Source organism: Lactuca saligna, chromosome 5 (assembly GCF_052625555.1).
Source record: "Lactuca saligna cultivar CGN05327 chromosome 5, ASM5262555v1, whole genome shotgun sequence".
Lineage (NCBI taxonomy): Eukaryota > Viridiplantae > Streptophyta > Magnoliopsida > Asterales > Asteraceae > Lactuca > Lactuca saligna.
In genome coordinates, this window is record NC_136421.1 from 30830044 (window position 1) to 30901355 (window position 71312).

At 39.4% G+C, this 71312-nt stretch overlaps 5 protein-coding genes across 9 annotated transcripts; 2 read left to right on the forward strand and 3 right to left on the reverse strand.

The window, feature by feature from the left end:
- The first annotated feature begins 9842 nt into the window (after positions 1-9842).
- On the forward strand, positions 9843-13935 carry LOC144996891 (hydroxyproline O-galactosyltransferase GALT6-like). 2 transcript variants are annotated; one of them, XM_078956669.1, is made up of 8 exons: positions 9844-10130; positions 10237-11042; positions 12134-12363; positions 12606-12896; positions 12970-13098; positions 13172-13345; positions 13421-13528; positions 13618-13935. In XM_078956669.1, the coding sequence occupies exons 2-8, from the start codon at positions 10292-10294 to the stop codon at positions 13825-13827; spliced, it is 1893 nt and encodes a 630-aa protein (XP_078812795.1). In that variant the 5' UTR covers positions 9844-10130; positions 10237-10291; the 3' UTR covers positions 13828-13935. The 2 variants fall into 2 exon arrangements, with proteins under 2 accessions (XP_078812794.1, XP_078812795.1); XM_078956668.1 differs by having other exon boundaries at positions 9843-11042.
- Positions 13899-19085, reverse strand: LOC144996890 (DDT domain-containing protein DDR4-like). The gene is made up of 11 exons (XM_078956667.1): positions 18205-19085; positions 17977-18087; positions 16406-16492; positions 16278-16315; positions 16106-16187; positions 15751-16008; positions 15584-15676; positions 15380-15500; positions 15257-15299; positions 14952-15149; positions 13899-14883 (listed from the first exon to the last, which is right to left on the reverse strand). The coding sequence occupies exons 1-11, from the start codon at positions 18583-18585 to the stop codon at positions 14094-14096; spliced, it is 2202 nt and encodes a 733-aa protein (XP_078812793.1). The 5' UTR covers positions 18586-19085; the 3' UTR covers positions 13899-14093.
- A 1270-nt stretch (positions 19086-20355) lies between these two features.
- Positions 20356-27042, forward strand: LOC145045168 (uncharacterized). The gene is made up of 15 exons (XM_078993508.1): positions 20356-21258; positions 21358-21825; positions 21929-22068; positions 22183-22581; positions 22667-24838; positions 24926-24996; positions 25058-25161; positions 25265-25499; positions 25593-25677; positions 25744-25877; positions 25969-26050; positions 26120-26207; positions 26270-26424; positions 26511-26899; positions 26999-27042. Exons 1-15 carry the CDS (start codon positions 20356-20358, stop codon positions 27040-27042), a joined length of 5469 nt encoding a protein of 1822 aa, XP_078849634.1.
- A 2653-nt stretch (positions 27043-29695) lies between these two features.
- LOC144998040 (HIPL1 protein-like) lies at positions 29696-32489 on the reverse strand. Of its 3 annotated transcripts, XM_078957877.1 has the most exons (7): positions 32292-32489; positions 31511-31672; positions 31149-31390; positions 30850-31066; positions 30586-30767; positions 30268-30509; positions 29696-30172 (listed from the first exon to the last, which is right to left on the reverse strand). In XM_078957877.1, exons 2-7 carry the CDS (start codon positions 31560-31562, stop codon positions 29785-29787), a joined length of 1323 nt encoding a protein of 440 aa, XP_078814003.1. In that variant the 5' UTR covers positions 31563-31672; positions 32292-32489; the 3' UTR covers positions 29696-29784. The 3 variants fall into 3 exon arrangements, with proteins under 3 accessions (XP_078814003.1, XP_078814002.1, XP_078814004.1); XM_078957876.1 differs by having other exon boundaries at positions 31149-31672; XM_078957878.1 differs by lacking the exon at positions 32292-32489 and adding an exon at positions 31763-31885 and having other exon boundaries at positions 31149-31630.
- A 7111-nt stretch (positions 32490-39600) lies between these two features.
- LOC145045553 (uncharacterized) lies at positions 39601-45244 on the reverse strand. 2 transcript variants are annotated; one of them, XM_078993874.1, is made up of 12 exons: positions 45064-45244; positions 42501-44991; positions 42276-42404; positions 42026-42181; positions 41624-41957; positions 41414-41553; positions 41098-41313; positions 40687-40983; positions 40438-40585; positions 40225-40358; positions 40057-40143; positions 39601-39936 (listed from the first exon to the last, which is right to left on the reverse strand). In XM_078993874.1, the coding sequence occupies exons 2-12, from the start codon at positions 44952-44954 to the stop codon at positions 39850-39852; spliced, it is 4182 nt and encodes a 1393-aa protein (XP_078850000.1). In that variant the 5' UTR covers positions 44955-44991; positions 45064-45244; the 3' UTR covers positions 39601-39849. The 2 variants fall into 2 exon arrangements, with proteins under 2 accessions (XP_078850000.1, XP_078850001.1); XM_078993875.1 differs by having other exon boundaries at positions 42501-44971; positions 45064-45183.
- Positions 45245-71312: the final 26068 nt, after the last annotated feature.

Consider the following 71312-nt stretch of genomic DNA (forward strand, 5'->3'; position numbering starts at 1 on the left):
GCTAGATTAGGACTAAGGATCTAGGGATGATGCCTTATGTGCCTATTATATGTGCCTTTGAGTTGCATGATAGTACTGGTTAGACAGTAGTAGGATAGCATGTTTAGGTTATGCCTGAGTTTATGAGTTGTGTTGCATGCTAGTTCAGATTCTTGGTATGATATTATGGTTTCTTGAGTATGTTATGGTTAGATTTTTCCCTTTGTCTGAATGTTGCTTGCTTTGTGCATTGTGGGATTCTGAGTGATAGGAGTTAGCCATTAGGTGGATACGACACGTCACATGTGATCAGGGTTGAATAATCTCAGAGTGTTGGATTTGGTCCTATTGCGCAGCTCTTGTTTGAGTCCAACCGTTGTAGGGACGAGTCTTTTACTTGAAGGATTATCTGAGCCTCGTCACATGTGATGGTATCCAGGTGGTGGCTAATTGGCATCACAAGGAGACCTTCAGCCGCTGAGGACTGGTTCGAGTTGAGTCAGAGGTTTCCCTAGGGTAAGCCTAGGATGAGGTAGTGTTGGGAGCAGTAGTAGTAGAAAAGGGACCTGGTGGAGTAGAAGCAGTTTTTGAGGAAAGTACGGATAGATGTGGAAGGTAGTATGGGTTCGTACTACTGAAAGCAGAGGATCCGTACTCAATTCGGGAAAGGTCGAGACAAGACCGGGAACCTGGTAGTGAGTATGTTTGGTCTCGCAGCAGTGAGGAGTATTCTGATAGTGGTTATGTTATATGTTTCAGTATGGTGACGTTGCGAGAGAGACCAACGGGCAGATCAGGCGCCGGAGAGGGATCGAGCTCGGGTTCAGGGGACGAGCAGCTCGAGGAGCGGATGAGAGAGTTGATATCAGCTGAGGTTACGCGCAGTATTCTAGCTCAGAATCCTGTGATCTTTGCCACGGTCAATGAGGGTATATTGTAGATTTTGGATGAGAGGCTAGGAGCCTTCCGTTCTGAGATGATGGCATTGATGGGAGCACATACCTTGACATTTCGGGAGTTCAGGGCTTGTGGGGCACCAGATTATCATGGGGCTAGGGACCCCATTGCTAGCAGCAGATGGTTGGCTGATGTTGCCAACGTGTTCCATACGAGCCGGTGTCCTGAGGAGGATAAGGTCAGACTCGCTTCCTGTCTTCTGAAGGACAGAGCGAGGGATTGGTGGGAAGAGATTGGTCATGCTTTGGGTGATGATTCCGTGTTGGACGTGATGACTTGGAGAGATTTCTCAGCTAGGTTCAGGACAGAGTTTTCACCAATTATTGAGGTGCAACAGTTGGCCCGGGAGTTTCAGGATTTTACGCAGACCACTGAGACTGTGGCGGAGATCACCGCCAAGTTCAGGGAGAGGGCCTTTCTTGTTCTGCAATATGTCGCGGATGAGGAGATGAAGAAGGCCCGATATCACGAGATGTTGAGGGTTGACATTAGGGAGTTCGTGAGCAGGTCCGGTTGTAAGACGTTGGAAGATATGATTTCTCGGGCCAGGGAGAGGGAAATTGATTTGGAGCAGATCCTGAAGAGGAAGCCGGATGAGGTTCAAGTAGCCGCGAGTTCGGGCAAAAGGCCCAAGGGATCAGATTCGAGATCGAGGGATTATCAGGACCGCAGTCGATGCGTGAAGTGTGGCAGGATGCACGAGGGCGCGTGCAGGAGTGGTAGCAGTTGTGAGTCTGGCTGCTTCAAGTGCGGTCAGACTGGTCATTTTAGCAGGGATTGTACTGTTAGCACCACTCAGGGATCAGACTTGATATGTTTTCACTGTAATCAGCGGGGCCACAAGAAGGCCCAGTGCCCCAGTTTGTTTTCAGCAGGACGGATGATGGCACCTGCCCCTGCAACCTTGAGGATCACAGATGGTCGTCAGGGCCGTGCAGAGGCGCCTGCAGTAGGAGGCAGGGCTTTTCAAATGGCTACCTTGGAGATGCGAGCAGTGCCGGACGTTACAGGTATGCGACTTCCGTTTTCAGTTCTTTTATTTATGCATGATTATATTGTTATGGTTCCGCATCATTATCAGTATGAGTATTTTATTTTTGAGCGGTTTGATTGTGATCGAGTTATATGCCATCTGCATACCTTGGATATTTGGATAGTAGATAAGGGATGGGTTCCGTTGGAAAATGTTACTTAAGGTGCAGTTGATGGATTTTGAACCTAAGAACATCCTATGTGCTCATACAAACCCTAATGCTTGGATCTAGGTTTCTCTATTGTACATGCAAGTTATCCAAGACTATAAACCCTAGATCTAACATATGATAATCAATATAGCATATAATTAGGGTTTAGATCATACCTTGATTGTTATGTAGCAATAACAATCTCAATTCCTCCTTGTATTGACTTTAGAAAGCTTAGAGTCACAAATGTCACTCCTCTAATGGCTCACAAACACTATAAGCAAGAGGATGAAGAGGAGAGAGGATGGAGGTTGCCCAAAACATGTTCTAACCCTAGAAGAGAAGTTCCCCACGTTTTTAAGCCTTAAGGGTTCTATATATAGTGAGGCTATTAGGGTTATCTAACAAGGAAACCCTAATTTGGATGCTTAAGCCCTAAGCAACCCATAGACTCCTTTAATTAAGGCCTTGGACGATTTCCTTATGGGCTTCCCCATAGAATTCGTCCACTCCTTAATTTAAGATAATCCATAGCCCAAATTGCAATTATCTTATAATTACAATTCCAGTCCCTTAAGTTTAATTAATCTATTTTAGTCACAAAACTAGTTACCAATTAATTCTTGACTAATATTAATTAAACAATATGATTTCTCCTTTAATATATTATTCTCATAATATATCAATAAATCATATTTAATCCTTTCTCTCCATAATTCATCCTATCAAATTGCTTTGATGAAGGTAACCCAAAAGGACCATGCACCATCGGGTCAAGTACATACCAAAATAGTTATGGACTTAGACACTAATCCAACAGCAGTAACTATAGTATGCCTTGGAGGGACTTGGTATGTCTCGCTAGTTCAGAGCCGTATAAGTTTTAGAAATGGACAGGTTAGACCCCTAGCTATGGTAAGCTTGGGATTCCTCAGCAGATTGATTATGAAATGGTAGCAAGGATTGGGATTTCTATTCATTGAGCAGCGAGGAGTAAGCAGGATCGAAGTGGGGGAGAATCCTCCGAGTGTACAAGGGTAAGAGCATGCAAATCCAAAAACGAGTACGCTACTTCTGAGAAGGAAAATAAGTAGTCCAGCGATTGATGATCGAGGAGTTCAGGGTTAGGAGTTTGAGAAACTCCCCCCCCCCCCCCCCTCAGCCAGTGCGTGTATTGGTGATGGTTAGTATGTGGTTGGGAATTCAGGTTGAAGGATCGCCTGTAGGACTCGTGTGAGTCGGAACGAAGATCTTGAGGTCAGATAGCATGGGATGCTTTCGTGTTAGTAGTCAGTGGCATAGGCAGCAGGTAGAGCATGGTAGAGCGGTGGGAGAGCCTCATCCTTCTTCAGCAGCGATCAGTGGTAGAAGGTGATGTAAGACTACGGGGCAGCCGTAGCATTCACTAGCAGTTAGTGGTGGAAGGTGTTGTAAGACTATGGGGCAGCCGTAGCATTCACTAGCAGTCAGTGGTGGAAAGTGTTGTCAGACTACGGGGCAGCCGTAGCATTCACTAGCAGACGGCGATAGAAGGTGATGTAAGACTACGGGTAAGCCGTAGCATTCCATAGTAGCTTCATTAGCGGAGTCGGGGCGAGGCCCTTATCTCCTAGCATTCAGATAGGGATCAGGAATAGGTAATGGATGATCATGGTAAGGAGGTTGCCTGTATAGCCCTTGACAGGTGAGACCTTGGTAGAGGCCGCACTAGGATATAGCTGGGTGAGACCCGCGGGCGAGGCCCGTATGAGAATAGCAGTATAGGTGAGACCTGAGAGCAGTGTTGCTTAGTAGTATGGTTGGGTGAGACCCGTGGGCGAGGCCCGTGCGAGAGTGGTTAGACAAGTGGGACTAGAAGGATAGGGGTGGGTGAGACCCGTGGGCGAGGCCCGTGAGTTTTAGCAGCACAGGTGGGACCTAGTAGGGATCTTAGTGTCTAGATAGGGGATCGGGGATCCCAGTATTCAGCATGGTGGAATAGATTGAGCAGTATAGGTGGTTGAAGTTTCTTCGAATGTCGCTGGGAGCGACTAGTGGTTGTGTTGGGTCAGCGATCGGTGGGAGCCGGTAATCCAGATATTGATAGGTTGGTAGGGACCAGGGTGGTCTCAGTTCATCCGGAAGCCAGATAAGGAATAGCAGAATTTCCAGTCAGGAGCAGTGCGAGTATGCAGCGTATGGTGGAATTCAGTTAGTTGATCGTGGGTGCTCGACACCAAATGATAGTAGAAAGAATGCCCAGTGGATATTGGCGATGATGACCCGTATTGGGAGTAGCGGGAGTAATAGATTGGGTGAAGACAGGGTCTTCACAGTGGCAAAGGAGATAGATGGTTATGGAGCGTTGCCTTGGGAAGGCAAGGAAATCGCGCAAGGAAATAAGGGGTGAACCCCTATGTTGCAGTACTTGGAGAGTATCAGAAGGATTGTCGATTGAGTAAGTTGTGTTCCCAGAATGTTCAAGGTCAGGATGGACTAGAGATTTTTATCCGTAAGGATTGATGTTAGTCTGAATGACTGAGCGGAAGGCCAACGAAGTTAGGCAACTGGTGTTAGACTAATTGGTGGGGTATTGGAGGCAGATCGCAGGCGGTGGATCATAGCAAACTTCGAGGACGGAGTTTAGTATAAGTGGGGGAGATTTGTAACACCCGAAGTCTGGAAGGCCAAGAAAGGAAAGAAAACACTAATTTTAAAGGGCGACTCGGCGAGTCCAAGGAGGAACTCGGCGAGTCCGAGCGGGATCCGGGTCGAGGAGTAAGTGACTGACTCGGCGAGTCGGCCAAGGGGACTCGGCGAGTCTGGTATGTGCGAGGAAAACCCTAACATCGGGACTTGGAGCCTATTTAAACGCCTCATTCTCTCCCCTAGGATTCCTTTACTGCCTCTCTAACCCAGAACACCAAACCCTAGCCGCCATATCCTCTATTTGAGCCATTTGTTGCCTTGAGGGGTGTATTAAAGCTTGGAGAAGGAAGAAGGAACTTGGAGGTGCAAGAAAGGACTATAGATATGGTATTTTGAGTATATTTCTGAGCATTTGGAGGTAATAATCTAGTTCTTGGACTCTTTTGCACTTAGATCTATGTGTGGTTGTTGAGGCTTTTTAGCCATAATGCTATTCATTTGAGTTAGAAGCTAGATCTGAAGTTGCTACTTCAGATCTAAGCATTTTATGGTCTTGAGAAGCATAAAGTATCAGCCCTTGAGTTGTTTATGGAGCCTCTTTGCCTTAAACCCTAGTTTATGGTGTATTTTGCCTAGATCTCCTTCTCTGCACGTAAAGTTTGCAAATTTACGTGAGGAATAGGCTTGGGAAGGGTAGATCTATAGTTTGGAGTCCATGCATGACTCAAAAGTCCTCTGCATGTAAGGAGATATGAATGGACTCGGCGAGTCCTTTGAGTGGACTCGGCGAGTAGCATGAAGGTGAGGAGCAACTCGACGAGTGGGATGAACAAATCGTCGAGTCAGATGAAGATTGCCTTGTACTCAGCGAGTCAGGTTGCGAAACCCCAAACCCTTCGAGTTGAGACTCGAATCAGTGAGTCGGGTGGAGACTCGGTGAGTTGGACAGGTCAGGACTCAGAAATCAGTAGACTCGGCGATTCATGGACTGACTCGGTGAGTCGATACGCGAAAGGAAGGACTCTGAATATATGAACTCGGCGAGTCAGTAGGTTGACTCGGCGAGTAGGGTTGACCTGGGAGGTTGACCTTGACCAGGACTTTGACTTTGACCAGGGTTGACTTGGTTGTCTTTCGGGGGTCAGTTAGACTCAGTGTTGCATTGATATTGGTAGTTCGGGGAGCAAGGGGAGCAGGAGTTCAGTGAGTTGCCGGGCAGCAACTAGTGAGATCATCAACAAGTTCAACCAGTGCAGGTGAGTTTCCCTTTGTGTGAATGGGTCTAAGGCCACAATACTGGCCCATGTAGATATGAGTAGAAGACCCGTGGGTTATCCCTAGGCACAATATGCTAGTTTGATATTTAGGACGAGGTCCATTAATAGCGGGTAGGTGCCCAAGGATTTGTTTATATGATAGTTTATACTTGTTGTCTGTGTGATACATGTATGTGCCTAGTAAGGAGGTGAGTGTGGGCGAGGTCCCGTATCTCACCAATAGCAGAGTGTGGATGGGGTTCCATATCTCATTAGTAGCAGAACAGGGGCGAGGCCCAAGTTAGGGAAGGAGTGAGAGTGGGATGGGCCCGTATCTCACTACCAGTAGGAGCGTGGACGGGGTTCCATGGCTCATTAGTAGCAGGACAGGGGCGAGACCCAGGATAGGCGAGGCTTTAGGACAGGATCAGTAGTATGAATTTAGCTTATGTGTTGTGATATGTTTATTTGTTATTATTTGTTGGCGGGCGAGGCCCTGTGACAGACGAGGCCTAAGTGAAACAGATATGTATCCGAGCGGGGCTTGAAGCCAGGCGGGGCCTGGAGCAGCGGGGCCGTTATAGCGGGTGAGGCCCGAGGCAGGGGGCGAGGCCCAAGATAGCGGGCGTGGCCCAGTATGTGCAGTATGTGATTATGCATGGTATGTGGTAGGGTGGGGAACTCACTAAGCTTCGTGCTTACGGTTTTCAGTTTTGGTTTCAGGTACTTCCGGTAGCGGAGGGAAGAGCTCGGGGTGATCGCATGGCACACACCATAGATTAGACAGCCTGGGAATGTTTACTCTGATAATGAACATGTGTTTTGAAAACTAATACTATGATTATGTTTTGGAATGATGACTTTGCTTAAAGTAATGTTTTATTAAAAGAAATTTTTGGTCTCAAATATTTGGTCGTTACAGACTTAGACATTAATCCAACAGTTTTCGGCTTTAGATTTAGTGGCATTACCTCTATAGGGTTCATTATACTATTTACACGGACCACAAGAGCCAGAGGTATTTGATGGATCATCTGAATTTGAACATGAGGCAGCATCAATGGTTGGATGCGGTGAAGGATTATGATTGTGAGATCCTTTACCATCTGGGGAAGGCCAATGTGGTGGTCGATGCTCTTAGCCATAAGGCAGTTGTAGCTCTGATTAGAGACATATGTTCGAGGACGAAGTTTGATTCAAGTGGGGAAGAATTATAAAACTTGAATCTTGGTATGTTTCTTTATTTCCCTTTGTTATTTTAAAGTTTCATTTTTGGTCCTTGTGTAGTACGCGGGGCGTACCACATGGAACGCTTAGTGTACTGATGCAAGGTTTGCTTTGGACTCCATACACGTACGCGGGGGGCGGGGGAAGGGGGTACACTTATGTCTTTAGCGCGTACATGAGATTTAATGAAACCCTAATTTAGGGTGATGCACCCTATATAAGCACCTTAAGTCTTTAGGGTTGGCCTCTTTACCAGTACCTAAGCCTCCAAAACCCTGAAAATCATCCCTTAGCCTCCATTGTTGATCATTTGAGTCCTTCAGAAGAATATGGTGGTTGTTTTGATCCTTGTGAAGGAATTATAGAAGATTGAAGTGCTTTGCACGGTAAGGAGGTCATAGATCCAGAATCATCACCCTTGTTGCATGCTTATTGAGGTATCAAGTTCAAACCTTGTCTTCTTCATGATTAGATCTCTTAATTTATTAGTTTTTATGCTTTTGGTCCCTTTTTGGGTTAGTTGGAGGAGTTGGGTCGGTTTTAGGACTTATTCTTTCAGATCTGAGCTTTAGATGGACCCCTTAATCATAAAGGTGCAAGCTTGATTGGATTTTTTGGTCACATGCATGCATTAAGTCACTTAATAAGTCCTCTTGAGCTTTAAGAGCTTCTTTTAGCCATGCATGAATGTAAAGTTAGCAACTTTATGTGATAATCCAGCTCAAGGAAGTCAGATCTACGTTTTGGAGCAATGTCTTAAGGGTTTAAGGGCTAAATGTGAAAGGTGGCTGACTAGGAGGGATACGCTAGGCGTACAAGCCAGTACGTGCAACATACAAACCCTAAAGCATATACGCTTAGCGTATAGCTGAGTACACCCCGCGTACTCAGTTGATGGGCTTTGCATTTTGGGCTTTGAGATTGGCCCATTCTTTTAGGCTTAGGTGTTTAGGGTTTTTTTTGGGCCATCTGAATGCAAGTGTTTGGACTAGGAAAAATTGGTGAGCCTCGGGGTAAGGCCTATGTAAGGTTTAGGCCCAATTTGGAAAACTGGGTTATATTTAGGCCTTAAATGATTATTTGGTTTTGGGCGTTAGGCCATGTTTGGGCCTTAAATGGTTATTTGGTTTTGGGCCTTTTGGATTGTGAGTTTGGGCCTTAGTCTTGGACCAAACTAGGTAAGGGGTAAATTGGTCATTTACCCTAATTATGGATTTAGGATTATGGATTGGATTCCAAATATTAATTGGGTATGATTTGATATTGATAGCTCAGGGATTTATCGTACCAGCAACCAGGGATTTATCAGTGTGATTCAGCAGTATGAGGTGAGTTTCCTCACTGTATTTAGCGAGTCGAATGCACTAATGTTGACCCATGACCTGTTATGCTAGTTTACTCGTTGTCTGTGTGACACTTGTATGTGCATATGATATATGCTTACTGGGCGGTGCCTGATGGTTATTCTGTCTACTATTACTTGTTATGCTTATACGAATTGTATGTGGGCGGGGCCCATTATATGTTATATATGTATGATATGTGGTATCATGGGAAACTCACTAAGCTTTATGCTTACGGTTTTCAGTTTATGTTTCAGGTACCTTTAGTTCCAAGGCGAGGGTTTGGGATGATTACAGCACACACACCACCTCGTTCCGTATTTTATGATTTACTCTAATTTGAGTTGATGTTTGATACACTTGTTTTATCTGGATTGTATTGATGATGTTTTAGAATACTGATTTTATTAAATTAAAAATGAAAATTTTTGGTTTTATTTTTAGAACGTTTCAGTGATGAAGGATTGAAAAGTTTTACCCTCAAGGTACGAAACTGTTAGCTTGATGAGAAAAACCAGTGTTTACTAGTTTCATGGTAAATGTTTAGGTTTCGGACTTCCATTATCCTTTGAAATCATATATTACGAATGTATTGTATTGTATATATTTTGGAAGAAAAAACAAAAACTATTATTCACAAAAGTTAAGTTTATCGGTATATAAAAAAATGTTACCGCGAATTCGAAGGCTTAACATAAGATTATTTTGTTAAAGTCTAAAATAAATATAATATGCTACATCAGAACAACATATGATCTTTTAATTGAGAATAAGTCCTAAAATCAAAAGTTTAATTTTAGAGTAAATTATACGAATGGTTCCTATGGTTTGGGGTAATTTGCATGCTTGGTCCCTAACTTATTTTTTTAACTCAGAAGGTCCCTATGATTTGTTTTTGTTACGCGTTTGGTCCCTACTGTTTATTTTTGTTACGCGTTTGGTCCATGTGTTATCTAAAAATATTATTATTTAAAGAGGAAAAAAATGATGGGGTAGGTGAGGTAAGGTGAGAGAGTGGGATTAGATGTGTGTTTATTCAGATAAATTAAAAAAATCAAGGAGATAATAGTCTTTTTAGGTAAGATAGGGACCAACCGCGTAACAAAAACAAACAATAAGGACCTTCTAAGTTAAAAAAATAAGTTAGGGACCAAACGCGCAAATTACCCTAAACCATAGGGACCATTCGTGTAATTTACTCTTAATTTTAACGACTCTATCATATTAGAGTTGTGAGTGTGATAGATAAGTATGATATAAAGGATTAACTTGTACACATAATTTGAATTTTTGGATAATTATTTCAATTTCTGTTTGGTTTCAGGTAGAGGCCACCGGCCACCGCTTCCGAAAGCTTCTTTTTCAGTACACACTTCCAAGTTCCACGTCTCCATGTAAAACTCTACCTCCCCTTCCACCGCATAACCCTTCGTCTCTCTCTGTAACACTCTCTCCAAACGTGTCTGATGTTTCATGTTCAATTCTGCGACCCAAGAGCTATACAAAATCAATCGGAACTTGTTTCCTTCTCATGATCCACGATAATTCACACCACGGTTGGTTTTTTTCCGACTTCTCAGTCTGTTCTTGTTCTTGTTTAGTTGGATAATTGAAGAGATTAACCATGAAACGGACTAAATTAGACGGGTTCATGTCTTTCAGACAGAAAAGATGGATTCAATTTCTGATCGGCGTAGGGATTTTGTATCTGCTGCTCATGGTCAATTTCGAAGCACCCTTCCTGTTCAAATCAGTTACTCGAGAAAAAGATGCAGAACAAAGTTCTAGAAATACCTTGTTCTTCACCGAAGGATTGTCCAAGGAATCGTTAGTCTTAGACAGTGAAGAAGAATCCCCAATTCGACCTCTGAAAGTCCCCCATTATGCTCCATCAAATCCTAGGCATGTTGGAAAAATCCGCGAATTCAAAGCTTTATCAAACTTGAATTTTGACGTCGACTTTGTAAACACTACACCTGGATTTGGGGGAATTCAAACATCTGCAAAAGAAGCTTTTCTCGTAGGGAAGAGTTTCTGGGAAGAAGTTGAATCACCATCGAAAAACAACATAACAGAAGGTATCAAAAACCAAACTATCGAGACTTGCCCTGGTTCGATTACGCTATCAGGTTCTGGTTTCCGAAAAAAGGGAAACATTATCGTGCTTCCTTGTGGGATGACATTGGGTTCACATATAACTCTTGTCGGGAAACCTAGAAACGCTCATTTTGAACAAGACCCAAAGATCTCATTGTTGAAACAGGGTGAGGTTTCACAGTTTATGATGGAGTTGCAGGGTTTGAAAACTGTTGATGGGGAAGACCCACCAAGAATTTTGCATTTTAATCCTCGATTGAAGGGTGATTGGAGTGGAAAACCTGTAATTGAACAGAACACTTGTTACAGAATGCAATGGGGCATTGCTCATCGATGCGAAGGATGGAAGTCTAGGGTTGAAGAAGAGACTGGTAAGTCACATATTTAATTAAGAGTTATAATCTTATATATCCAATTAAATATTTAAATATTGTCTTCATTAAGATTGTTAAATTATATTAAAAGAAGAAAACAACACCAAAATGTATGAACTATAAAGCTTTTATTTAGAAGTAATTAGAAACTCTGTTCCCCATGAATGAATGAATTATCATTTGATAAATTTCTACAAGTTGTCTAGTCATGGCAACGTGTGTGTGTCCACGTGTCAGGCATGTTTGGTGACATGTCAATATTACTCTTTTAAATTTATAAGAATTGCCAAAAGAGTCCTTTTTTATCGACTTATGCTCACCTTTTTGTTTTGATTTTATTAGTAACATACAACTTATGAGTATAAACTGTTACTAAAATCGACTTATGTTCACCTTTTTGTTTTGATTTTATTAGTAACATACAACTTATGAGTATAAACTGTTACTAAAATTGATCTAATAATAATTTAAAATAAGACAATTTTAGGAGATATATACACGTGGATGATTTGTAAATCATACACAATTCGTTTTCTCTTTACCTAAAAAATGCTTTTGCCCATCCGGTAATAATAATAGAATATATTTCTAAAGCTAGTGTCATTTCAATGGTCCACAAGTAGCTTTTCAATTTAATGGTCCACTAGCAAATGAACTTTATTTTTTGATGTTGACTTCAACCTTAATGCTCCTTTGGTCCCAAAGTTCGATTGAAATATTAGGTTAAAAAATAGGATAATATCATCGAAAAACTTAAATTACATCATGTTTTTTTGATCGTGTATCGAAACTTCACTAAAGTAAAAGGTATAGTTAATTCGTAGCATCATAAAAAAGAAACTTAGGATGAAGGTAGCAAGTGTTTCAATGATATTTATGTGTGAATTTAATGAAAATGGACCCCTTCTTCTTTGGAAAGAACCTTTGTTTATGTGGTACCGGCGACATATGACATTGACTATTATTTACTATGTAAGCATCTAAACTTGTTACTATGACATGAAGTCGTCATTTATTGATAATTTAATATCAAAATAATCGAATTTTGAAAATAAAAAGTTTTCCTGTTATTCCATGTTTCTTTTTAGTTGATGGTAAGGTGAAATGCGAGAAGTGGGTTCGTGATGATGATGGTCACCTCGAAGATTCAAAAGCAAATTGGTGGTTGAAGAGAGTGATAGGCCGAACCAAGGTGCCTTTTGATTGGCCCTTTCCCTTTGTAGAAGGGAAGCTATTTGTCCTCACTCTTAGCGTGGGTTTAGAGGGTTATCATGTCTATGTTGATGGCAGGCACATCACTTCATTTCCTTATCGAACAGTAAGTGCATCAACACATGTTGCATTTGGCATGTATTAGACTTAGACCGAGATTATAATGAGACAAAAAAAAAATAGAAAAATGTCTCGATGCTCATGCAAAAGACATAAATGCTCTCATCGTAAGTTATTTAAAATAATCCTAGAAAGTTTGTTCAGTAAGATCTTGCCCAAACATGTTTTGTGTTGTCTTATTAAGACTGTCTTGTCCCATATAACAAATGGAGTCTTCTATTGACATAGGGATTTGCATTGGAGGATGCTACGGGTTTGGCTTTGAAAGGGGACATTGATGTCCACACTATACTTGCTGCCTCTCTTCCTTCTACACATCCAAGTTTCGCACCCCAAAAACACCTTGAAATGTCCCAAAAATGGAAGGCGCCGCCTCATCCAAGTGGGCCCATCGATCTGTTTATTGGAATTCTTTCATCAGGAAATCATTTCGCCGAGCGAATGGCAGTTAGGAAGTCATGGATGCAACATGATCTCATCAAGTCTTCTCATGTCGTTGCTCGTTTCTTTGTGGCACTCGTAAGTAAATGACATTAACAATTTACACCGCAATGTGTAAAATTACTATTTTGACCTTGTATAACATGTACAGCACGCAAGAAAAGAAGTGAATGTCGAGTTAAAGAAAGAAGCCGACTTCTTTGGCGATATCGTCATTGTACCTTACATGGATCATTACGATCTCGTTGTTTTGAAAACCATTGCAATATGCGAATATGGGGTGAGTTTTGAATTACAAAAGATGGAATCTTTATACAAAGGGTACTAACTTTTTGTAGCATGATTTGATTTAGGTTCATACGGCTTCCGCAAAGTATATCATGAAATGTGATGATGACACGTTTGTTAGAGTCGACATTGTTTTAAACGAGGCAAACAAAGTAAGCGATGGCAAAAGCATGTATGTGGGAAACATCAATTACTATCATCAACCTTTACGCTATGGGAAATGGGCCGTAACATATGAGGTACATCTTGATCTTGTACTGTATTTGGATGCCGACACTGATACTGATACTGATGTCAATAATTTTTATATACAGGAATGGCCAGGAGAAGATTATCCACCATATGCAAACGGTCCGGGGTATGTTATATCATCGGATATTGCCGAGTTCATAGCATCGGAGTTCGAGAAGCATAAATTGAAGGTGAGGTCCAACTTTGGTTCTTGTTGTGGACATGTGTTTTAAGTGGGTTGAACTAAATTAAATTAACCATGGTTTGGTTTTGGAAACAGTTGTTTAAGATGGAAGATGTGAGCATGGGAATGTGGGTCGAGCAATTCAACAAAAAGAAGCTGGTTGATTACGTTCATAGTTTGAAGTATTGCCAGTTTGGTTGCATAGAAGATTATTATACAGCACATTATCAATCTCCAAGACAAATGGTATGCTTGTGGAACAAATTACAGCTTCTTGGACGACCAGAATGTTGTAACATGAGATAGCGTCTTTGTAAATTGTAACTTACAATAGACACGTACAGAATGAAATTTTTTTCCATACAAAATGTAGGAAATAAGAAATTAGTAGCTTTTGGGGTTTTGATATTTTAAGCACAACAAATGGTACAATTTAGCTTCTACAACTGAAATCCTGAGAGAGAGAGAGAGAGAGAGAGAGAGAGAGAGTCTATATGATAAGTGATGACGATTCTTACTAAACATTACACCGACTGAAAAATGAGTTTGACTCTAAAAATTGACTCACAAATCTAGAAGTTATCTGTATCATCATCCTTAATGGAACCATCTTCAAAACCAGAACCTGGTGCAAGCTCATTTAAATCAAGAAACCTTCTTTTTCTTGCACCATTTTCATTCTCAAATTCATCTTCAACCGGACTATCTAACTTCATGGGTTCTTCCTCTTCCTGTTGGATGTTTTTTTCATGTTCTTGAATCATGGGTTCTTGTTCCTCTATCTTCATCTCTTCATGATCACGATCGTTGTTCTCACCTTCAGTGTCGTTATCATCACTGCTTCCCATTGAGAATCCGGATTTCTCTTCGCTCGATTCCGAGTGTTTATCGGAGCTCTCCGAAGTCTCCGGCTTTGCTGATTCCGGTTCCGGTTCCGTATCGGAAAACTCGTATTGTTTGTAATCGATACGGTTCCGGGTGGCCCGTCTGCTGCGTCTGGGGCCCGATTTGGATTCATTCACCGATCTCAACTTTGTTCCTCGCCTGGTCCGGGGTAATTTCTTGTATCTTTTTGGGCTATCATCATCACTGTCTTCTTCTTCACTTTCATTTAAAGAATCTTCTCCTTCATCTTCATCTTCTTCATCTTCCTCATTGTTATCACCATCCCATCGATACTCTTCATCTCCTTCTGAACTACTCGACACCTTCCTTCTTTCTTTTCTTCTCTTTAAATATTCTTCATCGTACACAGCTTCACCAACTATATCATCATCATCATCGTCGTCTTCTTCTTCATCATAATCTGTTTCAACAAACTCATGTGCGGAGTACCGTTGAGGCCTCTCTCTCCTCCGATTACTAAAAATGTAAAATGACGATTTTAGCCGTGGACTTTACGAAAGGAAAAGTCGAAAGAATATACCTACCTGCGGTCCAATTGTTCGGATTTATGATCGGAATCACTTCCGACGTCGTTTAGTGAATCGGGCGATGGAGGGGTAAATGTGGAATTATGTGTGGGGGCTGAGGGTGGACCCCATCTACCGTTTTGGGAAGCTTCGTGTGATTGTGAGTGTCTCAAACCTTCTCTTCTTACAGTATGTTCCGGAGAAGGTTGCTTCCTTCTGGAAAAAAAAAAAAAAAAAAATTGAACCAATAGAAATGTGACACGTGGCTTTAGAGAGAACTAACTATATGATTTAAAATATAAGTTAAATAATTGATTGCTTACTTGGTTATCTTGATGGCCTCGTTGATTGATCGGTCATAATCATCTAAAAAATATATATATTAATTTAAAACACAATGTCATGCGTATGAAAAATAAAAATATAAAATTGGTATTAAGTCTTACCAAATGTGTAGGAGACTTGTTTTCTACCACGAAGGGATCGGCCGGGACCCAGTCCATCCACAATCATACCATCCAGGAGAAGCGCTTGTCTGTGTTGTTTCTTTAGCAGTTTCTCTTTCCTCTTCACAAGAACAAAAAATCAATAAATTTGGTTTGAATGGAATGGAATCACAACGGAACGGAACGGAATGGAATGTGAATTACCTTTTGCACCTTCTCAATCTCTGGAAGCATGTCATTCTTTAGTTTCTTCCCAAGTGAAGCTTCAGTTCTGTTTTTGCTAGAAAATAGTTTCTCCTGTTGACCACAAAAGAAAAACATGGTTTCAAGGAGGATAATATTGGAAAAAGAAAGAAATAATGAAAACTTACAGAAACGTCTTGAAACTCGTCCAAATTAGTTGAAACGGTTTCCCATTGGTATGAAGGAATGGAATGTACGTTTTTGCCCTTCCCTTTCTTCACCTCGACTTTTCTAATTTCACGATACAGCCTCTGTCCGATGATAGGATCATCTTCATACCAGTAAGAAACTCCATGAGAATCGCCACCTGTACGCTCTTTACGAAATGCAGAAAGTGGGACACCATGTTTTATAGAGTCATCTATATAGCTTCGAATATCATCTTGCTGAAAAAAACAAAAAATCAATCCATGTTTTCATAAGAAAAAACCTACATTTTGTTTATTTGCGATCAATGTTGGTTTTGAAAAGTCAAATGTTTACCTCGACACGAATATCACATAAGGCTTTTAGTATGACCACACGAACACGAGGATCAAGTGTGTTGTATGTATTGATTTCGGCTCTAAAAAACAAAAGAGTTGGAAAATCAGTGATGAAAACAAAGGCCAAGTGGAAGCAGATTTAAATGAATGATGATAAGTATGAGTTTTACCCATGTGATGCAACTATAGGCAATTCCCCCTCTGAAACCTGCAATCAAGTGTTAAAGAAATTGTGGTCATCTATTAGAAATGCCACATGGGAAAATAAAAGAGTCTTAGACTTAAATTACAAAAGTACCCAATGCCACCAATCTCTTAGCTTTCGGCATAGAACAGTAACCCAAGTGTTTTGTCCTAATGCCATTCGAGTAACTGGAGGTATTGCCTAAATGGAAAAACACATTAAATTAAATAATAATAATAATAAAGTTAGGATTTATTGAAGGAGATGAGTATGTACAATCATTCATTTCAAGTTTTCAAGTTTAGGGTTGTTTCTTTTTTTGAAGTTTTGTTCTTTATTGAACCGAATAAACCATCTGAATGAGACTAAATGACCATTTTACCCTTTGTTTATAACTAATACATATGCAAGAAACCTAAACCTAATCACAAATTAATCAATTCAATGTATTTGTCAGGGTTGAACAGGTAAAGAAAGAGGAGGGGTATTTTTGTAAAGAAGAATTGCTGAATGGATAAAGCTCACATTTTTGGCTTGACCAAGTCAAAAAGAAACAGCCCTATATAGCTGTCTGGATTAAGTCCTTTACACATTAAGTCAAAAAGAAACAGCACCTACATGGCTACATCTAGTCAAGCATGACCTAATCAAATCTTATATCAGCTTAAAAGATATACCTTTCTACTACTTTTGAAAATCCTCTATTCAACTGCACTACATACAAGTAGAAAAACTACAGTGTCAAATAAAGTTATCAGGGCAACCTAAAGAACTTCTCTAGAAGCACAAGTTTACAGGATGCACATAGGGTTGAATGATGGTGGATCAACGTATCTCAAGTAGGTATGCACTATGCACTACCTTTACAAAAAGATATTTGGGGATGCATTAAAATATTAAGAAAAAGGGTATTCTTCCTGAAATATACCAAAGACACTAACTTATTTGACACCCTGTCATCTCCACTTTATCAAGAAAAACACAAAACACATGATGAGAAAACATTATTCTTCTCTTCTCTTTCATCCTTTGAAATGGAATGTCTTTGTAACTAATACAGATGCAATCAACATTTTACTCAAATAAAGTTTGATTACATCTAAATCCATCACCAACCTCCCAAAAATGACTACCTATAACAAATCCATATATGTCACCTTTGATCTGTTGTTTAACAGGTTTAGAATTTCTCCAATGAGTCCTAACTTTTACAAATTTTCCCTCAATTACTTTTTCCTTAAATTTTCCTAAGTGAGCACTTAACAGGAAAAAAAAGAAGAAGAAGAAGAAACATGAAGCCAAACTAATATGTTTACAAGATATGAAACACATCGTATAACGATCTTTCTTTTTCCTTCATAATGCACACAAGAAACATTAACAATATACTAAGTAGCACATGATCTTTGCAATGCTTTTGTATTCTAACTACAACCAGTTGCCACAGTATTTGGTAAATATAGTCCTTAAACTCAAAAATTATCGAATAAACCAAGACACAGAAGCAAGAAGCTATAAGGTCATTTATCTGTGAAAAGAAGTAATCTTTTTCTTTCTCCAAAGCCCAGAACATATAGTTTTCAAAGTTAACAAGAAATTCAAATGCAAATTAAGGATTTTATGAAGAATGTACAAGTAACAGTTTGCAAGATTTAAACTTTCAATTGTATGCATGCTATACTAACCTTTAATAAAGGAATATGCACTTCACCCAATGTATTATTCGGTGAAATCAGAGCAGTTTCCAGCTCCTCCACCGAGAATTCAACTTTAATATTCAAAAGAGGCCTGAAAACCTGCAGATCATAAACCAGAATATAATACTTCACATTGCAATAACAGCATCATCAATAGAATTGATGCTTATTTCTTTGAAAATTGTCTCTCTTTTTTTGTTTTGTTTAAAGCTTTACATTTAAGAAGTTAAGAACTGAGGCCAACTCCCACATGGACCTAATCTCCCACCGCGGCAACTGTGACGACTCTGGCTCACTAACCAACGGTGTAATGATGTCGCTGTAAGGATTGGGCGGAGAAGGCGGTGGTTCTTCCTCTTCTTCTTCCTCCTCCTCCACTTCTCGTCGAGGTCTCCGCCGTGGCTTCTGCTTCCGAACAGTGGACACAACCGCTGCTTCCGCAACTGCAGCCTCGTAAATTCGAGCAGCCGAGCGAACAGTACATGCACGTGACGGCCTTTCTCTCCTCACTACAACGTTGTTGCCGTTTGTAGCATTGTTATTGTTCTTGATTTCGTCGTCGGAATGGATCGGCGACGAGGGTTGCTCGTCGGACATGGTGGGGGGATCTTGAAGAGGAAATGCTAAAGATAATGATTATCTACAGAATCTACACATTAGAGATCATTGGTTGCGTTGAATAGGAACGTTTACCAAGAAAATCTGCTCACTGAAACAGATTTTGAATGAGATAACATCATGAATATAAAAATCATCATAACATAACATACGAGTATCTACTTTTCCCTCTCTTTTTGTGGGGTAGAGAGAGGAAATCCAGTAAGGCGACGAAATTTGTAGTCGTTGTTGAAATTGAAAAGTTGGAAAGAGATACAAATTGGGGAAATTGTGTGAAGAGGTTGAGGGGTTTGATAAAAATATAAAAATGGAAGTGGAGTGTAAAGGAAGAAGAAGATTAGGGCAGAAAGGGTGTGGGTGTAGGGGAAAACCAGTTTCTGTTCGACAAAGGCGAGGGCTTTGAGTACGGAGAACGAGAGGGGATTGAACATGAGAACGACAGCGTTTTACGCGTGAAATCTTGCTTCGTTTTTCCTTTTTCTGTGATGACCTCGAATCGAGTTGGCTAACATGTTCAAAGTTCAAACGAATGTTTTTACTGTTAGGTCAAAGAGTCTCTATGTGTTAGGGTTAAAAAAAAAAAAAAAAAAAAAAAAAAAAAAAATGTTTTAACTTTTTTTAATGTGATAGTTATAATTAATGTTAAAAATTGTATCATCATTCATCAAAAATAACCTCTTATTTTGAAACAAAATGAATTTAAGAGAATGAATATACTTAAGTGTATATTATATCATTTTATCTCTCTAAATCATTCAATTCGTTTCTATATACTTTACATTTTCTACTTACTTGAATATTATAATATAACTTAAATGGTCTAATTTAAAGGTCATTATCTTACCGCTAGTTCTTATATTTGACCTCTCAAATCATAAAAATTATCAATGCTTTTATTAAAATAAATGTAGTCGATGGATATCCAAGTCTGATCTATGTATGGGACATAAATGAGGTCTTGATCCTATGAACTTTAATCCAAGCAAAACTATGGATTAAAAATCTTAGTTAGGACAATAAAATATATAACATTATGTTTCTATTATGATTTAGCTTGTCATCAGATATAATCATAAATTACATATGTTGAACACTTAAAACATATCAAATATAACACAAACAAGCGTAAAAGTATTCATGACAAACTCGTGGAGTCATCTCTACCTAGTTTCATAAAACGTATCAAAATACACCATTTTTAAATTTTATAGAAATATTTTATAGTCCAACTATTATATATATTATTAATCTTTAAAAGGGCCGTGAATAGGAATTTTTTTGCTTTCTCATTTCTACCACTTAAGTTTTCTTCAATTACTCTTTTTGCCACGGGCTGCTTGCTTTAGAGTTACTTTTATTTCTCATTTACCCTTTTTTCCTTGCTTTATGCATTTACCACCGGATATTTTTTTTTTATCCTTGGCCGCCTTAATGCCTAAAAGAACCGACTTAAAGTTATTCTAGATGGACTTAAAGTGATTGTAGATAGACGTCGGCTTCTTGGTACATCTTGCGTTCTAATTTTGCTTTCTAATTCGCGCTTTTGATTTCTGTTTGTCGGTATATCACTTTAAGTAGACGTCGGCTTCTTGCTACATCTTGCGTTCTAATTTTGCTTTCTAATTGCCGCTTTTGAATTTCTGTTTGCCGGTATCTTGCGATTATATGTTCTTTTGTTGTTGGGTGTTTTTTTTTTGTTTTTTTTTTTTTAAATTTAGGTATCTATAATTGCTGTTATGTACTTATTTGATGTCTAGAGTTTTGTCTTCCAAGCGTCCCTTATCTAGACGTTTAGCTGGTATTTTACCTCCTGAGATACCTTCTTTGCCTGTTTTGCCTGCTTATGATGATATTGGTGATTGTAATTTTGTTTGTGTTTCGTGTTCTGCTCTGTTCTGGTTTGATGAAAGGGTTAAGTATTTATCACGTCCACAGTGTCCTGCTTATAGCCGTTGTTGTAGGTCTGGCTCTGTAGTCTTGCCGTATTCGCTTGCACCTCCTCAGTTGTTAACGGCTCTTTATGATTTCCCCCCTTTTATAAAAAATATTAGGGGTTATAATAATATCTTCAGTATGACCTCTTTTGGAGGTAAAGTTGATGAGGATGTTAATAAAACGGCTGGTCCTTATGTGTTCAAGGTTTCTGGTCAGGTTTGTCATTGGATAGGTGCCTTTGATATACCTGATGAAAAAGGACCTAGATTTTTACAGCTTTATATTGTAGATACAGAACATGAATTACAGAATAGGTTGTCTGCAGTTGAAAGGAAAGACGGTCAGTCTTTAGATCCAATGATTGTTGAAACTCTTATGGGTGTTTTCAATATTCATAATGAGTATGTAAGGACTTTTAAGACTGCCAAAGACCTTGCTGTTGAAAACAGTTTGGTTGACTATGCGGTTTGTTTGTTTAATGATGTCCCTGGCCGTTTATATGGACCTCCAGCTCATGGTACTTTGGGTTGTATTGTTGCTGGTGAAGACGCAATAGGCAGTACATACGACATAGTTATACATTCCAGGAGTGGTGTTCCACGCAGGATTAGCAAACTTCATCCTAGCTATATGGCTTTGCAGTATCCTGTCCTTTTTCCGTATGGTGAAACAGGTTGGTCTCCGCGTTTAAAACTTCATGATGAGAGAAGCAGTAAGGTTAGAAATCTTACTATCAATATGTATTATAGTTATCAGATACATGCAAGGAATGGTGTATGGTCTCTTTTGTTAAATTCTTGTAGACTGTTTCAACAGTATCTGGTGGATGCATATGCATGCATCGAATTGTCAAGGCTTGATTTCTATGAACACAATCAGAGCCAACTCAGATCAGCGTATGTTAGTGGCATTTATGATGCACTTTCACGTGGTGATACTGAAAGTCGTTCTGTTGGTAAGCGTGTTTTTTTGCCTCCATCTTTTGTTGGTGGTCCAAGATACATGTACAGTCACTATCAGGATGCTCTTTCTATCTGCCGGGAATACGGGAATCCACAGTACTTTATAACTTTTACGTGCAATGTTGGATGGCCAGAAATCACACGTTATATGAATTCCCATCATCAAACTGATGTTGGTAGTAGAGCTGATATAATTTCACGGGTATTTCATATGAAAGTCACTGCATTCATTGCATATCTGAAATCTGATAAGACTTTTGGCCCTGTTTCAGCATGTAAGTTCCTTTCTAACTTATGTCTTGCTGATTTATATAACAATTGTGTATTTTTTTTATTCTAACATTTATATATATATATATATATATATATATATATATATGTATGTATATTTTTTTGTAGATCTGTATACCATTGAATTTCAAAAGAGAGGGTTGCCTCATTGTCATATACTTATATGGGTTGAAGGCTCACATAAGATAAAAGATCCTTCAAAAGTTGATGATTACATTACTGCCGAGTTGCCTGATCCTGTTTCAGAGCCACTATTATATGAAATTGTTACCAGGTGTATGGTCCACGGACCATGTGGTTTGCTGAATTTTAAGGCGCCCTGTATGAAGGATGGAAATTGCAAGAAAAAATTTCCTAAGTCGTTTGTCTTTGCTACGTTTTTTGATAGGGACGGCTACGCTCATTATAAAAGAAATTCAAGTTCACTTCATATGTTGCAGAGTGGTATACAGATAGATAACAGATACATAGTTCCGTATAATAAGAGGTTGTCCAGTCGTTTCAACGCACATATTAATGTTGAGTATTGCGGGTGGAATATGATGATTAAGTACCTGTTCAAGTATGTATCGAAGGGAATGGAACGGGTCAGATTTGTTGTTCAGAAAGATACTCAATGTGCTGATACGTCTGTCTCTGGACAATGTATAGTTGTTGACGAGATAAAAAATTATATTGATGGGCGTTTTCTCTGTCCCCATGAGGCTACATGGCGGATACTTGATTTTCCTATTCATGAGCGTGATCCCCCTGTTATTATTCTTCCTGTCCATTTGTCGAATATGCAGTCGGTATTCTTTAAAGAAAATACTCAAATCAAAGAGGTAGTCGAAAATCCCACCTTTGGTATTAGGTTGGTTTGAAAAGAATAGATGGGATTCAACCGGTCACGAACTTACATACGCCTCTTACCCCACGAAATATTGGTGGGATGACAGGGAAAAATGTTGGAAAAGAAGAAGGCGTTCAAACTCCCGTGCACTTGGTAGACTTATATTTGTCCACCCAACTGGTGGAGAGTTGTTTTTCTTGAGGATGTTGCTGTCCCACCAAAAAGGTTGTAAGTCATATGAAGAGCTTCGCACTGTGTCAGATGTAATGTACGATGATTTCCGTAGTGCATGCAATGCATTAGGGTTGATTGGAGATGACAAAGAATGGATGGATGCTTTTGTGCAAGCTTCTGAGTGGGCGACTTCATCTCAGTTGCGGTCTCTTTTCTGTTATCTTCTGCTTTTATGTGATGTTAATGATCCCATGTGTTTGTGGGACATTGGATGGAGAAAAATGAGTGATGACTTAGTTTATAGGATGCGGTCATCAAATCCTACTATTGAGTTGAATATAGATGATAGTCATATACAACAATTGGTCTTATTTGAATTAGATCACATACTAAGGTCGTCTACTCCACCACGATCTATTTTGGACTTTCATCTACCAAAACTAACAGATAGCAACATCACACTGTTAAAAAATCGTCTCTTCCTAGAAGAAAGTTCTTATAATAAGGCAGCTCTTATGTCTACTCATGACCATATGTTGCCACTACTGAATAATGCACAGCTGCAGGTGTATAATGACGTTCGCTCTGCAGAGGAAACACAACAACAAGTGCTTATATTTGTTTATGGTCATGGAGGAACCGGCAAAACTTTCTTGTGGAATACATTGCTTGCTTATTTCCGTTCAAGAGGAAAAATAGCACTAGCTGTTGCTGCCTCAGGAATTGCTTCTTTGCTTCTTCCATCAGGAAGGACAGCTCATTCCAGGTTTAATATTCCAATAGACTTTTCAGAAAAAACCGCATGCAATATAAGAAAACACACAATGCTTGCTGAGTTGCTAAAGCAAACTTCTATTATCATATGGGATGAGGCGCCAATGAGTGATAGACGTTGTTTTGAATGTCTAGATCGTTCTTTAAAAGATATACTTGACTGTGAAGCAAAAACTTTTGGTGGTATGTCTATGTTGTTAGGAGGAGACTTCCGACAGACATTGCCAGTGTCCCCAAAATCTACACCGTCTGAGATAGTTTCTCTAACTCTACCCAATTCCTATCTATGGCCCTATTTCAAATTATGTAAACTAAGTGCCAACATGAGACTTAAGGATTCATCTATGTCATCGAAAATAGAGTTAAATGCATCAGATTTTGCGACATGGCTGGTTCAGGTTGGAGATGGTAGGATTGGTAATATGGATACTGTTGATAGGATAAATACTAAATGGATTGAAATCCCTAGGTCACTCCTTATACCTCCATCGGAAAACGGGTTAGATTCCCTTATAAATTTTGTTTATGGAGATATCTTTCAAACCAATGTCTCAACAAGCATGTTATCTGGCAGGGCAATAGTTTGTCCCAAAAACGAAACAATACAACACATAAATGATATTGTTATGCGTAAAATTCCTGGGGTTTCAAAGATTTACGAGAGTGCTGACAGCATTGAATTTAACGGGAAGCAGACTACAGAGTTTAATACATTTTATCCGTTGGAATATCTTAATGGACTTACATTTCCAAGCATACCTGCACATTCACTTTTATTAAAAATTAACACACCTATAATGCTAATTCGAAATATAAATCAGAAAGAAGGTTTGTGTAATGGTACACGATTAATGGTCTCACAGTTGTTATCAAATGTGATTGAGGCATCAATTATTACTGGAACCAACATTGGGAAGAAGGTTTTTCTGCCTCGTATTAGATTTATTCATAAAGCTCCTGATATACCTTTTACATTCATAAGAAAGCAATTTCATGTTAAAGTTTGTTATGGTATGACTATTAACAAAAGTCAAGGTCAGTCTTTAACGAGAATTGGAATATATTTGCCGGAACCTGTTTTCACACACGGCCAACTTTATGTTGCATTGTCACGTGCCACATCTCCAGAAGCAGTTAAAATACTTATGCATTCTGATGATAAAACGACAAACAACATTACAAAAAATGTTGTTTTCAAAGACTTCTTACAAAAAATAAATAACTCAGAGGTTAAACATATATACAATGTTTCTGTTTTTTTCTTGTATCTGATTCATTTTATTGTACCATATTACGTTAACTTTTTAGATGTAATAAAAAATAATGTTGTATTAACTTTTTTCTTTTCCAGTTTTAACCATGTCCCAAACAGTAACAACAGTTTCCAATCTACATTATGGATGTCCAGGAACAGCAATACAGGTCTACAACTATACTTTAGTTTATGCAACATATACATTTTTATTATGGGGTATGTATATAGATGCAAGATATGAGTTTCATTCATGTTTGCAGCTTCGAATATTGCGAATGTGGACTCCACAAGTAAGGACTCAGGAAACATGGTTCTTAGCTGTTGATAGAAATGTAAGTTATACCATTATTTTATTTTTCCTTATTCTGTCACAAGTTTATACTAATTTATTCATAATATTTATATAAGGGTGATGCTGTTCAAATTTTGGGTCAGCGAAAAGACCAAGGATATTTACAATCTGTCCTAATTCCCAGTAAATGCTATACGATTGAAAAATATGCATGCGGAATTCCAGACCGATATCAGAAATGGCTGGATAATGAGGTCTACATAGCTGCTGGAATGGCATCATCAATTACATCTATCCAAGACACACATACAATTCCTGCATGCTGGTTTACTTTCATAACTAAAAAACAAATCGCAGATTACGTGGATCGACATGCAGGTTATCATTTACTTATACAGCATTCACGTTTTTAAAGTAAACACTTACATAAATCGTTAATAACTTTTGTAAACCACTAAATTCCATTTGCAGATTTTATTGGTGTCTTCAGCAAACTTATTAGGTGTACGAAGAAAAACAAAGAACCATATCTATTACTAATATTAAAGAATGAATTGTAAGTAAGGTATTTTTATAATTATTTTCATAAGGTTTTAACACGCTTTATAAATACCAACATTAGAGGCGAGGATATTGCAATAAGCTTATGGAAAGAATGCACGAACATACCTTCAAAGTTTGATGCTGTTGGTTTGGAAAATACTGTTGCTCCCGTTGTTGTTGCGATAACTAGTATAAAGATTTCAACCTATGATGGTATACTTTTTTTTACTATTCTGATATCATCTATTAACTTGTAACAAATATATTTTTTACATTCATGTTATGTATAATTGGTAATTTAAAGGTTCCCTAAGACTTGGAACAAGCAGTGCAAGTCACCTATACATCAATCCACCAATTCCAGAAACACCGCTTCTAACGGACAGGTATTTTAACGCATATAAAAACATTGTAAATATTTCGTTAATGATTAATATAATTTCCCGATTGTACAGTTTCCGTACGTTTAGTGACTCCTCTATATTTTTCGACATCCCAACACCATTAGGAGACATATTACAAAGAGGTCATCCTGAACTCCTGGTATATTTTTTTATTAATGCAATTTAAATTATGTAGATTATGACAACATATCTATTATGCAGAACAAAAGTTTCACTACAAAAGCTGTCATAACTGCGTATGTATTTTCTGATTGTTGGTACCAAGTTCAATGTCCAAATTGCAAGATCCCAGCTTTTAAACAGGGGAAAAGTTGGTTCTGTCCTTCAGATGGTATAATCAATGCACCAACTATAATGTAAGTCTAAATATATAACTTTTATGTTAACAAATATTTAACCAAATCATAGATTTTATACCTACATTTACTATGCAAAACCCCAGGTTCAAGCTTAGTGCAACACTTATAGACGAAAATAATTCTATAGTTGCTCTGCTCTCCGATAACGCAGCACAAGACTTATTCGGTTCTACAGCTGATAAACTTGTACCAGACGATGACATAAACTGTAGAGGACAACTACCTGCAATTGCCACTACTGTACAAGGAATAGCCAAAAAAATGAAACTTCGTATCACAAACACATCGACAGATACGAACATTCGCTTTATGATTACAGATATCGAAAAAAGTAACCCACAGGAAACAGCATACCCAACAACACCAGCACCACATCATCGATCTCCATCAAAAGACAGCGAGAAAGACTGTTCTTCAGTTCCTCAACACAGTAGAGCAAACGTCAGAAGGTCATTACCATTTGAAAGCCAAGGTAAATATTTCTCTATTATCTGCATACACTACAAAGTAACCTCTTACATTTTTGTTAACAAATAAGTATATAATTATATGTGGAAATTTACTATTGCAGACACATCAAATACAAAGCGTAAAAGTGCACGCAAGATAGAATGATCCATCTCCCCTCCGACATTGATAATGATGACATTATCAGTTTTGCATAATATGTATAAACTAAAGTCCAGAAAACATGTTTTTTAGTCTCAGACTTTGTGGTATTTGGCTTTTTATGATAGTAAATATCCTTAATTTAAATAAGAAAAATGACAAATTTTCAAATAAAATTTACAATTTCGTTTACTAAAATATTAAAAATGGAATACCTTTACAGAGGATTATCTCTTTACTTTTTATATCGGCCTTCTTTCCCTATGTTTTAATTTAATACAACCTTTAAGCGTAACAAATATATTGACCTTCAACATAGTATAACTCCTGACTTAAAAAGTTCAACGATCCTAACCTTTTTGATATTAAAAACAAATATAATTTTTATCACAACCTCTCTGCTATCAAAATGTCACAGTATTTCATAATTTCTATTTAACCTTCCATATGTCATGATTACCTGCAAAGTCTATGACTACCACATAGACATCAACACACCATTAAACACATCTGCACACAGCTAAGAATTAAACTCCTCCCTATCTATAATTCACTGTTATCTTGGAAATATATCATACTTTTAAAACGTTATATAAATCGTTATTTTTATTAAAAACAAAAGTAGTCATTATCTGTCCACTATTGACCCTTATCCAGGATTTAAATTAAATCATATATATAATCTTTACACACGAAAATCATACCTGGCCACGTTGTTTAACAAACAACTTGACAACGCATGCTGCATACTAAGCCATGCTATAGCTACGAAAAATTATCATACATCCAACTCTAATACTATCACTCAATCCACCACACACATACATTGTCTCTTCTATAAATAAATGCCATAACGAGCCATTAAAAACAATATACCCAGAATGAATAACAGCGATTACAACAAAAGTTTGACCATCATGATCGATTTCCTTAGGGAAATCGGTGATATACTTGAAGCAATCCAATCTAGACTAGAAGAGAGTTTCTGCATCGACGAAAATATTGTATTATACATAGCGAATCACCCCGACGACGTAGATGTTCAAACACTGCATAACATCTTTGAGAAAGCAAAAACAGAAGATCAGTCCATACAGGACAACATCTCCTTCATGTTGGGAACAATCCACAAAAGAATTGGCAAGTACAAACGTGGCATGAAAGACACACCCTCCGACTGAAGACCCGATTTCCTAGTATTAAAATATTAGACGTGTTATGTATATACAACAATGTAAACAGGAAGTGTAACCGTTAGAATGTTCATAAATAAAATAACTTTATCTATTAACGATTTCGTAGACTTCAAATATTACTTGTGTTATGTATATACGACAATGTAAACAGGAAGTGTAACCATTACAACATATTATTTATAAATAAAATAACTTCATCTATTAAAATACGTCTAAATATTAAAACAACCAAAATCAATTAAATTTCGAAGGCCTAACCTCCAAGTACACTTGCACATATGAAAAACACGTCATTAATTAGGAGATTACTCATCACACATTTTCTGCAACACGTGTCGGCTAATATTACAAATTTTCTTAAAAACACTCTATAAATTACATAATGTACCTCAAACACAAACACACTTTATAGAAAACTACCCAAAGATCAACACATGCTACGATAACTACCTGGCAATGAGGGCCATGCAAGATATGGAGAAGAAATACGAGGAGCTGATCAACAAAATCAAAGAAGATATAAAAAAAAACTTCCAGAAGACAAACATCCATATATCTAATAATTATCAATATAATCCATCTTTCAGTACTATATTTATAAGTTGTAAGCCAAAAAAAGTCCTGAATTAGCGCCAATAGGCGCAGTTGATTCCATCTAGTTTCAATTGATTAACATGAAAGCCTTCGTCCTATAAAGTGGACAAAATTTAGTATTTTCAGTTAATAAACCTAATTTATTTAAGAATCTAACACGTATAAAATTTATCAGGAATTCAAGTCTTTCCAACTAAACCACGCTTCAAAATTCTTTAGACTCTTGGCATTTTGAAATTCCCATTAAAGAGCTAGAGGAGGTGTATGTTAACAGTTGTGTCTCCATTAGGGTAGAGCGACAACATCACATAGAAGATCTTCGACAGGAGCGAAAACAAGGACCTAGAAAATGAGGTAAACAAGGGAAGAGTAAGTCAATGAGCAAAATGAAAAATAAATCATGATCAAAGCATATAAACCTTATAGGTTTTTAACGGAAGAGTAAGTTGATGTGAACAACAAAACATACATAGAAAAAAAAAAACCAATACAAACATATAAGTGGGAGGTAGGTAAAAACAAATAATGATCAAAAAACAAAATCTATACAACATACAAGGTGACTAGGATACTTATGGACCTTGGTATTTAGCCTCCACAGACACTCGTATCTTCGTTTTTTGGTTATTTCGGAGTTTCTTAAATCACACGACACAAGATTTCAAGTTCTTATCTTCGACTCAGAGACGTCATTTGTTACTAGCAAAATTTTAATCGTGTAGTTTTCATCAAATTAAATTCCATTCCACTTGTTTAGCACTAGTATTTCATAATTTATATGATATGATATGCCTCCACCAATGACATCTCCAAATAATCGATAACCATTTGCAGTCAACTAATTCGTTAAATAAAAAAACCACAACGACTAAAATACAATTTATGCTTTTCCGATTAAAGATCAATTTGGTACACGTCAACATATCTGCATAAATTAAACAAAATATCTTGTTTTCCATCAAGAAATCAATAACAAAACAAACAGCATAAAAGAGACAAAAGATGCCACTAAATCCGCAGCCATTAACAATAACGTTCCAGACGAGGGCATTTTCGTCAAATTCAAATATCTTTCCTTGGAGCAAGGGTAGCCACATCGACTCGGGGCAGCAACTCTATACACACCACTAGTTGTCAACAGATACAAATCTTTATTATTATCTTCACTAAATGACACCACATACCCCAAATCAGGAACCTGGTGCACCCCTGGCTTGAACCCACATTGCATGGGTGAGTCATGTGCACACCCAAAACCAACACTAAAACTCTTGAAACTCTCACTGTTTTTACCCGTTTCAATAGCTGCCCATATCGCATAATTATATAAATCCGAGTATATATACCTGCAAAAGTTTTTAAAGAAAATATAAATATATATATGAAATTACCTAACTATCCCTATCTTTATTCAACCAAGCATATTATTAGTATTACTAACCAGCCATACAAGCATGGATCAGTGGCAGATCGGTAAATATAGCCAGCCATAATTGAAGCAGGACCTTTCTTTGTATCAACACTATCATGACCATATCCTGCTACAGGAAATACAGGAGTTATGGAGCTTGGTGGGGTGTACCCTCCAGGAGCATAGGGTACATGTACTGGATCCGGACCCTCGTAAACACGCCACCCGTAATTCCCGCCTTTCTTGATTACATCAATCTCTTCGTATTGATTCTATAAATAAATATTATAATCTGGTGTTATAACTTATACCCACAAAATTTATATGTTTATAAAAATAAAAAAATACCTTCCCAATGTCTCCACATATGAAAACAGAAGCTCTTTCTGAATCAAAACTGCACCTCCACGGGTTACTGAAACCCATGGCCCAAATTTCAGGCCCAAGTTGTTTATCTGTGGTGGTGTATGGATTGTCTTTTGGGATTGAATAGTTTCCCCATAAACCAAGCCTGCTTATTTCTTCTTCGCCTGAAAAATGACAGATATACCCTAATGTGAGAAACTTTGTTTGTGGAGATAAATCGATAATAAAGATATGTTTTTTTTTTACTTGGGATGATGTCGATGTTGAGCCTTAGTATCTTTCCAAGTAATGATTTTTTGTTTTGTGCAAAATTGTATGGATCGTTATCATGTGAAGCATCACCAATCATGAAATACAAAAATCCATCATCAGGGCCAAAAAGAATCTGCCCAGCATGATATGCTTCGAATGGAAGCCCCATTGTGAAAATCCTTCTCACTTCAACTGAATTCACACGCCCCTTCTGTACACAAGATTTGACTTTTTAAAAGTCAAAGTGTGGCTATATTTACAAAAACACACAAATCAAGTTTATAATTACTTACCCATGAAAGTTTTGAAGAAGTGGTTGTGCCATTTGTAGTGAACTCTGAAACTACAATGTGAAACTGACAAGGGGAAGTTTCTTGAAGAGATGTGACTTTTGAAGGATCACAATTTACATCTGTATTACATGAACATCTGCCTTCACATCCAGGTTGTTGAAACTTATCACAGTTATAAGCAACAAAGAATCTGCCATTAGTGGTGAAGTTTGGATGGAATGCCATGCTCATGAGTCCCATTTCTGTTGCGAATTGAACTTGATCACTTAAATCAAGAAAAGGGTCTGATTCGTCTATCAGTAAACTTTGGGTGAAAGTGGAACCACCATTCACTTCAGGAACCATGGCTAACCATATCTTACCTTGTTGGTTGCAGACAAAAACTCGGTTTGAGCCATCAGGGTGTGGAGCCATGTGGACATAGGAACTGTTTCCAAGTTTTTCAAGACATAGACCTTTAGGAGGTTGAAGGTCATTTGAGTCGCAACAGTTGGTTCCATTATCAGAACATGGCTTCAATTGGCCTGTTTAGCAAAACCAGAAAACAACACAGATTAAAGAATATTAAACCTTAAGATGAACATAATCGGATAGATGTAAAGAGAGAAGTAGAATCAGACTTGAGTTGGTGCAAATTGGAGATGGAGAAGAATGATGAAGAAGAAGCAAGAGAATGAAGATGAAGAGGATATCAATGATTCCATGCAATGACATTTGAACAATGAAACGTCAAAGGAGTTCTTGAGGTTGACATTAAAAGTTAAAACAGATGAATGTCTGATTAGATATATTATTCTTTAATAAGCAATGATCACTTGATTGCATCCAGATTACCCTTTTTTTGATCTCAAGTCCACGATTAACAAGCACAACGTTCTAAGTTGTGCAAAAGCAGCAATCTCAAGCACAGTCTCGCCTAGATTCTAGTGCATAAGACTAACGAAGGCTGACAAATTAATAAACACAAACAGAGAAACCCTAGGTCCGGATTTGGGAGATATTGTGCTGGTAATTTCCCGACACAGCCACGTTTCTTCAACAATGGAAGAATGTTCTTCATTTTCACCGAGACTAAGTATATGGTCTAGTAGCTTTTCTAGAACATTCTGAATTAGCATACTGAAATGCGTAGTAGTTAATTACCTAGCCAATTGGTTGAACCATACTCTCATTCCGCCTCTGCGTAGACAGGAGGACTGTACTCCTCCTACCTCCGCCTTGAGAGTTGCGTCACCAGTCGACGGCCATCTCCGCCTCCGGTCAGTTGAACGTCGTTAATCGTACCGATTGGCTTGGCGTCAATCATAAAATGGTTGTCCCGTGGTCTCTCGTCTTTCATCAACATTAGAACATCTTTAATCATAGTTTTTTTTTTTTTTTTTTTTTTTTTTTTTAAATTACTATTTGATGGGTTTTTGGAAGGAAAAAAATTAACATTAAAGAACAAAAACTTTGTTGAGAGGTTTCTTGAAATATTTAGGGAATACGATTTATCAAGGTAATTAACTTTTTGGTATGTTAACATCTGGGTAAGTATTTTTTTTTTTAGTATATATCTAGGTAACAAACTTTTTGGAAGTGTTCACATATGATCATTATGATCTGCTATAGCAGGTTAAATCCTAGATGTGAACGCATTCAACAAGTTTGTTACCTAGATGTGTACAAAAAAAATAGTTACCCAAATATGAACAAAACGAAAATTAAAAATTAAATTACATGAATGGTCCCTGTGGTTTGGAGGAATTTGTGGTTTTGGTCGCTAATTTATTTTTTTTTAACTTAAATGGTCCCAACTGCTTATTTTTGTTGCGTGTTTGGTCCCCATCTTACCTAAAAAAACTATTGTGCCCTTATTAATTTATTTTTTAAATTAATTTTATTATCTATGTATTTATTTTTTACATATTTACAAAAATTAATAGACCACACATATTTGTATCTCCTCGGATGATCTCTACTGTTTATTTTTAATTAATTTTTTTTTTAACTCGGATAATCCTTACTGTTATTTTTGTTACGCGTTTGCTCTCTGTCTTATCTAAAAATACTATTTTTCCCTTATTAATTTTTTTAATTAATTTTCTTATTTATGTATTTATTTTTTATAAAAAAATTAATATACCCCACATATATGTATCTCATCACCGTAAACCTGAAACCACATTTGAGAAATTTAATTTGAGTCTTACCATTCACCATCTCATCTCTGATCCTCCCAATCTTCTATTTATTTTCCATCTTTAGTAACATCGACGTCTTCACCGTCTTTTTTTTTTTTTGGTACTTCAACTTTGACGAACCAACACCATAACCTACTGTCTCTTCATCTTTAGTGGGTTGTGGTGTTGATTCGACGGAGTTGAAGGACCGAAAAAAGAAGTGATGATGAAGATATCGATATCACTAAAGATGAAAAATAAATAGAAGTTGAGAATGATGAAAGATGGGATGGTGAGGAGATACAGATATGTGAGGTCTACTAATTTTTCTTAAACATATAAAGCATAAATACATAAACAAGAAAACTAATTAAAAAAAATTAATAAGGGCACAATAGTCTTTTTAGGTAAGACAGAGACCAAGTTCGTAACAAAATTAAATAGTAGGGACCATCCGAGTTAAAAAATTAAATTAATTAAAAAATAAATACTAGGGATCATCCGATGAGATACAAATATGTGTGGTCTATTAATTTTTATAAATATGTAAAAAATAAATACATAGATAAGAAAATTAATTAAAAAAATAAATTAATAAGGGCACAATTGTATTTTTAGGTAAGACGGGGACCAAACGCACAACAAAAATAAACAGTAGGGACCATTTAAGTTAAAAAAATAAGTTAGCGACCAAAACCACAAATTCCCCCAAACCATAGGGACCATTCATGTAATTTAATTTTTACTTTTCGTTTTGTTCATATTTGGGTAATTATTTTTTTTGTACACATCTAAGTAACAAACTTGTTGAAAACGTTCATATCTAGGATTTAACCTGCTATAGCAGGTCATAATGATCATATGTGAACACTTCCAAAAAGTTTGTTACCTACATATGTACAAAAAAAAGATAGCTACCCAGATGTGAACGTACCGAAAAGTTAATTACCTTGATAAGTCATATTCCCAAACATTTATTATTCTCTCATCTTTTTTCAAACTTTGTCATATTTGATCCCTACATTTGGTAACATTTTATTTTATACCCCACTTATATTTAAATGTTAGATTTTTTATTAGGTAATCAAGTGACTTAATAAACATAAATCGATTTAATAAAACATAAAATAAGATTATGTCTTGTATGAACATAAAATAAGATTGTGTATTTTGATTTTTTAAAACTATAACAATTCTAGCATAAAATTAAATACAAAGAAGTTTTTAAGTATCCACATGCTAAAAGTTAGCTTTGATACCATGTTAGTTAGGTATATAATATGTGATATACTACTATCACTATAAAAATATAGACTTCAACGTAACATATATAGAAGCGGATTAGTATAGGACACTAATAGTTTATCGAAAAATATAAATATAAATCATATATATAGAAAACTTTAACGTTATCTTAAACAAGATTTGAATCATTTAAACGAACCCCAAATTACATATAGCATATACATACATGCATGTATAGACAATCACCAAAAACCCATTAAAACATGCATATACATACATTCTTCGTAGAAGCCAACACTTAATGGTCGTTATTGTCGATTTATTTACTCCTCCGAACCTATTTATGACTGCAGTTTTCAATATTATCAAAGACCGGGAACATTTCCTCATGGTCATGTATGATTTCATGAGCAAGAGTTGCTGCAGTCTGTCGACAACATGTGAGTGGTGCATTATCTGGTTGCACTACAGTCATGCCAAGTTGTAACGAATCATGGGATACAACATTGGACAAGTTTGTCGCATGTTGCTTTTGATGACACTGTTTACAAAAGGCAAGTAGAGTGAGTACATCATGCAGCTCCTCCTCTGCTTGTCTTATTTGGTACTGAAGTTCGTGGATTGCAGTGAGACAACCGTAAACTGGGAACTGGTCTCGCATGTTAGCTTCATAGATTATGGACCGCATGGCTTGGGTTTTATGGTGTGGTTCGATTTGTTCGAGGATTTTTAAGATGTTCTTTACACCAAAAAGCTTGTGTGCGTTTTTAAAGACCAGTGGGTGTTCGGGTCGGAAGTGTGGTGCAAGGGTGCAGTCAGGGGTGCACCGCTTGCGTTGGTATTTGCAGGCGGCACATGCTTGGGTGGTCGCACCCTTGAGGGTCATTTTGGTTCGGTTTGTTGAGTGAAAGTGGTTAGCAAAAATTTTGTGAACGGTTGATGTTTGGTGATAATAAGATGCATGGAACTTAAATAGGACTATAGGAGTACCACAATGTTGAAATTTGGTTAAATATATTATTTATGAAAATTTTATGTAGAACTTTTTATTTAATACATAATGTACAATAATATAATATGATGACAGAAAAAAAATAATTCTTTTACTCAGTAATAAATAGGTTAGTACTATGTAGTCACAAAATAATACGACAAATTGCATATTTTTTTTTCTTTTTGCTTTCAACTAAATTTATTTTTGGAAAGTTTTGTGAAGATGAATGTTTAGTTGTTTATGTTATAAGTTTTTAATTAAATTTTAAACTATGTTAAGTAAATAAGTGACACGCTTATTAAAAGTTAGGTGTCAGGTTTTTATAACATAGATACTTAAAAGGGAAAATGACTTAAAAGTCCAATGAAGTTTTCAAACCATTCAAAAAACCTCAATCATGTTTTGTCTGTTCAAGAAAATCCAACGAACTTAACCTTTTATCTAAAAAGTCCAACAAAGTTTCAAACCATTCAGAAAATTTCAATTTTGTTTTGTTTAAGTTCGTTGGGTTTTTTTTTAACAGTCAAAACATGATTGGAGTTCTTTAAACGTTTTGGAAACTTCGTTGGTCTAACAAGTCATTTTTCCGATACGGTAATAAGTCACGTCATCTGTTTCTCTTATTTGACTTTCGAGAAAGTGTAACTTAGTTGGGCTTTTTAGATAAAATGTTAAGTTTGTTGGGTTTTTTTGAACAAACAAAACATGATTGGGGTTTTTTAAACGGTTTGAAAACTTTGTTGGGCTTTTAAGTCATTTTCGCATACTTAAATAATGATTTTGCAATATGGTATATAAATAAAAACCAAGTACATAGCTTTAATTTATATTTTGTCCATAAATCATAAACCATCCAGATTAAGTATAAATTATGTTTGTAAAAACTAATTAGTTTTTTAGCTACTTCTGGAAACCAGATAAAAATATATAAAAACGTTGATTTATATGACTATATCTTTTTTAGATAGATGTTTTGTGAAATAAGAAACGAGCTAGTTGATTATATAAAGACGTTGATCTATTTAATTAATTAGGTGGAAACAAATCAGAACTATTTTATGACATGAATTATCTTATTGAATATTAAATGGTAAGTATATTTTCAGTTGATTTATATTATAAAAGTTGTATAATATAAATAAGAGTATATAGATAAATTGCATACACATGTACATATGAGGGCGTATAATCTAAGTACAAGGGGAGTGAAATCTCATACAATGACCTTATTCATTTTTATCCTCACCTAACACTCAGGCCACAGGTGTCAGGCGATGCTATGACATGGTGATAATGGTCATTTAACATCAACCCCATATGAGCTTTACAACTGATGAAAGCTTGAAATGGATACCAAGTTACAACTTACATGTCCACTCTTGTTTAATTCTTCCCCTTTTACAATATATACAACCCAAAATAATTAAAACATATGGTAACAATATATCTATGAATAAATAAAAATGTTATGGTACTATATATTTTCAGTTATATATATATTATTATATTTAAATGAAATTTTATAAAATATATAATTAATTATTTTGGAACAATAATATAAGGTGAAAAGGATTTTGGTATGAAAAATGCTTTGTTTCCAAACAAGCAAAACGTTTTTAACAAAATTGAAACAGAAATATAGAGAGGGATTGTGTGATCTAAACAGTTGAATTATGCCAGTCTTGAACAGAAGCTAATTTTGACATAAATAATATGAGAAAAACATTAAGTTAGTAATTATAGTTTTTGTTTTGCCATTAAATAACCTTTATTTTACTTTTTTTACACAAAAAAACAATTAATTTCGCAATAAACCACTGACAAAGTTCACTATTCGCTGCCGAATTGGTTTTTGGTAGGTCCCAACAAAAAAAAATATTGAAAAACAAAAAATCCAATATTAAGGAAGTTTCTTTCGTATGCTGTAAATTGCTTTTCATATCCTATAAAAATGTTCATATGTTAATAAAAATCATTATGTTCAAAAAAAAATATTGATGTACTTTTGTTAGGGATCTTCATAAACCGCTCTCTCCTCTAAATGAGACATCTCAGTTATGCATAAATAAAGTTTTATTTTGAGGCATACATTTATTACCCATCTACCAAGAAAGTTTACAAAAAAAAAAATAAGAGCTTTGGTATCATGCTCGATACAGATATATATCATAAAACCAACATGTTGATTCGAGATCTTGCGATCAAACCTCTTGAGTAAAAAAAATCTCGATAAAATATGTTAATTATTGTCAAAAAAAAAAATCGGAACTATACAGATGCCTTTTGACGCATATGATTAAAAAAAGTGCATATTTCTTTACATTTTACCTTTTCATCATTTTTTATTTTAATTGTCATTTCCTATCTACATTGTTAACTCTACGGTAGAATACTTTCTACTCGGCTTTTGATTACGGCATGTTTTAAACTAATGTGGAAGCCCACAACTAAGCTTCAAAGGGAATTATTAAGAAGAAAAAAATAGAAAACAGTAAATATCTCATGGCCCATTGTAAAAATATATGCTATATTAAGTCTTTATAGTATGACAAATCATATAGCTAGTGTTGTGCCATTTAGAGGTTTGTATAGGGGTGTTTGGTTTGGTTATTGTTCAAAAACCGAACCACAATTAAGTAAAGAAGATCATTGAAATCAGTGCCGTCTTCTCGGGTCAAAATTAAGGGAAGATAATTACTGAAGCTGGCTGGCTTGAAATTGAAAGAAAGGTCGCTTCAAGAAGCTATGCCGGATCCTTTCCCTAACTTTTTTTTACTTCTTTAAAAGGGGAATGAAGACCTTCCTTAGAAGTTGTCGCTCGATCGAAAGGATATAATACATGAACTTGTACGCAACACTTGTACGGAGGTGCATGCATAAAGGTTTGGAACTTTTTTATTATCTGAATCTTAAGAACTGGACCCTACCCTATTCTCGAACCCTCTGCCGAGCTCCACCCTAATGATTATAATTGGTTAATATATTTCAATAACCATTTGGTAGCGATTAATATTGGTTTTGGATAACGGTTTTAATCGTTTAATCTCAACAAAACCTATATATATATATATATATATATATATATATATATATATATATATATATATATATATATATATATATATATATATATATAGAGAGAGAGAGAGAAAAAAGAGACAGAGAGAGATTACTTATATATAATTCCAAATAATTTCTTTTTAAATTTTTAATCCTTAATATAATTACATACAAGATACTTCATACATCACATATTTATTATCTATTTTTGACTTTTTAAATATTTATTTATCAATTTTGATCTGAAATATTTTTATTTCTGTTATAAATTACTTGATTAAATTTATAACAATGAAAAAACATTTAAAACACAATTCATTCATATATTTTACATCAAATATTATATATCAAAAACAAAAATATTTATAATCAAAATTAAAAAATGAAAACTTTAAAAATAAATAAGGAACAATAAATATAGAATGAGGAATGAGTACTTAATGTTGTATTATATTAAAAATATTTATTAATAATATTGGTTCGGTTCGGATAAAAACCATAACCAAACAATATCCATATGTATTTGGTTAATCAAAATTATAAACCACACCATATCTTTTACTAATGGTTCGGTTATATCATGTTCGGTTTTTCAATTAAAATGCTCACCCCACTGTGATTTGCCATTTTTTCTAAGCCATAATAGCTAAACTTTTTTTTTCTTTTTTTTCTCAATTAATATAATGTTAACATTATCATTTTAGAGATAAATAACATTTCATACTTTACATGTAGAGACATTAATTGGATAAAAGCATGGTGACTTGGTAACATTCACACTCATGTCATAGAAATAGAATAGATTTGGTATTCAGTAATAACAGAAATTGTTAAATTGGATAAAAGCTAGACTCAAGTTAAAACTATGATGTTACTACTCTAAAGAGTAGTGTAGATACACCCACCAAATAAAATAAACAATCGACTTGATCAAAATAAATTAAATATTGGATCGACTTGTAGTCACTACTACAAAAACATAACATTAATAGATAAAAGCCCATTTTCCAGTTTTGGGGGTTGTTGATTTATAGGGCAAATGTAATGTAATGTAATTATAACCCAAAAATACAAAGGTGATATACTCATATTTATCTAGAACTATAAGACTAATTTACCTCGAAACAAAAATTACCAACTCTAGGACAAAATTTCCTTATATATATATAATAATAATCATACACAGCTTCCGCAACTATATTATATATTATATATTATATATATATAAAAAAAAAAGAAACTAATTTACGGCTTCATAAAAGAGAACCTGAGGTTGCAAATGCCCTTTTTCACACATTGAAACCACATCCTCCCATCTTCCAATTACCTGTTACAAGCAACATCAATCACAAACCTTTTTCATTTCAACCAACATTTTGTACATAACAAACATGTTTGAAAGAAAGTCTCATTCCATAAAACGATTGTAAAACACATACATACATACCTTGACAGTTTTGTCATCATACATGACCCATCGCTGATGAACATGGCTGTATGCAAAACAATGATAATGCTGCCCATAATAGCATACCTTAAAAGAATAACAATAGTTAAATAATTCTTTATAAAAAAATATATATATTTTTTTAATTATAATTTATAAAAAGAGTACCACTGAAACAAGGATGCGCCTGTTGTTTGGGTCAAGGCCACGATAAAGAACACTTAAATCAATTTCTGTGGATAAGGCTGCCAATGTCGCCTTTATATCTTCAACACTTTCACAAGTATTCTGCCATCCAAGTACTACAAAAACAAAATAAAACTGTTTAACAAAATTCATAAAAACAAATTTCAAGAATAATAAATAAACAAATAAAAAAACCTGTTGTGAAAATGTGAGGCGGAGTAGAAAGAATATGATGAATGTAGTTAAGCTTCCCACAGCCACCATCCTCAGGATCACAACCTAATTGATGATTCATTTCAACAAGATTCAACAGCTCATCCAAACAGCTCTCTGGACACATAACCTAAATAAAACAATATCAATATATAAATTAATTTTATGCATGAAAAAGTAATTAAAGGTTAGGGTTAGGTATATACTATACTATATAATATAATAATATACCTTCATGGTGCGAAGGGAATTGGCATTGATTTGATGGAAGAAAGAGGTGTATTTCAAACGTCTTGTTTCCAACCCACAATTATAACAATTCATTCTTTCAAAAATATCCATTCCAAAAAGCGAATGAGCTGTACACCTTCCTTTATTTTCACACTCCCATTTCCCCATTCCCATTCCACTGTTTTCCTTTTCCTCAATATCAGAAATAACACTAGATCGAGAACCAGATGATATGAATGATTTGTGTAAACAATCAAATATCACTCCCAATACTTCAGAAGCATCATTCATTTGTGCCTGACAAATCACATTATCAAATAATCTTATAACTTATTTAATAATAACACTTGACTGAATATACAAAACAAATATATATATATATATATAAGCTACATTTAGTAAATCGTTTACCTCTTGAAAAAAACTACTGTGTGGATACAAGTTGCTGAGAGCGATTCTAAGAGCAGTAGGGGCAACAGCTTGGGATTTTGAGTCTGTAGAAGCTGTGTTTAAAGCTTTAAATATGTCATGTAATGCGCATGTCACACACGGATCGCCAACGTGGACATGTGCTGACGTGGACTTGCTCAAAAACTCCTCGCGGAAACGTCTCAGATGCCATAAAGACTGTGTAGAATTATAAAAGGAAAAATTAGAATTGATATGTGAGAAGAGATTTGTAGAAGTAAATCTTTTTTTTTTTATTATTATTATAAAATAAAATAACCTGTATAATAACATTTAAAAAGCAGTTGTATTCACCAACTTCATTCTTCAATCCTGTACCATATACATTGTCTTGAACAGCTTCAATAGATGTCACACACGAGTCTTCTTCCCCACCTTCATAGTGTGAGTGAAACACATCTGGAATATTTCACAAAAAAAAAATTAAAAAAGAAAATATGTTTATTATAGCGGATAAATAAATAAATACCAAGGCTTTGGCGGACGGCTATTGACAGGTCAGCTTGGAATCTTTTTTCATCAACATCTTCTGCTTTAGTGTTTCTAGAAGAATCTTCCACATGTCCATTTGTTTGATTCTTGAAAACATCAAAAACTTGTACTCTTGAGTTACTTTTATGTTGTTGTTCTGCAAGGTGTTTTTGTTTAGCTTCATCTTCAATTCTTCTTTGATATTCCAATGTTTCTTCAAGCTTCCTTTCTTCAGCTTCAAGCTCCATTTTTCTTCTCATAGCTTCATCTTCATGTTTATTCATATCAACACCATCTTCATCAACACTTTCACTGTCACAAGTGCTTGTAGCCTGCAAATACAACAATACTTTCTTTAAAAAATCTAAAAGAAAAAAGATTATAAAAAATCAATTCAAACCTTTGCATCCTTCATCTTTCTGTATTCCTTGTTCTTTCTTTTATTAATTTGCTTTGTCCCCTTTTTAGAATCTAAAGCAAGTTCAGCCAAGAAAGCTTCTCTAGCAGCATCTGACTTCTCTGTTGCATCTTTTTCTGCTAAATTCTCTATATGTGCCTAAACAAAACATGAAAAGAAAAAAAAAAAAAAAAAAAAACATTCATACTTAAATAAAGCATGTGTAAAAACAATAGGAATTTTGTCTACCAACCCTTAAATATGATTTTACAAGAGGCACAACTATGAGTCCAAAATCATGACCACATAAAGGACCTAACTTTGCTTCAAGCTGCTGCATTCCACTCACATTTCGCATGATTCTTGCATCGATTTTGCTAAGCTGCATTTCTGAGAAAGTGAGATGAAGTGGAAAGAAAAGGATTTTAATCTTTTTTTAATGTGAAAAACAAAGTCTTTTTTTATAAATGTAACTAACCTCAACAGACAGCTGTTCTTTTTGTTTCTGGATTGCAACTTCTATGCAAGAATCTAACTGATGGAGATAGTCATTCACCCTCCAATTATCTTCACCAGATTCCAAATCATATACATGAGAACTCATACTCATACTCACACTCACACTCACACTCAAACCACCATAAACATTCAAAGATTCTGCTTCTTTTAGAATATTAGTCAAGGCGTCTACTTCAAATCTGTTAACACAGTTGACTTCATTGTCATGGTCAACAAGCTCGTCTCTTCGTTTCCTCAATACAGACTCGTAACTTTGACAAACAAATTCTGTTGGATTCTCTCTTCTCTTGCCTTCTTGTAGGCAAAGATCTTCAACTAACTGTAATGATTCTTCATAGTTTATATGCTCTAACTTTCTATCACATAAGCTTTGCAAATGGGACAATTCCTTACTAAGCATCTGTACAATCTCTGTTCCTTGATTCACCTTCTCCTCTCTACCTCTTGTCCAGTGTGTCAACTGTTCGCGACTTGTGGGACCCGAAAATATCCAGGACAAAAAAGAATCGTCATCTTCATCATCATCATCATCATCATGTGATAACATGTTCTCATCCAACAAGAGAGTTGAACTGTCTTCATTGAAAACTATTCTTTCAGACATTCCAATCCCTTGTGTGACACTCTGCAAGTGTAACTCTTCCATGGCATTACCTTTCTCTGAATACCTACCTACCCCACATGAATTAGAAAGTTCTTGAAGAAATACAAGCACTTTTTTAAGCTCTATAGCTCCAAGGAAGCATATACAAATGGGTGATTGCTCCACATTGCAGTTAAGAAGCTGAGGGTGTAGCTCTTCAATTGCAAACTGTATAACTTTAGTAAGATGACTAGCTGCAAGGCATTTATGTTTGATAAGCAAATGGAATAAAGATTTTATTTTTTCAAGAAGCTTTGTTCGCTCAATGTCATTAGATGAAGGCCAACTGTTAGGGTTGAAATCTCCTTTGTGAACTTCATCTTCATCCCATTCTATTGGGACACAATCAAAATTTGGTTGCAATTCGATCATTCTGACTGAAGCATTCGAATCTAATGGTTTCCAAGGAAAGGTAAGAAGCATTTCTGACCATTCACTATCAACAATGGGAGGCAACACTGCCTGTAATTTTGGGGGTAAACTGTCCACATGGTCGTGTATAATGTGCTGTTTGTGTGATTCAGGATCTGAAAATTTCTCACTGCATCGACAACACATCCAAAATTTCCAATCATTATTACTCACACCAAAGGATAAAGCTTCAGAAATGATTTCATATGCCAACCCATCTTTTAAAGATCTAAAATGGGCCTTGATATTCGATATCTTTATCTTAAACAGATCTTTCTTCAAATCCACACTCATGGACTTCCAAAAAGGGAGAATAGATTCTTTTCTCTCAGCATTGGATGCATTCTTCCTCACCTTTCCGTTCTTCCTACGTTCAATTCGTTGACCAGGCCCTGAAGAAGGTTCTGAAGCTTTATCCCCTTCTGTTTGGGATAGGGATAACTCCTGTTTCTGCTGCAACAGCCTTGCTGCAGCCACTTTAACCTCAATCTCCTTCTTGCGTTCTTCATCTGTCTTACTTGCTTTCTTGATGTCATTTGGTCTTCTGGCTTGAACTACTCTTACATCCATGGGGTCATCGGGAGCCCTCCTGATAGGAATAATCCTGAATTTCTCCTCCCCATTCCCTAGATTCTTCATCCAACTTGAAATAGTACCAAGATTGGCCTTCTGAAGCAATGCACGAAGCTCATTCTGGACATGCCCGATCCTTGCATCTGCTGAGGAGATCTTCTGCTGGCTTTCATCCTGCAAGCTCTCCTTCCCAGGATCTATTGGATTCTTGATACATAAAGCACGCTCACACTCATGCACCGAGTCCTCGTAATCCTTTCCGTCGTTAGCTGTTTCATACAGCAGATTTGCATAAAAATGTGCAAACTCTGCGGAATTTGGTGATAGCATCACTGCCTTCTTAGCGGACTCGATTGCGTTTTTCAAATGCCGCTGCTTAGCATTGGGATCATCTATAATGGAAGCAACTTTAACACAGACAGTCCCTTGAACTCGATGAATCAACGCCAAGTAAGCCTTGTTCTCATGTTTCGCACACATCTCCTTCATCAGCCTCAGGGCTTTCGTATGGTTCCCACGTCGAAGCGCATTTAGAGCTTTCTCGCACTCGACTTTCACAGCAGAGTAACCATCTGATTCAATCGCTAACGAGACTTCGTTTTCTAGGTTCGGCTGTATCTCATGAACAATCGACGAATTCACACTCAATTTGTGTTCCGTAGTGAGTGAGCTAACATCACCATCACCATCGTGGTCATTACCGACGGAAAGCTGCAGCTGGTGAGGATTATCAGCAGGTGTCGCCGCCTTGGAGCGAGTAGCGACGTTTCGCTTCTTACGCCCCATGTGTGAATTGGAGTTTACTTGAAAGCAAAACCCACACCTAATTTCATATGCGTTGATACATTGAAATATTGAGATTTATAGACAGAGATAGAAGAAAAATGATGCTTACTGATATATGGAGACAAAGAGAGAGAAATGGTGATGGTATGAGTTCGAATCCCCAGGTTACAGAAAGCGGTGGTGGGTGGTGGCGTCCCACCGCAGCGATCGGCGATGTTGTGTATGAAGGTCTATCAAAAGAGGGCTTTTTTTTTTTATCTCTCGGTGGTTTTCAAATGTGGCTTTTGACATTGAACCTTTTTCTTGATTCGAATATGCGATATTTAGCCTCGCCCCTTTTACAATTTTCAATTTTCATGTAAGAAATGTAAAAACAATTTATTTTTATTTGTAATAATAAAAGACGAGATTTTGTAATACCAACCTTAAACATATATTTAATATTAATTAACGATAAATATTATTATAATTAAATATAATACATGTATGGAATATTATCATAATTAAATGTGAAATGCATTAATAATCTATGTAATTTGAATTTAATTATTATAATATTTTTCATAATTAATACTTTTTATATGTGTCCTTAAAGCACATATTAGAAAATCTCATAAAATATTAATATTGGTAGATTATACTTTTCATGAAATGATTGTATTATCTTTTTCTATTTCTATTTCATATATTTTTAAGTTTGTTGATTATTTTTAATTATAAAAAGACAAAACTTCAAAAATGGTCCATGTGGTTTTCGAAAATATCAAGTTTAGTCTCCAAGTTCAAAAAACCTCACAGATGGTCCCTATGGTTTCAAAAAATTTAACATTTGGTCCTTTTCGCTAACTCCGTTAGCTTTTGGCCGTTAAGTAAAGGGTAATTCTATCATTTCACTTCCACATGGACCATTTATGAAGTTTTACCTTATTTTAAAAAAAAAGAAAAAAATAATAATTATTTAATATTAAAGGGTCCCACCCTTCTCTCTCTCTCTCTCTCTCTCTCTCTCTCTCTCTCTCTCTCTCTCTCTCTCTCTCTCTCTCTGCCGGACGAAAAATGCCCCGAAAATATCAAGTTGTAATTGGTCTGCAAGTTCTTGAATATCTGACGATTCACTCTTAAACGAACGCTTTGGATTTGAGTCGCTATCTCCATATCCAGCTCTATCGAATTTTACAAGATAAATCCCCAATTCATCCATTAGTTTCTGAAATTTACGACATCTGGGTATCAATTTCGATACAAAAATTGTTAAAAAGACACACATATCTACATTCTACACACACAATATTGAAAACGAAAAGGGGTTGATCAGTATGTACTTGGGTAGCCATGAAGTTCATCTCTTTGTTGCTAGCGAATCCATGAACAATAACGACTTTGTAAGTCGATTCATTCTTCGGGACTCCTCGTTCTTTGTAAGCTAAGTATCTTCCATCACTAAGTTTGATTCTACCTGATGAAGAAGACGATGACTTTTCATTTTTCGGACCAATTGAATCGATAATATCTGATGAAGTAGGTGAATCACACTCTGAAGTTACTAGTCTTGTTGGTTGATCTGATATTCGCAAACAACTCATTCCTAAACACCCCATCATCAACCCCACAACTCTCTTCAACACCATTTATGAAAAAGATCGAAGCTTTATAATATCCACATCATCATATGTCTATATCCATTCCAATAAAGAATTCAAAAGCGTAAATTACAAGACTTCTAATAGTTGTGTGCCATGATCTGCTTCACCGTTCTATTCCCTCCCGTATTGCTTCCAATCGAACCATAAAAAGAAAGGAGAACGCCGGTGACAGCCTTCTGTCGGCGTCCCTATTTGCTATCTGCAGAGAAATCCCACGAAAACCCCCACCCCTTGTCATGTGTTGCTCTTGCTTCTTCTTCCTCGATCAGATGAGGATCGAAGGCCTTTCCCTTCACTGCCACTATCGCTGGTAACGACCTTCCGCCTCTGCGTCCCCTCCTTGTAATTTCCCAACCATCACAAAACCCCACTCCACTACCGGTGCCACCCAATCTGCTGCTCAATTTGTTTTTCTTTTCCCCCCGATCTGAAGATGAGTACTCTCACTGTTTCTATCACTTTGGCCAGATCAACCCCTCATCTTTAATAAAGGAGCAAAACAATATTTACGTTTGTTCAATGGTGTAATTGTAGAGAGAGAGAGAGAGAGAGAGAGAAAAGAGAGCGAGAGAGAGAGGCGGGACCCCTTGCATATTAAATATTAAATATTTATTTATTTATTTAAAAAAAAGTATTTGAAAACCTCATAAATGGTCCTTGTGTAGTGAAATGACAAAAATATCCCTGACTTAACGGTTAAATGGTAACGGAGTTAGCCGGAAGGACCAAATGTTAAAAGTTTTGAAACCACAAGGACCATCTGTGAGGTTTTTTGAACTTAATGACTAAACTTGATATTTTTGAAAAGCACATGGACCATTTTTGAAGTTTTTACTTATAGAAATATTAATTAAATTAGATAAAACTTCTAAAATGATCCATGTGGTTTCCGAAAATCTGAAGTTTAGTCTCTAATTTATAAAAACCTCACAGATGGTCCCTGTGGTTTCAAAAAATGTGACAAATAGTCATTTTCGTTAACTCCGTTAGTTTTTTGTCGTTAAGTGAATGACAATTCTGTCATTTCACTGCCATAGGGACCATTTATGAACATTTGTGTAAAGTCCCAGATTCTAAGATCCAAATCAGTAATCAAATAGAATTGCAATCAATCAAAGTGTAAAAAGAGTAGAAGAAGAATTAACCCAAGCATACAGACATTTATATAATATAAACGTCAAGTACACCTTGGAAAACATGCACATACGTCACTCAGTGACTGACACAGACACAACTATTTATTTCACCCCAGCATCACACTAGTGTACAGCCGCACACGGTGTACGGCCGTACACATCCTCACAATAGTTACAAACACCATGACTGTAACAACCCGGATTCCCAGGTATTATTCATTCTTATATTTTTGGTATTTTGTGAGGAGACTGTCAAACTCGCCGAGTAGGATCACGATTTGGTCAAGGATTCGCGTCTGGACTCGACGAGTCCACGCTGTTTAATGAAACCCTAATTCTCCGGGTTTGGAGCTTATTTAAGGGCACTTATAGCCTCCCATTGCGGCTACCAGTCCCTTGAGAGAACCCTAGGAGAGCTAATTCGTTTTGGGAGAGAGTAAATGACTTTTGGGCCTTTATATTCTTTGTTTAGCAAGAGGAAGGTGGCAATATCAAGGAGGAGGTGAGATTTCAGCAGATCCAGAGTCCAGAGGCTTCCTTTTGAGGTAAGGGTTCGAATCTCTTTCAGTTATAGGGTTGATCTTTAGAGTTAGGGTTTTATAACCCCTTTGGAGAGTGATTATGTGAAGCAAATGGTCCCCCTTCGAGTTTGTGCCTTGGATCTGGACTCAAAGAGGTCCAGATACCTTAACCATTGGAGCTTTTTGGGTTATTATGGAGTCATTGGACCTAGGTGGTTATTTTGGGACCAAATCTCCTTTAGATGCCTTGTGGGGGTTATACAAGCATCAAGCTTCGAACTTTACGTGACATTCATGCTTGGGAAGGCCAGATTTATGGTTTGGGAAAGCAGATATGACCTTAGAAGGTCAATAAAGTTTGTGCATGGCATGAACTCGCCGAGTTGTTCTTGGGACTCGGTGAGTAGGGTTGGGGTTTCACGTAAAGTGTTCAGCTAGTGGACTCGCCGGGTTGGGGGATAACCCAGTGAGTCAGGAAGAGTCAGTATGGGGTTGAGTCAAGCCGGAACTCGCCGAGTTGTTCTTGAGACTCGGCGAGTTGAGTCGTGGTTGCCCTGCGATTCATGCCTGGTGGAACTCGTCGAGTTAGGGAAGTACTCGACGTGCCAAGAGAGGGTCCGAAGGAGTCAGTGAAAGCGTATAGACTCGCCGATTCGCTTTGATGCACTCGCCGAGTCCAGTCAAAGTTGACCGTTGACCATAGTTGACCAATGTTGACTTGATAGGGTTAGTCAACCTTAGTTGTAAAAGTGTTAATTAGAGATATATTGTATTATAGGAAGATTATAGTGCAGGGGATCGAGCACGAGTGATTCCAAGGATTTGCGAGTTATCAAGATACACAAGGTGAGTCTTCTTACTATACTTTACCTTGAGTATGTAACTAGAGTTATGTGATACAGTGCTTGTATTCTATATATGTGTTATGTGTTGTGCTGCATTATTCTATGTGATTTATGCTGCGCATGTTTACAGAGTCAGAACCTGAGGGTTCACAGGAGTTTGGGTGCACAGACCCACAGAGTTATAGCCTCGAGTGGCTAATATGTGTTATATGTGGTATTTTGGGGAACTCACTAAGCTTTGTGCTTACAGTGTTTGGTGTTATTTGTTTCAGGTACTAGTGACGACCGTGGGAAGGCGCCGGCTTGATCAGTACACACACTTGGAATTTTATGTTATGAGATCTTGGGATTTTTGTATGACATGAATTGTATTTCAAACATGGGTGTTTTTCCGAATATTATATGAATTATTTTTTTATAAAAATGCGAAAAATTGTTTGAAATTTACGGTGTTACAAGTTGGTATCAGAGCCTTGGTTTGAGGGATTCGGGTACACCTTCGGAAGTATTTGAACTCAAACTGAGGATTTGGAAAATATTTTCAAAAGAGAATCAAATTTTCTAAAAGAAGTAAAAGATTTTTAGAGAAACTCAAAGTAGAAACGTGTGTACGATCAGTCAGCGCCCGAACGGTGATTTCCCAAAATACCCTTATATTATATGTTTATGAGATTGATATGATGTATTCTTTTGCTAGAGTAGGCTAGGTATTCCTATTAGGACTAGAGTGCCCTGATTTGTGATGCCTTAAGCCTAGGGTGAGGTGAGCTGCTATGAGATGCTTGAGAGTGAATAGGTAGCAGCGAGGAGCTTATGAGAGATCTGTTAGAGAGTGATAGAGTACATGGAAATTGGGATCCCGAGAGGAGGATTTGGGGTGTATACTGAAACGGTGTGGACAGTAGTATTGGGCCGGTACTACTGAAAGCACCAGGGCGGTGTACAGTTCAAGTAAGAACCTTCGGTATGCCAAGGATCAAGGAGGGAAGAGTTGTCGAGTGTGAGTATGCTCGAATGGATTCTAATTTATCGTATGTTGTATTTCAGAGGTAGATCATGGTGAGGACACGTCTTATGCCAAAGAGCAGTGGGGCTAGTGATGAGGAGATCCTCCGGATCATCGATGAGGAGGTGGCTGCAGCCATCAGGGCAGAGATACCAGAGATATTCGGGTCTATTAAGACCACGCTAATTGAGACTTTCGACGAGCGTTATGTTGCTCTTTCTGAGGCTAATGTTGCGGCGGCCACTGCAGCTGTTGCTGCTGCGAGGCCACAGGGTGGTGATGCGTTGCTATTCCGGGAGTTCAGCAACACGAAACCGCTAGAGTTTGATGGGACCCAGGACCTGGTGGCGGCTATGAGGTGGATTTCAGACATAAAGGGGTGATTCTTCACTTGCTCATCTCCTGAGCATTTGAGAGTTCGGTTCGCGCTGAACCAGCTTCGCTTGGGAGCGAAGGACTGGTGGAAGTTTGTGACAGCGCACTTTTCGCCTGCTGAGCTTGCGGCAGTCACCTGGGAGAGGTTCACTGCCATGTTCCGAGATGAGTACGTTCCCCAGGTGGAGAGGGGAGCGTTTGGCCCAGGAGTTTCTAACCCTCAAGCAGGGTACTGAGTCTGTTACGGTGATTACCAGGATGTTCCACGAGAGGGCGATGTTCTGCCCTGAGCACGTGTCCAATAAGCAGGCACGCATGAGCCGATATTTGAGTATCTTGAGGCGAGACATTCGGGAGTTCGTGGAGAACTCCTCGTACCGGACATTTGCCGAGCTTCAGGTAAATGCCCGAAAGAGGGAGATTGAGCTAGAGACTCGGGCCAGGGAGGAGGCGGAGTCTCAGGGGAGGGATCGGCGACCGACACAGTCCCAGCCGGCAGCCAAGCGGGCCAAGCCCGCTGATCCCAAATATGGGAGCTAGAAGGGCCGCACTTGTGGAAAGTGCGGCAAGGGTCATGATGGAGTATGTAGAGCTGGATCTTGCTACAAATGTGGCAAGGAGGGGCATATGGCCAAGGACTGCCCCAAGGGGTTTGCAGTATGTTTTCACTGCAACCAGACCGGACACCGGAAGAAGGAGTGTCCGCAGCTGCAGGGATCAGCTCAGAGATCTGCCCCTGCTGCCATCAGAGCTACCGAGAGTCGGCCAGTGAAGGCCGAGGCGCCGAGGGCACGAGGGAGGGCCTTTCAGTTAACCGCGGAGGAGGTCCACGTAGCGCCCGATGTCGTGGCTGGTATGTATTCTTTTGTGTATTTATTTTGATGATTGAGATATTATGCTTATATTATGTTATGCGTAGGTACTTTTCTTGCGAATTCTGTACCTGCCTTGGTGTTATTTTACTTGGGTGCGAGTCGGTCTTTTATATCTTTGGCTTTTAGTCAGCATATTAGTGTTAGTCGCGAGGCGCTGAGTCGGCCTCTGAGAGTTTCCATAGCTGAGGAGAGGGTGATATATGCCACAGAGGTAATCCGCGGGTGCGTATTCGAGATTTTCGGTGTTGAGTTCCCGATTGACTTGGTTCCTATTGCGATGGGTGATGTCTGTGTCATTGTGGGCATGGACTGGTTGAGCAGATTCAGTGCGGTTATCGACTGCGAGCGACAGCTGGTGACCATACGAGACCCTAGTGGGGGAGTTCTTACGGTGTACGGCGAGGGTACCCGTTCTGGATCAGCGTTTTGTTCGGCCGCTAGGGTGAGGCAGTGTCTACAGCAGGGCTGTAAGGGTTTCGTGGTTTACGTGATGGATACGCAGGTTGATTCCGAGAGGTCGAGGTCAGTGGAGGAGGTTCCGATAGTGTGTGAGTTCCCAGATGTCTTTCCATAAGAGTTGCCGGGTGTGCCTCCCGAGAGGCAAGTGGAGTTCAGTATCGATTTGGTTCCGGGAGTCGCACCTATTGCCAAGGTGCCTTATCGCCTTGCACCTTCATAGATGCAGGAGTTGTCCTCGCAACTTCAGGAGCTGTTGGCAAAGAGGTTTATTCGGCCGAGCAGCTCGCCGTGGGGAGCGCCTATCCTTTTTGTCAAGAAGAAGGATGGTTCACACCGGATGTGCATTGATTACCGAGAGTTGAACAAGCTGAAGATCAAGAACCGCTACCCGTTGCCGAGGATCGACGATTTGTTCGATCAGTTACAGGGAGCATCTTGGTTCTCCAAGATCGATTTGAGGTCTGGATACCATCAGGTGAGGGTGCGAGATGAGGACATCCAGAAGACAACATTCAGGACGCGTTATGGGCATTACGAGTTTATGGTGATGCCTTTCGGGCTCACCAATGCCCCGATAGTGTTCATGGATCTCATGAACTGAGTTGCAGGCCGATGTTGGATCGGTCAGTGATTGTATTCATCGATGACATCTTGGTATATTCGAGGTCTAGAGAGCAGCATGAGGAGCATTTGAGGGAGATCCTCGGAGTTCTGAGATCGGATAGGCTTTATGCCAAATTCTCGAAGTGTGATTTCTGGTTGCGAGAGGTCCAGTTCCTGGGACATCTCGTTAACCAGAAAGGGATATTGGTCGACCCGGCCAAAGTTGAGGCAGTGATGAGATGGGAGGTGCCGAGGTCACCCTCCGAGATCAGGAGTTTTCTAGGGTTGGCTTGTTATTATCGGAGATTTATCAAGGATTTCTCTAAGATCGCAGTACCACTCACCAGATTGACCCGGAAGGGTGTCGCTTTTTCATGGGGCCCCGAGCAGCAGGCCTCCTTTGAGACGCTTCGCCAAAGGTTATGCGAGGCCCCGGTGTTAGCCCTCCCGGAGGGAATGGAGGACTTTGTGGTATATTGTGATGCATCGATCTTGGGGATGGGAGCGGTGCTGATGCAGAGAGCGCATGTGATATCATACACATTGAGGCAGCTGAAGCCACATGAGACGAGGTATCCCACCCATGACCTAGAGTTGGGGGAAGTGGTGTTCGCCCTGAAGATTTGGCGTCACTATCTGTATGGGGTTCATTGTACGATATACACGGACCATAAGAGCCTGAAATATTTGATGGATCAATCCAACCTAAATATGCGGCAGAGGAGGTGGTTGGATGTGGTTAAGGATTATGATTGTGAGATCCTGTACCATTCGGGCAAGGCTAATGTGGTAGCCGACGCCCTGAGTCTCAGGGCGGAGAGCGCCCCGTTGTGAGGTGTATGTTTGCGTTTGACCGTGATGGCTCCGGTGTTGGACACCATTCGTGGAGCACAGGTTGAGGCCATGAGGTCGGAGAACCAGAAGAAGGAGCGAGTGGTAGGGTTAGTATCGGAGTTCGTTACCGATGGTCGGGGGCTTATGACATTTCAGGGGCGGATTTGGGTGTCGTTTGTTGGAGGGACGCATACCATTTTGATGTAAGAAGCTCATCGGTCGAAATTCTAGCCTTCCCAATGAACTCTTCTTCTCCTTTGCTACCTTGAAATGGCACCACCAAGCTTAGAACACTCACAAATGGGCTAAGAACGAATAAACACTCTCTTTAGGGTTTCTGTCTGAGGGATGGTGGCTGAGGAGTTGAGCTACACATTCTTTTTATATCCATCCGAAATAATTAGGGTTTTTAGGTCTGGACCGGTTACGCCCAGCGTACCCGATGGGGAACGCGTATAAATGAAGCGCGCGAGTACGCGCAGTGTACTCGCTCATTATGCAAAACCCTAAATGACTTAAATTAAAAAAATGAAGGCTTAAATACAAGGGTACCTGGATTTCGGGCTGTTACAACTTCCTTGCTATTAGTGAGAGCTCCTCTACAGAGAAGTTAGCAGAGATATATGTGAGGGAAGTGGTATCTCGACATGGTGTCCCGATCTCGACTGTCTCATACCGGGATGTACGTTTCACTTCCAGATTCTGGAAGATGTTTCATGAGGAGCTGGGTACTAGGCTGCATTTTAGTACCGCATATCACCCCCAGACAAACGGACAGAGTGAGCGGATAATTCAGACGCTCGAGGACATGCTACGGGCATGTGTGATGGATTTCAGGGGGAGTTGGGATACGTACTTACCATTGGCAGAGTTTTCTTACAACAACAACCATCATTCAAGCATTGGTATGCCACCCTTTGAACTGTTGTATGGGAGGAGGTGTCGGACCCCCATTTGTTGGGGAGAAGTCGGACAACGTGTTATGGGCAGTACTAGGGGTGAGCAAACCCGAACCAAGAAACCGAGAAACCGACAAAAACCGACGAAATCGAAACCGAAAAAACCAAAACCGAATCAAAACCAATGGTGTGGGTTTTAAATTTGTAAAAACCGACTTTTCAGGTTTGGTTTCGGTTTTGCCCCCAGAAACCGACCCAACAACCCGAGAAACCGACCCCTCTTTAAAACCGAGAAACTGACCCAGCAAACCCGCAAACCCGATGCTTTTTACTTATTGTTTTATGTTTATATATATATATATATATATATATATATATATATATATATATATATATATATATATATATATTAAAAAAATAAAAATAAATAAAAGAAGCTTAGGTGTTTTTTTAATTATTTCACTAATTGTTACATTTCTGGAAAATGGGTTCAAACCCAAAACCCATGGGTTTAAACCCTAAAACCATAAGTGTATGGGTTGAACCCAAGAAACCGAGAAACCGCCCAAACCGATATCAGAAACCGAGAAACCGAACCGACTAGAAACCGACCCTATTGGGTTCTGAAAACCAGAAACCGATCATTTACAGGTTGGGTTGGGTTGGGGTCCAAAACCGACCCAAACCGACCCATGCACAGCCCTAGGCAGTACTGAGATCGTACTTCAGACGACAGAGCAGATCCAGCGGGTCAGACAGAGGTTGTTGACCGCTCAGAGTCGATAGAAGAGTTATGCGGACAGACGTCGGTTCGAGCTTGAGTTTCTGGTCGACGACTTTATGCTCCTGAAGGTCTATCCTTGGAAAGGAGTGATTCGATTCAAGATGAGGGGCAAGTTGGGGCCCCGATATATTGGTCTATTTCGGGTGATCGCGATGGTAGGCAGGGTAGCCTATCGTTTGGAATTGCCAACAGAGTTGGGGCAGATTCACGACACTTTCCATGTGTCGCAATTGCAGAAGTGTATAGCCGATGAGTCGGTAGTGGTTCCATTAGAGGATATTCAGGTGGATGCGAGCCTGAATTATGCTGAGAGACCAGTGGCAATCAAAGATCGGAAAATCAACATTCTGAGGAACAAGGAGGTACCCTTGGTTTTGGTTTAGTGGCAGCATCGGAAGGGGTCCGATATGACCTGGGAGCCAGAGCGTGAGATGCGCGAGCAGCATCCGGAGTTATTTGCAGAGCGAGACTTCGAGGGTGAAGTCTAGTTCTAGTGGGGGAGAATTGTAATAGCCCGGATTCCCAGGTATTATTCATTCTTATATTTTTGGTATTTTGTGAGGAGACTTGGCGAGTTAGAGCTCAAACTCGCCGAGTAGGATCGCGATTTGGTCAAGGATTCGCGTCTGGACTCGACGAGTCCAAGGAGTGGACTCGGCGACTCCATGCTGTTTAATGAAACCCTAATTCTCTGGGTTTGGAGCCTATTTAAGGGCACTTATAGCCTCCCATTGCGGCTACCAGTCCCTTGAGAGACCCCTTAGAGAGCTAATTCATTTTGGGAGAGAGTAAGTGACTTTTGGGCCTTTGTATTCTTTGTTTAGCAAGAGGAAGGTGGCAAGAGCAAGGAGGAGGTGAGATTTCAGCAGATCCAGAGTCCAGAGGCTTCCTTTTGAGGTAAGGGTTCGAATCTCTTTCAGTTATAGGGTTGATCTTTAGAGTTAGGGTTTTATAACCCCTTTGGAGAGTGATTATGTGAAGCAAATGGTCCCTCTTCGAATTTGTGCCTTGGATCTGGACTCAAAGAGGTTCAGAGACCTTAACAATTGGAGCTTTTTGGGTTATTATGGAGTCATTGGACCTAGGTGGTTATTTTGGGACCAAATCTCCTTTAGATGCCTTGTGGGGGTTATACAAGCATCAAGCTTCGAACTTTACGTGACATTCATGCTTGGGAAGGCCAGATCTATGGTTTGGGAAAGCAGATCTGACCTTAGAAGGTCAATAAAGTTTGTGCATGGCATGAACTCGCCAAGTTGTTCTTGGGACTCGGCGAGTAGGGTTGGGGTTTCACGTAAAGTGTTCAGCTAGTGGACTCGCCGGGTTGGGGGATAACCCAGTGAGTCAGGGAGAGTCAGTATGAGGTTGAGTCAAGCCGGAACTCGCCGAGTTATTCTTGAGACTCGGCGAGTTGAGTTGTGGTTGCCCTACGATTCATGCCTGGTGGAACTCGTCGAGTTAGGGAAGTACTCGACGTGCCAAGAGAGGATCCGAAGGAGTCAGTGAAAGCGTATAGACTCGCCGAGTCGCTTTGATGCACTCGCCGAGTCCGGTCAAAGTTGACCGTTGACCAGAGTTGACCAATGTTGACTTGATAGGGTTAGTTAACCTTGGTTGTAAAAGTGTTAATTAGAGATATATTGTATTATAGGAAGATTATAGTGCAGGGGATCGAGCACGAGTGACTCCAAGGATTTGCGAGTTATCAAGATACACAAGGTGAGTCTTCTTACTATACTTTACCTTAAGTAGGTAACTAGAGTTATGTGATATAGTGCTTGTATTCTATATATGTGTTATGTGTTGCGTTGCATTATTCTATGTGATTTATGTTGTGCATGTTTACAGAGTTAGAACCTGAGGGTTCACAGAGTTTGGGTGCACGGACCCACAGTGTTATAGCCTCGAGTGGCTAATATGTGTTATATGTGGTATTTTGGGGAACTCACTAAGCTTTGTGCTTACAGTGTTTGGTGTTATTTGTTTCAGGTACTAGTGACGACCGTGGGAAGGCGCCGACTTGATCAGTACACACACTTGGGATTTTATGTTATGAGATCTTGGGATTTTTGTATGACATGAATTGTATTTCAAACATGGGTGTTTTTACAATTATTATATGAATTATGTTTTTATAAAATGCGAAAAATTGTTTTGAAATTTACGGTGTTACAATAACAATCGACAGAACCCTACCAATACCCATACAAAATGAATGTCTAGCCCAAACCACTAAATTATGACCTATCAATCTCCCCCTTGGTTTGAGGATAACATGGACTTAGTCTTCAATCACTTGGTTTCTCAAACAGCCTTAGATCAAAATTTCCCATTGATCCCATCCAGATTTTTCCATTTATGATTGTGGCAACCATTCTTGTGAATTCCTTTGCAGCAGCTTCAATGACCTCCCTTCTACATATGATTTGATGATGGGCTAAGGTATGAATCTCTCTCTCTCTCTCTGAACCTCAGGAGATCCTTAGCGCTAAAAAGCCTCAGAACTCCTTCTCTGCCTTTGAACTTTATGGCAGCGGTTGCAGTTTCATCATCATAGGCCGAAAATTCAATGTCATTAAGATATCCATCATGAAAGTGTTGAGGAATTGGAATCTCCTTCACTTGATTAGTAGTTGGATATAACATGATCTTCATCGGTTGGTTAGTTTCAGGGTCAAGAATATCAATGTCTTTTCTAACCAACGCTTTTGCAGTCTTCATTGAGGGAAAATTTTCTTTGACCTGTTTATCCAAAAACTGCTTGAAATTGAAAGCACTAGCATTTTGAGATGGATTGTGGAAAGGAGCCCTGGAGAGTTCAGAGAGATTGAATTTCATCACGGAGTTGAGGTCATGAATGTTTTTGTAGTATTCTGGATTTTGATTTTTTTTATTAGCTTTTGATTATCTCCCCCCTAAATTTGTGTATGGGAGAGAAATGAAATGAAATGTGCATATTTAAACTAACCTAAAACAAAAACTAGTCCTCAAAATGTATCATTTTCAAAAATCTTACAAGCACATCGAATCGAGCTTTGTTAAACGGCATTGTGAATAGATTTGCCACATTATTAGCAGTGGGAACCTGTTCCAACCGAATGAGCAAAGGCTATAAACAATCTCTGATGAAATGAATTTTGATGTCAATGTGCTTGGTTTTCGAGTGTTGGACTGGATTTTTAGCGATCTGAATTGCAGCCTCATTATCACAAAATATGGGGGTTTCTAAATAGTTCAAACCGTAATCCAACAGGTGATGTTGGATTCATATAACTTGAGAGCAACAAGTAGAGGCAGCAACATATTCTGCTTCTGTTGTTGAGGTTGAGATGGTGTGTTGTTTCTTGCACTGCCAAGACACCAGCCGCTCACTAAGGAATTGACACCCTCCTGATGTGGATTTCATGTCAAGCTCACAGCCTCCGTAATTACTGTCAGCAAAAGCATATAAATCAAAATCAGAATTTTTTGGATACCAAAGACCCAGTTTTGGGCTTCCTTTGATATACCGAAAGATTCTTTTGACAACAATAAGGTGTGAAAGTTTAGGATTAGCCTGATAACGTGCGCATTGACAAACTGCAAACATGATGTTTGGTCGACTTGCAGTTAGATACATCAACGAACTGATCATCGATCTGTAGTGAGTTTGATCTATGGATTCGCCATCAGTATCTGGAGTCAGCAGGGGTCGCTCGGCCATTGGATTCAAAGCAGGTTTTGCATCTTGAAACCCGAACCTCTCAAGTATATCCTCCACATACTTTGCTCGATGGAGTAGGATTCCGGTTGACTTCTTTTGGACCTGAAGCCCCAAAAGCATGGTCATTTCTCCTAATGAACTCATCTCGAACCTCTTTTTCATCACTCCTTCGAACTCTTTGCATAGTTGCGGACTTGTAGACCCGAAGATAATGTCGTCAATATAGATCTGAACTAGAATCTGATCATTACCCACATGGTTGATGAACAAGGTTTGATCGATGGTGCCACGAGAATATCCATGCTCGAGCAAGTGCTTTGTGAGAGTTGCATACCGTGCTCGAGGAGCTTGATGTAACTCATACAATGCCTTGTCCAACTTGTAGACATGATTAGGAAACTTCGAGTTGACAAACCCAAGGGGTTGATCGACGTAGATTTCTTCCTTCACCTTGCCATACAAGAAGATTGTCTTGAAATCCATATGATAAACTGTGAAATTCATGTAGGAAGCATATGCAAGGAAGATACGTATAGCTTCCAAGCGAGCCACCAGAGCATAAACCTCAGTGTAGTCAAGACCCTCGATTTGCCTAAACCCTAGAACCACTAATCTCGCCTTATTTCGCACTATGACTCCGGAATCATCTTGCTTATTGCGATATACCCACCGAGTGTCAAGATACTTTTTGCCCTTAGGCAATTCAACCAGTATCTAAGCTCGGAGTTTTTCGAATTGATTTAGCTCTTCGTGTATAACATCTACCCATCTGGGCTCATTCAAAGCCATTTCAACATTCTTTGGCTCAATTTGAGAGATAAAGCAAGAATAGAGACATGTATTAACATCTCCACTCTGACTTCTTATTTTAACACCATCACCCAGTTGGCCAATGACATTCTCGATCGGATGATCGCGTTGAATACGTGAGGGTATCTCTTGGCTGATGTCATTAAGTGAGACGGGAAGATTGTGAATGTTGAGAACTCCATCATTTGTTGAATGATTCACTTCGGACGAACCTGTATTGTTAGAAGAATTAGCCACAAACTCATTAGCAATTTGCTCAGGAAAGAGAAGTTCCATAAAAGTCTGAGTAGCAGCGGAAGAATATTTGGGCACGAAATATGTTTCATCAGAAGTAAGAGGAGTGGCATAAGCATCTAGAGCACTTTATTGAGTTAGAGATTTTGGACATGTGGTTGGAGCATATGACTTAACCGTAGGAATTACAGAGGACACTATTGGCTATCTGTAAACAACTTCTTTGTCTTCATCTTCAGAAACAATCTTCAAACCAGAAGTAGAACCATATATACCATCTAAATACACATTGAACGATTTGAACAATGATGTGTGATCAAACAGCCAATCAGGACCCACTATAGCATCCATTTCATTCTCCTCCATCCAACGCACATCAAAGGATTCTATGACTTGCTTTGTTCTTTTGTTGTAAACCCTATATGCAGTACGAACAACATACCCCACAAAATAGCAGTCATCAACTTTGGCATTAAACTTCGGGTTGGACTCCAGGTGAAGAAGGGTACAAGGGCATCCAAATACGCGAAAATGACTGACTGATGGCTTGTGACCATAGAGTTTTTCATACGGTGTTTTCATTTGGGCTTTGTTGATCAAAACGCGATTCTGAACATAACAAGCAATATTGATCGCCTCAGCCCAAAAGAAAATAAGTAATTTGGAGTCACACAGCATCGTCCTTGCAGCGTCTTGCAGCATTCGATTCCTCCATTCAGCAATACCATTTTGTTGAGGTGTGCGAACTGAACTATATTGACGCACGATTCTCTTTTCTACGTAAAAGTGATCAATAACCGCATTCTTGAATTTTGTTCCATTATCAGTACGGAGCGCCTTCACCCGGTGATTGGTTTGGTTTTCTATCATTACAATGAACTTCTTGATCAGATCAGATACCCCAACTTTGTTGGATAAGAAGAAAACCCACGTGAAACGTGAGAAATCATCAATCACAACTAGACAGTATGAATTCCTGTTGATACTTAGGACATTGATCGGACTAAATAGGTCCATGTGTAATAATTAGAGCACCTGGCTGATTGAATTGACCTGTTTTGGCAGGTGTGGTTTTTCTATGATGCTTTCCCTGGGCACATGACACACACTTTTCAAATGTTATAAAGTCTCTGACAGGCAAGCCACACACAATTTCATTTTTAGCAAGACGATTCAGATTCTTAGCGTTCGCATGACCGAGTCGTTGGTGCCACATCATTGCATTTTGTTATGAGACCCTTGCAAAGATACAGGTAACTTAATCAGGGATGTTGTTCATGTCAATGATATAAGCATTTCCATCCCGCTTTGATTTGACAAGAATCCACTCTTACGGGATGACAATGGCTGACTTCAGGATCATACACTCTTTGTCAGTAAAATGTGTTAAATAACCTTTATCACAAATATAAGAAACGCTCAACAAGTTATGTTTTAACTCGGGAGCAAAATTAACGTTCTCGAAACTCAGCACTCCGTTTGTCACAGTTCCTCTTTGAGTAATTTTTTTGCTTTCTCCGCCCGCAAAGAAAACAAACCCCCTATTAAATGTTTGAATGTCGTTCAATTAGGAGATGTCTCCTGTCATATGCCGAGAGCAGCCGTTGTCGACATACCAAGGTCTGACGACATTCCTCCGTAACTGCCCTGCAAAATGAGCGAGATCATTTAGATTTGGGAACCCAGATCATTACTTTTCTGGGTTGACCCTTTACGATCACATATTTATCTTTAGAACTCTTGGATTTTGATTCATCATGTAAACCATTTTCAGAGGATGACGATGATTGATTGGAAGTTAATATGGGCACCCACTGATATTTAGGTTTCTTAAAAATCACGGGTGATTTTGAAACATTTTTCTTTTCAGTTTGCTTTGAGCATTTGGATTTTCTACTAGAAGTGGTTGAAGATCCAGATTCACTCTTTGACGAAACCGACCTCGGCTTAGCCTTGTTCGATTTTGGCAAACTGTTTGTGACTTTGTTATTGAAAACCTGTTTGTTATTTTGAAAAATTGCCCTTTTCTTGTTATTGGTAGCCTTCCAATCATCATCTCGAGGATGAGATCTTGAGGACTTTTTAGTTAAAGATCTTCCTCGAGACTCGTTCTCATTTCTTGGAGAGGAAAAATTCACAAATGCCCTATTGGGACAATTTCGAGCAATATGGCCAGCAGTACCACAGTTGAAACAAATCTGCTTATTATCTTTAGACCTGGTGCTGTCATTTTTCAGATTTAATGCACTTATGGACCTTTCTAACCATCCCACATATGCAATTACAGGAATTAGAGTATGTGACGGATGTAGAAGATGTGGATGTGTTAGCATCAGATTCAGTGGATTTTACAAGAACAATATTAGAAATATTATAAGCATTTAAGTTTGACATCACATCATCACAGGCAAAAACATCAATCTTAACATTAGACACAGACTCATCGCAAATGGGAACACCAAACTTAGACACCAATTTATTAGACTCAGACTTCCCATCGCCTTGCTTTCCCTGGTTTACTGACACATATGCATTCGAAGTAGAAATGTTATCCAAAACCCTAGCACTAGGTCATGTTGTCTGTTTAGCAGCTGGTTTACCATAAATCATATATGGTTCTCTATTAATTTCTTCTTGGGACAAAGGAGTAGGACTATAGCTGTGATTAAATAGAGGAGGGACACTGTCATATCCTATTCCTACTTGCTTTTGATCTCTCCACTGCATTTGTTCCTCAACTATTTTTGCAAATTTTTCACTTGACACATCGAACTTCTTAAAATTAAAATCAACATTTTCAAAATGAATTTTCAAAGTGTCAAGTTCTTGGTTATAGCAGCAAGTTTATCTTTGATGTAATTATAATTCTCACACTTGTTGCTGTAATCTTCTTGCAATTTCTTGAAATCTTTAATTTTAGATTCTAAATTTCCTTTTGATGGATTTTGTTCTTTCCTAATAGTGTACCATTCATATTTTAGATCCTCATTTTCTCTCTTAATTAACTCATTTTCTCTCTTAATTAACTCAATTTGAACCATGAATGCGAATTGGTTGTCTCTGCTAAGGCTGCATAGCGCTCATCAAAGTACTCGACCATAGCAGTCTTAATCGACCCAAACATCTCTGGTAGTTGCGCTCGAAATGTTGCGGCAATCTCATCATGCATGATCTCCCGAATCCTGGCATCCAACTCCTCTGTCCCTATCTGCACCACCGGCTCAGGTGCTACGGGCACACCCTGACCTCCTGATCCTGATCCTGACTTGGATCCAGATGCAAAACGTCTCGTCACCACTATACTGAAAATATACCAAAGACGTCAGATAAACAACATAATACCGGGAGACCAATTCCCACAAACTCTAGGGGTTGTGACTTCCTTGCTACGCGTATGGGTCCTGTGCTTTCAGTAGTACGAGCCCATACTACCTTGCACACCTACCCATATTTGTCCTAAGTATCATCACAAACCCTAATAATATACATAATCATAACGAACTCCCCATCCTCACTTCTAGAGGAATACTAAACATCTCACTACTGATCTACTAACCCTTCATAACTCCACCATCCATGAGACTTTCATCAACCCATAGCACCAGTGTATGCTAGTTATACATAATGCTAGACCTCACATACTTTCGAACACTTGGCCCTAATCATAAGACCAAATCTAACATTCACAGGCTATAAGATCTTAATTATATACAACCATGATACATACACAAGGAACCACAGTAATGATGTCAATCTCCTACAAAGAAGACCCTAGGCTAGCAGGCATCAAGTAATTAGACAATTTCTATCATCCGATCCCTGAAGATCCCTAGCCTAGTACTAGCATGCTGTCTAAACATATCATATTATCAAATAACTGTATGGTGTTTTGGGATCTACTAATTAGCTATGGCTGATCGTACACTTCGTATCTTCCATCCTTTATTTTGAAAACCATACAAGGAACTTTATGAACTTAGGACCCAAGGGAGGTTCAGATCTGAAGTTTCAATTTCATATCTAGCTCATACACCACACTCCCTTCATGAATATGCTAAAGAAAACCCTGTCTCCATCCATGAATGGTTCTAAGAAGAAATAGATCAAAATATCAGTTGGTTACCTCCAAAACGTGCCCAAACTGAGATGTATTCAAGATCTACACGAATGTCCTTGATGCTAGCTGCTTGATCTATAAGTTTCCTTCACTTAATCACTTCCCAAAGCTCCAAAACACTCACAAAGCTCACTCACACGAAATTAGGGTTTCTGGATCTCAAGGGGTGATAATGGACAATGGGAGACGCTAATGGTCCAATATATATGGTGCAAAAACCCTGAAATTTAGGGTTTCCTCTGCCAGCTCCTACTCGTCGAGTCCCCTTCCCGACTCATCGATTCAACTCATTAAATAACGTGTCCCAACCCACTTCTACTCGGCGAGTCATAGCATCAACTCTTCGAGTAAGTATTAAAACATGAAATTTAAATTGAACCATTATGATACCTGACAAATGGGGCGTTACAGGCGTCTTCCCATATGCTGTGAAAAAGAGACTGGTAGTAAGCATGAAACTTCCCCTTCACCCAAATAGGGTTATCAATCCAAGCTCCATCAATCAAGAGACCACGAATAGAAACTTGGCGCCTTTTGCGATTAATAACTCCATGAAAGTAACCTGAGTTCTCATCACCCTCTATACTCCACTGAATCTTAGCCTTTTGGGCGAGCTCCAGCTATGAGAAATGTTCTAGATCCGAAATCTTCTTTAATAAAGAAACCCATTGCTCTCTCAAATCAGGTGAACCATCATCTAACATTAAGCGCCTATCAATACACTCCAACATCTCTTGAAAATTTTTCTTCTTATTAGAAAGTTGATCCCGGTTAGTAGAATACTGAACCCTGATATATTTTTTAAGAAGCTGTAATTTCTTCTTAAAAATAATCCAAGGGTTATCCGAACACGTCCCCAGCTCGGGGTTCAACCAAGACTCCCGCACAACCTCATAAAATCCGTCCAACAGAAACCAAGAGTGAAATAACCAAAACGGGTTAGGACCATAATCCACACGATACTCCAACAAAAGAATATGACAATGATTGGGATTTTTTTTTCTAACACAAGACCCATAAGATGAGGAAAAGAACCCATAATACCCTCCGTGACCAAGAATCTATCTAGTTTACTAAATTTCGATGAAGCGACCCAAAAACACGACCCAAAAATTTTCGTTTTTCCATATAATCAAAACCATAATATAAGTATCATAACATAAAACATACGCGATGTATCCCCAAAACATAATAAAATATTGTGTGGAAAACTGTATCATACTACATCAATCCAAAACATCAAGAGACATCCCCAGGATAAAAGCTATGTTGTGGTGTGTGCGATGCTGTCATCCCGAGCTCTTCCCTTTGCTTGCGGAAGTACCTGAAACCAAACTGAAACTGTAAGCACGAAGCTTAGTGAGCTCCCCCAAACTACCACATACCATACAATAACATATAAACACATATCGGGCCTTGCCCACTGCATCGGGCCGAAGCCCGGAAACTGCATCGGACCGAAGCCCGGAACTGATTGGGACCTTGTCCCCTGCATCGGACCGAAGTCCGGAACTAGCTGCATCGGACCGAAATCCGGAACTGACTGCATCGGACCGAGTCCGGAACTGACTGGGACCTTGTCCCCTACATCGGACCGAAGTCCGGAACTAACTGCATCGGACCGAAGTCTGGATCTGACTGGGACCTTGTCCCCTACATCGGACCGAAATCCGGAACTAACTGCATCGGACCGAAGTCCGGAACTGACTGACTGAACATGGCATAGCATAACACATCAACTAGCATAACACAAATACGACATGCTACATCGGGCCATGGCCCAGAACACATAATACTTAACACATGAAACATAGCACACAAATCCTGTTCGAGCCACGAAGGCATCGAACATACTAACTACTGCATCGGACCTAAATCCGGAAACTACTGCTAACTGAACGGGCCGGCATTGTGGCCTTAGACCCGTTCCTACTGGAAGGAAACTCACCTCGTAAGCTGGCTGCTGAGTGTGTGGCTCGGAAAGCTAACGGCGGCTGCTCCTGAATCTCCTCGGCTACAAGTCCATAAACACACTCAATCAAATACTAAACACTGCGCTTGGGGTAAAATGACTCTTTTACCCTCGGTCAAAGTCAACTCTCCTTTGGGCTGACTCGCCGAGTTGGGCCACCCAACTCGCCGAGTCCTACTCTCACTTTTCACTTTTACTCACTGCTACTCGTTGAGTCTGGCATCGACTCGACGAGTACCCTCTTGATCCAAGAACTCAGACAATCTTTATCCGACTCGCCGAGTCGGATGAACAGACTCGATGAGTTGTTCTTGATCCCAAGAAGATTGCCTTGGACTCGCCGAGTTGATGAACAACTCGCCGAGTCCCTCCATCACTGAGTTCACCCTCAACTCGCTGAGTCCACTCTCTAACTCACCTCGTCCACTCGACACTGATAAAACTGAAGAACTCGGGACTCGCGACCCAACTCGTCGAGTCGTTCTTCCGACTCGCCGAGTTGCCGCCATGCAACTGATTTTTACTTGATTTTGTTTGAATCCAATGCATACAATTGATAGATCTGAGTCCAATAAGCTGATTTACCACGTAAAGTTTCCAACTTTACGTGTACAACCTCGTGAATAAGGGAAATAAGGCTAAAGGATGCATAAAATGGGTAGATCTATGGTTATCATGCAATATAACACCAAAAAGACAGTAGATCTGGGCTCTACAACACCCCAACATTCAGATCCATAGATATTCCGACTTAATAAGACATTCATGCAAGTGTAAGGCTTGGAACAAGCATCAACTAGCTCTTAGGAGAGCTCTAATGGAAGTTTAAAGCATATAACAAGATGGAACTCCGAAAATACCTCAATTAACTCTGATTTGGCCTTGGATCTTTGCACTACAACACTTCTCCTTGCTTCTTCCTTCTTCTACTTCTTCACACCTTCACAAAATGGCACCAAAACACATATAAGCTCTTCAAGGGAGGTTTAAGGCTCTATCACTGCGTTCTCAGGGTGAGGGAGGCGAGAATGGGGGCTATAAGGTGGTATAAATAGTGGGCAACCCGGGGATCTTAGGGTTTCACCCAGACAGATGGACTCGCCGAGTCAGGGATATGGACTCGTCGAGTCCCCGGCTCACGCGTGCCCTCAGGCGCGACCCTACTCGGCGAGTCAGGCTAGAACTCACCGAGTCCCTCTTGAAAAACTCACTATAATTACCATTAAATCAACATACCGGGAACAGGTCGTTACAATAGTCCCCCACTTGTCTCAGACTTCGTCCTCGAAGTCTGCTACGGCTGGATCTGCAAATAACTCCGGGTAGTGCGCTCTCATTTCCTCTTCAGCCTCCCACGTCCATTCGGACCCCTTCCGGTGCTGCCACTGCACCTTTACTAGCTGAATTACCTTGTTCCTCAAGGTCTTGGTCTTCCGTTCCAGAATCGCGACCGGCTTCTCGATATAATTTAGGCCGCCATCAACCTGAATGTCCTCTAAGGGAACGACTGCCGTCTCATCCACCAAACACTTCCTTAACTGCGATACGTGGAAGGTGTTGTGTATCTGACTAAGCTCCTCAGGGAGGTCTAACCGATAAGCAACCCGACCCACCCGGGCCAAAACCCTGAAAGGACCAATAAATCTGGGGCCCAATTTGCCCCTCTTCCGGAACCTAATTACACCTTTCCAAGGTGAGACTTTCAGAAGAACCATGTCGCCCACCTGGAACTCCAAGTCCGAACGCCTCCTGTCGGCGTAGCTCTTCTGCCGACTCTGCGCAGTCTGCAGCCTACTACGGACTTGCTGGATCAACTTAATCGTCTTGAGCACCACTTCGGTGCTCCCGATGACTCGCTGACTGACCTCGCCCCAACAAATCGGGGTCCTGCACTTCCTGCCATATAACATCTCAAAAGGAGGTCGATCAATGCTCGCATGATAACTGTTGTTATACGAGAATTTCGCTAACGGAAGATACGTATCCCAACTGCCCCCAAAATCTAAAACACATGCCCTAAGCATGTCCTCGAGAGTCTGAATCGTCCTCTCGCTCTGCCCGTCAGTCTGAGGATGAAAAGCGGTGCTGAAATGGAGACGAGTACCCATCTCGTCGTGGAACCGCTTCCAGAATCTGGACGTGAAACGAACATCTCGGTCCGACACCACCGATACCGGCACTCCATGACGTGCCACAATCTCTCGCACATAGATATCGGCTAACTTTTCCGCCGATATACTCTCCTGAATCGGAATAAAATGGGCACTCTTCGTCAACCGATCCACTACTACCCATATCGAGTCCACCCCGCGTGCGGTCCTGGGGAGTTTGGTGACAAAATCCATGGTGATGTCCTCCCATTTCCACACGGGAATGTCTAACGGCTGCATCTTGCCGTGAGGTCTCTGGTGCTCCGCCTTGACCTTACGACAGGTCAAACATCTCTCCACATACCAAGCGACATCTCGCTTCATGCAGGGCCACCAATAATCAGATCGAAGATCTCGATACATCTTCGTCGCTCCTGGGTGGATAGAAAATCGAGACTTATGAGCCTCGTCCATCAATACTTGCCGTACCCCACCCCAGTACGGTACCCATATCCTACCATGAAGCATCAACAAACCCCGACTGTCGTAATCAAATGAAGCTACTCGGCCCACTATCCTCTCACACTTCTGCCTCTCCTCCTTGAGGCCCTCCATCTGAGCCTCCTTGATCCGCTCCAACAATGGAGTGATCACTGTCATCCTCATACACAGATCTCTGATAGGGGCCGTCGACACCTTGCGGCTCAGGGCGTCGGCCACCACATTGGCCTTCCCTGGATGATAAAGGATCTCACAGTCATAGTCCTTCAGCACGTCTAACCATCTCCTCTGTCTCATGTTCAAACTCGGCTGATCCATAAGATATCGCAAACTCTTGTGATCCGTGTATACAGTACAACGAACCCCATAAAGGTAATGTCTCCAAATCTTGAGGGCAAACACAACTGCCCCGAGCTCCAAATCGTGGGTAGGATAATTAGCCTCGTGAGGCTTCAACTGTCTCGAGGCATAAGCTACCACATGGCCTCGCTGCATTAATACTGCTCCCATACCTGTGATCGATGCATCACAATAGACTACGAAATCCTTTACTCCTTCTGGCAAGGTAAGGATCGGAGCCTCGCACAATCTCTACCTGAGAGTCTCGAACGCCACCTGCTGCTCAGGCCCCCAACGAAAAACCACCGACTTCTTGGTTAGTCGGGTGAGCAGCACTGCTATCTTGGAGAAGTCCTGAATAAATCTCCGATAATACCCTGCCAACCCCAGGAAGCTCCGAATCTCAGATGGAGACCTCGGGACCTCCCACTGCATCACGGCCTCAATCTTGGCCGGATCTACCAAAATACCCTTCTGGTTGACGAGGTGACCAAGAAACTGCACCTCGCGCAACCAGAACTCACACTTGGAGAACTTTGCGAAAAGTCTCTCCCTCCTCAAAGTCTCCAACACCTCCCGCAGGTGCTCCTCGTGCTGCCCCTGTGTCTTGGAATACACCAAGATGTCATCTATAAACACTATCACCGACCGATCCAACATCGGTCTGCACACGCAGTTCATGAGATCCATGAACACGGCTGGGGCATTGGTGAGCCCAAATGGCATCACCACGAACTCATAATGACCATACCGGGTCCTGAAAGCAGTCTTCTGTACATCCTCATCTCTAACCCTCATCTGATGATAACCGGAGCGTAGATCGATCTTGGAGAACCAAGACGCTCCCTGAAGCTGATCAAACAAGTCATCTATCCTCGGAAGTGGGTAACGGTTCTTCACCGTTACCTTGTTCAACTCCCGATAATCAATGCACATACGATGCGACCCATCCTTCTTCCTCACAAATAAGATCGGCGCTCCCCAAGGCGAACTGCTCGGCCGAATGAAACCCTTGTCTAACAGCTCCTGAAGCTGTGTAGACAACTCCTGCATCTCAGGGGGAGCAAGTCGATATGGTGCTTTGGCTATCGGAGCCGCACCAGGAACTAGGTCGATCCTGAACTCAACCTGCCTCTCTGGAGGTATCCCCGGCAAATCCTCGGGAAACACATCCGGGTAGTCACGAACAATAGGAACATCATCAATCGTCGTCTTGTCCTTCTCCCGGGCATCCAAGACGTAAGCTACAAAACCGGCGCAACCCTGCTGAACATAGCGCCTCGCCCTTGCGGCGGAACAAAAGATCGGTCCTCGCTGGGGCCTCTCGCCCTGAATCACTATCTCTACCCCACTGGGAGTGCGAACCCTCACTAGCTGAAGCTCACAATCAATCACCGCCCCATTGGGGCTCAACCAATCCATGCCCACAATAACTTTATTCCCACGCAGGGGAATAGGAACCAGGTCCATGGAAAACTGCTCATCAAATATCTGAAGGGAACACCCTTTATGCACTCTGCCGACCCTTACGGTCCTATCATCTGCTATCTCAACCTCTAGTGGGCAATCCAGCTCCTCGGGAGCTCTGCTAAGTCTCTTGCTAAGCGCAAGCGATACAAATGATCGGGTAGCCCCCGAATCGAACAATACCAAAGCAGGGATGCCGTTCACTGAGAATGACCCCGTCACCACATCAGGAGTCGCTCGCGCCTCCTCTGCTGTCATCTGAAATGCCCTGCTCTTCGCCACTGGCGCATCAGCTCGGCCCTGTCGGCCATCCGTAATCCTCAAGGTGGCAGGGGCAGGTGCAACCACCTTCCCTGCTGCAGCTAAACTGGGACACTGGGACCTTTTATGTCCCCTCTGATTGCACTGAAAGCATATCAGATCTGATGCTGTAACCGTAGTAGCAGGGGCCGTACAATCCCTACTCAAATGCCCAGTCCGACCGCACTTGTAGCAGCCGGAACTCCCTGCCTTGCACGCCCCCTCGTGCAATCTCCCACACTTGCCACACCGACCGTGGCTCTGCTGACCCCTAGACCTGTGATCTGAAACCTTGGGCTTTTTGCCCACACTGCCTGAACCCGAAAACGCCTCCGGTTTCCTCTTCTTCTCCATCTCGAGATCAATCTCCCTCTCTCTAGCTCTGGCAATCATGTCGTCCAGCGTTTTACAACTGGACCGGCTCACAAACATGCGAATGTCACTCCGCAACATCTCATGATAACGGGCCTTCTTCATCTCCTCATCGGCTGCATACTGAGGAACAAGAAGGGCCCTCTCCCTAAACTTGGCGGTGATCTCCGCCACTGTCTCTGTAGTCTGGGTAAGGTCCTGAAACTCCCTATCTAACTGCTACACCTCAATGACTGGTGCAAACTCCGCCCTGAACCTGGTAGAGAAATCAGCCCAGGTCATGGCATCCAATGCCGCATCATCCCCGATGGCATGTCCGACCTCTTCCCACCAATCCCGTGCCCTGTCCTTCAGAAGACAGGACGCCAATCTGACCTTGTCCCCCTCGGGACACTTGCTAGTGCGGAAAGCGTTGGCCACATCCGCCAACCATCTGGTACTCGCTATGGGGTCCCGCGCCCCATGATAGTCTG

Bases quoted from the DNA above. Each gene is read 5' to 3' on its own strand.
- LOC144998040 (XM_078957878.1), bottom strand. From the start codon at position 31,862: ATGTCATTGCATGGAATCATTGATATCCTCTTCATCTTCATTCTCTTG. The intron at 31,067-31,148 runs GTAAGTAATTAT...TCTTGTGTACAG, and splicing joins CTTCTTCAAAACTTTCATGG to AAGGGGCGTGTGAATTCAGT. The intron at 30,173-30,267 runs GTTAGTAATACT...AAACTTTTGCAG, and splicing joins GATCCATGCTTGTATGGCTG to GTATATATACTCGGATTTAT.
- LOC145045553 (XM_078993874.1), bottom strand. From the start codon at position 44,954: ATGGGGCGTAAGAAGCGAAACGTCGCTACTCGCTCCAAGGCGGCGACA. The intron at 41,314-41,413 runs GTTATTTTATTT...AATTCTACACAG, and splicing joins TTTTAAATGTTATTATACAG to TCTTTATGGCATCTGAGACG. The intron at 39,937-40,056 runs GTATGTATGTAT...TGCTTGTAACAG, and splicing joins ATGATGACAAAACTGTCAAG to GTAATTGGAAGATGGGAGGA.
- LOC145045168 (XM_078993508.1), top strand. From the start codon at position 20,356: ATGTCTAGAGTTTTGTCTTCCAAGCGTCCCTTATCTAGACGTTTAGCT. The intron at 21,259-21,357 runs GTTAGAAATCTT...CTGTTTCAACAG, and splicing joins ATGATGAGAGAAGCAGTAAG to TATCTGGTGGATGCATATGC. The intron at 25,162-25,264 runs GTAAGTTATACC...ATTTTGGGTCAG, and splicing joins TCTTAGCTGTTGATAGAAAT to CGAAAAGACCAAGGATATTT.
- LOC144996890 (XM_078956667.1), bottom strand. From the start codon at position 18,585: ATGTCCGACGAGCAACCCTCGTCGCCGATCCATTCCGACGACGAAATC. The intron at 16,493-17,976 runs GTTAGTATAGCA...TTTTCCATTTAG, and splicing joins TGCATATTCCTTTATTAAAG to GCAATACCTCCAGTTACTCG. The intron at 15,677-15,750 runs GTAAGTTTTCAT...TGTGGTCAACAG, and splicing joins ACGAGTTTCAAGACGTTTCT to GAGAAACTATTTTCTAGCAA.
- LOC144996891 (XM_078956668.1), top strand. From the start codon at position 10,199: ATGAAACGGACTAAATTAGACGGGTTCATGTCTTTCAGACAGAAAAGA. The intron at 11,043-12,133 runs GTAAGTCACATA...GTTTCTTTTTAG, and splicing joins TAGGGTTGAAGAAGAGACTG to TTGATGGTAAGGTGAAATGC. The intron at 13,099-13,171 runs GTGAGTTTTGAA...GATTTGATTTAG, and splicing joins TTGCAATATGCGAATATGGG to GTTCATACGGCTTCCGCAAA.